The 71,586-nt window shown below is 39.2% G+C and overlaps 5 protein-coding genes and 5 long non-coding RNA genes across 17 annotated transcripts in view; 4 read left to right on the forward strand and 6 right to left on the reverse strand.

Annotated features, from left to right (window-relative positions):
- Positions 1–6,286, forward strand: part of LOC4345340 (protein PHR1-LIKE 3) — an 8,330-nt gene extending 2,044 nt beyond the window's left edge. The window contains exons 2-6 of the mRNA XM_015795475.3: positions 3,324–3,400; positions 3,471–3,525; positions 4,775–4,844; positions 5,005–5,074; positions 5,664–6,286. Coding sequence (XP_015650961.1) covers positions 3,324–3,400; positions 3,471–3,525; positions 4,775–4,844; positions 5,005–5,074; positions 5,664–5,957 — 566 coding nt within the window. The 3' untranslated portion in view covers positions 5,958–6,286. The remainder of the gene's footprint in view (positions 1–3,323; positions 3,401–3,470; positions 3,526–4,774; positions 4,845–5,004; positions 5,075–5,663) is intronic.
- Positions 6,287–13,155: 6,869 nt separating this feature from the next.
- On the forward strand, positions 13,156–18,754 carry LOC9267033 (myb family transcription factor PHL7). 2 transcript variants are annotated; one of them, XM_015793019.3, is made up of 8 exons: positions 13,156–13,310; positions 14,001–14,102; positions 14,771–15,008; positions 15,811–15,887; positions 15,981–16,023; positions 16,124–16,181; positions 17,193–17,262; positions 18,026–18,754. In XM_015793019.3, exons 3-8 carry the CDS (start codon positions 14,801–14,803, stop codon positions 18,491–18,493), a joined length of 924 nt encoding a protein of 307 aa, XP_015648505.1. In that variant the 5' UTR covers positions 13,156–13,310; positions 14,001–14,102; positions 14,771–14,800; the 3' UTR covers positions 18,494–18,754. The 2 variants fall into 2 exon arrangements, with proteins under 2 accessions (XP_015648505.1, XP_066159755.1); XM_066303658.1 differs by having other exon boundaries at positions 14,785–15,008.
- Positions 18,755–20,189: 1,435 nt separating this feature from the next.
- Positions 20,190–21,655, forward strand: LOC107275436 (uncharacterized). The gene has a single exon (XM_015793778.3). The coding sequence runs from the start codon at positions 20,451–20,453 to the stop codon at positions 21,390–21,392; it is 942 nt and encodes a 313-aa protein (XP_015649264.1). The 5' UTR covers positions 20,190–20,450; the 3' UTR covers positions 21,393–21,655.
- A 3,699-nt stretch (positions 21,656–25,354) lies between these two features.
- On the forward strand, positions 25,355–36,679 carry LOC112936169 (uncharacterized). The gene is made up of 4 exons (XR_010734598.1): positions 25,355–25,572; positions 34,670–34,739; positions 35,640–35,760; positions 36,432–36,679. It is a non-coding gene; the product is annotated as an uncharacterized lncRNA (long non-coding RNA).
- On the reverse strand, positions 31,844–33,146 carry LOC107281828 (uncharacterized). The gene is made up of 2 exons (XR_010734599.1): positions 32,675–33,146; positions 31,844–32,580 (listed from the first exon to the last, which is right to left on the reverse strand). It is a non-coding gene; the product is annotated as an uncharacterized lncRNA (long non-coding RNA).
- A 1,941-nt stretch (positions 36,680–38,620) lies between the features above and the next one.
- Positions 38,621–41,186, reverse strand: LOC9271110 (uncharacterized). Its single transcript, XR_001548153.3, has 4 exons — positions 41,050–41,186; positions 40,847–40,942; positions 39,009–39,119; positions 38,621–38,917 (listed from the first exon to the last, which is right to left on the reverse strand). It is a non-coding gene; the product is annotated as an uncharacterized lncRNA (long non-coding RNA).
- Positions 41,187–45,914: 4,728 nt separating this feature from the next.
- Positions 45,915–47,492, reverse strand: LOC107276180 (uncharacterized). The gene is made up of 4 exons (XR_001548148.3): positions 47,367–47,492; positions 47,182–47,247; positions 46,333–46,426; positions 45,915–46,225 (listed from the first exon to the last, which is right to left on the reverse strand). It is a non-coding gene; the product is annotated as an uncharacterized lncRNA (long non-coding RNA).
- A 4,319-nt stretch (positions 47,493–51,811) lies between these two features.
- On the reverse strand, positions 51,812–53,007 carry LOC112936186 (uncharacterized). Its single transcript, XM_026019970.2, has 4 exons — positions 52,943–53,007; positions 52,541–52,639; positions 52,310–52,444; positions 51,812–52,186 (listed from the first exon to the last, which is right to left on the reverse strand). The coding sequence occupies exons 1-4, from the start codon at positions 52,959–52,961 to the stop codon at positions 52,143–52,145; spliced, it is 297 nt and encodes a 98-aa protein (XP_025875755.2). The 5' UTR covers positions 52,962–53,007; the 3' UTR covers positions 51,812–52,142.
- A 5,064-nt stretch (positions 53,008–58,071) lies between these two features.
- On the reverse strand, positions 58,072–60,907 carry LOC112936159 (uncharacterized). 6 transcript variants are annotated; one of them, XR_003238271.2, is made up of 8 exons: positions 60,554–60,907; positions 60,281–60,485; positions 60,126–60,189; positions 59,970–60,058; positions 59,607–59,705; positions 59,011–59,218; positions 58,492–58,603; positions 58,072–58,411 (listed from the first exon to the last, which is right to left on the reverse strand). It is a non-coding gene; the product is annotated as an uncharacterized lncRNA (long non-coding RNA). The 6 variants fall into 6 exon arrangements; XR_003238274.2 differs by having other exon boundaries at positions 59,011–59,258; XR_010734628.1 differs by having other exon boundaries at positions 59,011–59,263.
- A 10,027-nt stretch (positions 60,908–70,934) lies between these two features.
- The window catches only part of LOC4345346 (psbP-like protein 1, chloroplastic), a 4,602-nt gene continuing 3,950 nt past the window's right edge, over positions 70,935–71,586 (reverse strand). For both annotated transcript variants that reach the window (XM_015793150.3, XM_015793152.3), the window contains exons 6-7: positions 71,473–71,569; positions 70,935–71,292 (exon numbers count right to left, since the gene is read on the reverse strand). In XM_015793150.3, the coding sequence (XP_015648636.1) occupies positions 71,186–71,292; positions 71,473–71,569 (204 nt within the window). In that variant the 3' untranslated portion in view covers positions 70,935–71,185. The remainder of the gene's footprint in view (positions 71,293–71,472; positions 71,570–71,586) is intronic.

Genomic DNA, 71,586 nt, shown 5'->3' on the forward strand with positions numbered 1-71,586 from the left:
TACCTCCCGCCGCCGCCGCCGCGGCATCGAGGAAGGACCAGTCCTTCTCCACTACGTCCGCGACGGCGATGCCGTCTGGGAGCGCGGCAACCGGGCCGGCGCGACGGGAGGGCGGTGAGCGCGCAAGGCCATGGATGGGGGAGAGGGTGGTGTTCGCCGGGAAGGTGGAGAGGTAGGGGGAGAGGGGTGGAAGAGGAAATCTTCGCTGGGACGGTTGCCTGGAGCAACCTACCCACGCAACGGGTTTCCTTGGACCGGTGCCTGGGCGAAAAGGAGCTGGGGGTCGCGTCCCCCAGCGAGGCATCGCGTGGTCTTGCAAGGGAACGGCTTTTTTGCTTTTTTGAACGGAAGCAAACGGCGTCAGGTGAGGGGACTAGCTGGAGACACCCATTGCTGATGACCTTATGGATTGCTCACTTGTCTGATTCTTTTTACAGTTTCACATGGAGTTTTTGTTTAAGGCTTGAGTTTGCTGTTCCCGATGCAGGATGCTCCTTGTAGTGGATCAGCAGGAGTTGGTGCATTTTCTTGTTGCCCTTTTGTTATGCAAGTCTGCCTTGTTTCGTTTGAAAGTGGATTCCGGTTTGTTTCTGGCAGTGAACTTATTATTGAAGCTTTTGATAAGACAAATGTATTGATTCTGATCTTCATGCGGTTGATCAAGAAGTTTGAAGTTGTAGTTCCTGTTACTGTGTTAGTCCAAGTTTTCATATGCTAATTAAGCGAAGAAACTTAATATGGCATGGTAGTAATTGAATTTTTGGTGTAATCTTTGGTAGGTTTCAGAGAAAAAAGAATATAGGTCAGTTTCTTTTTGCAGTTTTCATGAGTTCAGATACATTATAGGAAGCTCGGAAAAAGTCCATTTTACATCCTCAAACTCTTATGCTTGTCTAAAATACACCCCCGAACTCCAAAACCGGATATAATATACCCCTCAACTGTCAATACCGGACACTTTACCCCCTGGAGCTGTTTTGCCGGTGGTTTTTGCACACATGGACGACACTTTGGATGGCACATCAGCGCACAGGATGTTTTGACCAACTTTTTCACAAGCTGCAGCGGCAGCGGCGCGGGGAAGGAGCATGTCCGACAAGCTGCTGCGGTCATCGGCGGAGGAGGTTTGCGCGCCAGCGGAGATGGCTGAGCAGGGAAGCAGCTCCGCGTGGGGAGGAAGCCACAGCAAGCAGGTGGTATTTGCGGCTGAGTCGGCCGCGGAACAAGCTTTGGCGGCACCACGCACGCTCGACGCCTTCACGCGGCCGTTCAGGCGCGCCGCCGCGAGCGCGGGGTGGAGGTTCACCATCGTGGGGACTAGGAAATATGTGTTCCCGAGAGACCTAACCAGGACGTCGTCGCTGGTCATGATGTGCGTGATCCTAGTCGCCGGGAGGAACCGCGCGACATGCTCCAATTGCTCGTTCGGGACGGTGAGGATGACCTCCTCTCCGCGGTTCACCAGCGATCGCAGCAGCCGATGGTCCGTGCCGCTGCTGAACACGCGCACATGCTTGGTCTGCTTAGACTGAACAATCTTGGCGAACACTGACGATGAGTTCTCCGGCGAAGGGATCGTGCTGGTGCCAACAAAAGTCCATGCTCATCATTGGAGTAGAAAATTCAGTGTAGGATGGGCAAACACAACAGATGATTTCTGAATTCTGAATCTCTAATTACTGGCAAAGTGCAAAAAGATAAAAGTTCAGTTGGTTCTTTAGTATAATTAAGTATGTTAATCCATGCATATTAGTAATTTCGTCAGACACAACAGGGAGGCCTCCTTTCAGCCGGTCTCGGCCACCACCTGAGCCGGCGGTGAGAACCCCAGCTGCCACCGCCGCCCCACGCCTTCTTCATTGCTTCAAAGACGCAAGACGCGCCTGCTTCCTCGCTGTTTCAAAGAACAATGAACAGGGAGAGAGAAAGAACGAATGTATAAAAGAGAACGCATTATTTCATCCGACCCGGCGAAGGAATGATGTGGCATCCGAAGTGTCGTCCACGTGTGCAAAAACCACCGCAAAACAGCTCCAGGGGGTAAAGTGTCCGGTATTGACAGTTGAGGGGTATATTATATCCGGTTTTGGAGTTCGGGGGCGTATTTTAGACAAGCATAAGAGTTCAAGGGCGTAAAATGGACTTTTCCCTAGGAAGCTCAAACTTTCTTCAATATTCATGAGTTTGAGCTGGGAATGTCCTATACTGTGTCTATGATTGTTAGCCTTGATAACCGATTCTTGCCTGTTAGCCTTGACTGTTGATTTCAGTGAATCTTTCTACAGTATTGCAGTTGTTTGACTGATTTATTTTGTTGTAAGCATATGAATGCTTCTGTGGCCCTGCCTTTTAGTTAGCTTAAGCATTCCCTTTTTCCCTTATGAGTTACTCCCTCTGTCCTAAATTACAAGGCCTACATTTTTTTTTCACGGTCTTCAATAGCATACTTTGACCATTATTTTATTCCATTCTATGTTCTCGACAAATATGAAATTAGCATCACATGAAAGGACTTCAAAATATGAATATAGTGATATAACATGCATAATAGTTAGTATGATTATTAGTCAAAAGCTACCGAGTTTGATTTTTCTTAAAAAGGGGGCACCCTATAATTTGGGACGAAGGGAGTAGGTTGTAACATCTGAAATGTGCCTTCAAGCTGTTTGGTCTCCAAAATCAAATATTAATTATTTTTTACTTATTCATTATACATCTGTATTTTCACGTATCCTCTTTTCTGGACCTAAGCCCAATCCATGCAAGTCTAATTTGTTGGTTACTTAGTTTCTAACCTTCTATAATCATATTTTGATGTGCTACTTAATTTTTTCTATAGAGGCCAGTGGTTATTTCCTGTTTGCTGTTCAGTTATCTTTTATCCATCACAGGCTATTATCTTTCTCTTGATCGTCTCGGGTCTTCTTTTTGTTACGTTTTCAGTATCCTACTTTCCTTGTTCCCTTCTTTCTAACAACATTGGTAAGAGTTTTGAATGTATGTTCTAGTTTGGGGCCAATTGCAAATGAGGTTATGAGGATGCCTTGTGGTGTGCTGCAGGGGCAAATGTTCTTCTGTTCTTGGTAGAATACCTGTTGGTATCCTAGGTGCTTGAGGTCTTCTGTTTGTGGTCTGTTTGATGCTGTTCTTTCTGTTTGCAACCTCTCTTGCACACTAAACTGCTGGCATGCTGGCATGCGTGTAGTGAAATGCTCCTTTATGTGATGCTTACTGTTATAAATAGTGTAGCCTTGTAGCTTGACATTTGGCTAATGACATGTTACTTACTCATTGCTATACTGATTATAATATTAACCCTGCAGAAGCAACACCCAAAACTATCATGAGGACAATGGGTGTGAAGGGTCTCACCCTTTTTCACTTGAAAAGCCACCTTCAGGTACTTGTCATCCATTTGTCTCACATTATCAGAAATGCAGCATTGCTCTTAAGTTTGCTACTCATACCAGAAATACAGATTAGGAAAGCAATCTGGCAAAGAGATGGCAGAGCAATCAAAAGACGGTAAGTTACAGAAACATGTTGATATGAGAAGCTGAGGCAAGTGAGCACAACCTCACTGTTAATTTCATGCATGATCATCTGACCCAAAAAAAAAAAAAGCGGCTAGGGTAAGCTACCAATTTTACCAATATAACATTCCCATGGCATGTGTATATGGTCTGACTTAAAATATGAATTTTAAAGCAAGCAAATGAGGGATTAATATGGCTCACGTACCTAGAAGCTTCCGCAAATATTTGAGTCCAACTTTAACCATTTGTAGTTGTGGACTTGAACTTTCTACGAGCAGGCTTTTGGAGCTTTACTTCTGAGAGCCACCCATCTGTAAAGCTTTTAAGAAAATATAGTTAACTCCATCTTGGCCTACCTTCATTCAGGGCCGGTTCCGCTGATTTAAGGGCCCTAGGGCGTTTTATACTCGACGCTATGCTACTATTTTTTCTTTACTTGTAAACATACTTTATAAACCATTCATCCTCTAAAGTGACACAAATAAACATTACTAACATGGCAAATCAAGTACTAACTAGTAAGACCTCACTTGCAATATGTTTTTATTCTCGATAAATAATGTTGATATTACAATCAGAAAACTGAAATAAAGAACAACAAAGAAAAAAACGAACACGCAAACTAGTGGAAAAAATGGAACTATTCATTATCCATGAGTATTTATAAGTTGAAAAACAATCGTCCTAAAAAATTGTTGAAAACAAAAGTAATTTTTAACTAAGACGCAAAAATCAACACTCATGAGAAAAAGCTCGTAAAGATAATAAGAAATCTGATATATAGACCATATTGGACTGGCCCCCTCGTAGCCTGGGCCCTAGGCGCTCGCACCTTCCGCCTATTTGAAGGTTACAATTTAAATGAACCGATTCTTTCGAGAGATTCGACCAAAATTTTTTGGCCAGTTGCAAAATACACCATGACCCACTGGTAAGATATTAAACAATAAAAAATATCTGAGAAGTTGACACACCTCTGATGTACTTAGGCATTTTCGAAGTATTTTTCTTTGAAAACTGCTGACATTAGTGGATAGACCAAGTATTTTTATTAAATACCTGTCTTGCATTACTTGCCCTCAAGTCATAATTTTTCTTGGTCACATCCAAATATAGCTAATATTGCATTTTCGTATGGGCTCATCAGTTCTATACTTTTATATACAACTTCATTTTCAATTGCAGAGTACATCATAATATGATCTAGTTACATCTATTGCTTTTTCCCAAAATTTCAGCTTCTTATATTTTGGGAGCTCAAAGTGGAACAAATCTATCTCCTACAGTTCCAACTCCAGATTTGAAAGAGTAAGCTTTGTCAGCTACATATGTAGCATGACTGTCCAAAATTCTGTCTCATTGTGTCCACTTCTAGTCAGGATATTTATGTTGCATCATTGCATGTGACATGTGTGATTTGGACTGTACTGATATTACATAGTACAAATGTACAATAACTTCTTCGTAGGAGTCAAGAACTAAAAGAAGCACTCAGAGCACAGATGGAAGTGCAACGAAAATTGCATGAACAAGTGGAGGTAAGTAAAGTTTTCTCTAAAATGGCATCAGCATGTTGAAATAAGACAGTTCACCAAATGCTTCTTTTTGTTGCAAATAGTTCTGAGTTCTGACATTCCTAGGAGACTTGGTACTCATACGGAATGTAACATAGGCTACGACCTTGGGCACTCACTACTTCCCTCGTAAATATGAAATATTGGTCACTTAAAAATCGATTAATATGAAAACTATGATGCTTTACTTTTACAATAAATGGACCTGTGTTTCCCTGCTGGTCTAAACAAATAGAATGATCCATCTTAGTGACTCTTCTGTGTGCAGTTTTCTATATGTTGGACATTACTCTAATAGTTCAGACTATGTATGTGTGGTAATTTCAAATTCAATCCAAGACTAGCAGTTTACATTTTTTTTTAGTTAATGCCAATATGAAATTGAATAGTAATTCCTGTTCTTGGTAGGAGTTCAGACTCAGGCCCTTCGGGCTTTTGTAGTTGACAAAATGCAGACAAGAAGTACTTTATCCAAAGTCTGCCCTGCTTTATGTTCATTTCAAACTGCGGAGAATAGGTTTCAGTAGTTGACCATCGTGTTTTTGTTTGTCAGGTCCAGAGGCATGTACAGATCCGAATGGAAGCGTACCAGAACTACATCGACACGCTACTGGAGAAGGCATGCAACATAGTATCTGAGCAACTGAATGGCTTCAGCATATCTGACCATGATCTAACCTCTGCTGGTGTCATGTTGAGCTCTTCAGACACCTTGAGCCCCTCCATCTTCCACCAGCTCTCTGTCAGCTCGATCAGCCTGCACAGTCCCGGAGGCAAATCCTCCCCTTTTGCAGCTGATGCTGACCTGTTCTTTCAGAAGGCGCCTGAAAAACGCAAGTCATATTGAGATACAGATAGGTGAAGATCCATGACCTGCTTCCTTCTGGAAAAGCCAGGGGGAATTCTGATGATATCTTGCAGGACGCCCAGCAATTGTCCTGTTTCTAGTAGCTAGACTAGCACTGAACAAGGCTCTCTTACCTTGATCTATTTCAGTTAATCTAGACTGACCTTTGTTAATATCCTGTGGCTAGTAGTCGTAGACTGATCAAGAACCTTTATCGATGCGTAAGTATCTTGTAATTCAGAGTCCTAGCTCCCAAATTAACACACTTCGGTTATTTGTATGCTTTTAACCCTATATAATTGGGAATACTGAAAGTGCAACTCATATTACATGGATGTCTCACATGATTATCTTATCTATGCACATATTATTGGCTTAGTGGCAGCAAATCGACGTGGTAAGGTACCATGTTCTCTTTTTACTGTAGCAAACTTGGGTTGATATATTGTGAATTTTATGCAAAATATTCGTATTAATGTTTCTTTCGTGAGAGTTGATTTTGGAGGTAAGAACTTGACTAGGACAATGCGTCTATTATTACAAGTTTACAACTAAGTATAAACTGTGTAAATTGGCACCTGGAAACTGGACCTCGGGAGAGGAAAATTTTTGGATTGGAATTTTTCTCAAGAACTAACGCTTTATACACTAGTGGAGAAACCATCTTTGGTCGGTCCACCCAAATCCACAATAGTTCTGGTTTCATTAAAAACCGAGACTAAAAAGCATTTTTAGTCTCGATTTATAACTGTAAGACTATATCATCTTTAATCCCGGTTTATGATATCAACCGGGACTAAAGATTTCATGTCGTGTCAGAGGCTGTCAGTCCCTAGAGATCTTTAGTCCCGGTTGATGTTACCAACCGGACTAAAATCCTAACTTTAGCCCCGGTTGTTGTTCCCAGCCGGGGCTAAAAATCAAATATACCGTATATAATCCATTGTTGCTATCCTCAAAAAATTTCTATCTCCTATTCCTCCTCTCTCTCTCACTTATCCTTATCCTCTTCTCAGACTTCTCTCTCAACGCTTAGCCAGCGAGGAGCTCGGCCCCGGAGCACGGCGGCGGGGACTCGAGCGCGGGAGGCGGCCCATGCCGGGAGGCGGTAGGGGCCGTCCGCGGCAGGCGGCGGCGGCGGCCGCCCGCGCAGGAGGAGGCAACGGTGGCGGCGGCCGGATTTTTCTTTTTTTTTCTTTTTTTTAATAACTTGTGATTCATTGGATCTGGATCTGTGTTATTTGATCTGTGATGTATTTGTGATCTGTGATGTATATGTGACTGTGATTGTGATGTAATTTTTTTTAAAATTTGTGATGTTTTTTTCTGACAATTTGTGATGTGAATATTATGATTTGTGATGTTGCTATGTGATCTGGGGATGTAGGGAGCATCTCAATTTCGATTTGGAATTTCTGATTGATTTTGTGATTTTGGAGAGATTGGTGTGAAATCAATATTCAAAAGAACAATGAAAAAAAAATGGGACTAACCCTTTAGTCCCGGTTCCCGGTTAAAATACCTGGGACTAAATATTCTTCTCTTTACTCCAAAGATCGATCTCTAGTCCCGGGTATTTTAACCGGGACTTAGAGATAGTGATCTTTAGTCCCGGATTGTTAGCATTTCTCTACCAGTGATATATGTGCTATTCCCTCCGTCCCGAAATATAACAACTTCTAGCCTCTAAAATTTGTTTAAAAATAACAACTTCTACATCAACATTCTCTTCTCAACCAATCACAACCCTCCACCATTCAATTTTCCCACCTACCTCCACTTCTCATCCAATCACAATCCTCTATTATTTAATTATATCTGTTTTTTTAATAACCGTGTCTAACTCTAATAATGCTTATATTTTGGGATAGAGAAAGTACTATTTATCAACAACTGGGGGAGGTGGACATATCGAAGAGTGGAGACGAGGGTGTAATATGCCTGTAACTATAAGTCAAATTTTGAATTTTATAAACTTAATTTTAAAGTTTATTTTACAGTATTTGCTTTTAGTCCTGGTTTAGTTCCTAACTTTTTCTTCAAACTTCGAACTTTACCATCACATCAAAACTATCCTACACACATAAACTTCCAACTTTTTTCTTCAAACTTTTAATTTTAGTCAAACTTCCAATTTTGATACCGAACTAAACACACCCTTAATAAATACTTTTAATGATTTAAGAACACGTACCTATAAATTATATTTTAATTTGTAATAGGCGGTTCGGATAAGCATATGTATAAATGAAAAGATTGGGCATCTAAGCAAAAGTGGAATTTTCTTTTCCTAAAACTGGAAAAGGCTGGAGATCTCCCATGAATAAAGCTCGCCCGTGAAACTGGCAGAGAGAGTTCTTCGAAAGTCGCATTTTCAAGTGTGAAGTATCGAACATCTCCGATCTTCCTCACCTATGTTGTCACCATATTTTATGCCCTAACAGGCTAACACCCAATAAACGCATTCCACTGCTACCATGTGGCTGTAGAAAAGGAGAAAATACTTTGGTCACTCGCCCTTAGAGAGGATCAATTGGGAATATTCCTAAAATGCTCTTGCCACAAAACCATTCAAATAAAAAAAATACAATATTTTTTATTAGGTTATATGTTGACAACAATGACCAGCTCATCATGCATGAACTACAAAAATCGTGCTTCTTGTGGGATGATAAGAAGTCAAATATTATATTTTGGATAAAATCAAAGTCCCTTGTAGCGAAGATTGACAAACCAACTGGCAAATTGATGGCAGAATATACATGAATTACTTCACTTAGGCTGTGTTCGGCACACCCTTTTCCTAATCCCTTTTCCTCGTTTTCCGCACGCACGTTTTTCAAACTATTAAACAGTGCGTTTTTTTTCAAAAAGTTTCTATACGAAAATTGCTTTAAAAAATCAAATTAATCCATTTTTTTAAAAAATAGCTAATACTTAATTAATCATGCGCTAATGGATCGCTCCGTTTTCCGTGTGAAGGGAATGAGTTCCCATCCTGTAGATGCGAACACAGCCTATGTGTTTTTCTCCGTCCTCTGTCCTTATTATGCATATTGGTTGTATCATGGTTTCATATATATGATGGATCCTTACAGATGTATATAGTCTTCATAATGTTTAATACTTTTGATACACATCATAATGTATAATGTCTACTACTATGGTAAATAAGGTGGACTCGCTATGAACAAAAATCATCCATACCAAGCATCAGTATTGTAAAAATAATATTTTTTACTTGCTTATTATCAGTTGTAAGCATACTACCTGGTAGTAGCTATTATCAGGTAACACAATATATACTACCAGGTAAAAACAATTGATACACTTACCGGTATATTATAGAAAAGTACAATGTCAAATTGTCTATGCTAAATCGAGTTGCCTTAATGTGCATGGGAGTCGTGGGCCACTCGTGTGTGCGAATACACCACTCCAAAACGTTCTAAGCTCACCAATTGGGAAGAAGCTTTAATATACCCAATGCTATAAATCTTTGGGACAATTCTTTATTTTCTTTTGAACTTTTGAAAATATCATATGGACGTATGGTTCCTTGTTGCCATTGATGTCTCACTGAGATGTGATTCCTAGACCCACATGTCACTAAAAGGACGAAGGGGTAAAATGGATAAATTTTCAGTGGCATATAATATATTTATCATAGAATCTTAAAGCAAAAGATTGCTATATTTGTCTTCCATCAACGCTTGTGCTTGCAAAAATTAAAATCAGGGATTATTAGGTCCATGTTTTGGTGCTGATATGATTACTCCTATCTAGGTTGGGGTCATCATATAAACTAGATGAATACCTCGCCGCGTTGCTGCGGAAAAATAAGTTACATAATATGTAAAAAAATAAAACAATTTGATACAATTTTGAGCCTAAAAGTAATTGAGATTGCATGTTTTTAAGAGAGGAGAAAGAAGAAACAATTTGGACCATAGATCTATCATCCAAAGGCTAAAAATAATTGGGGTAATGTAGCTTAATAAGAGAAGATAAAAATAACATTAACTACACTTAGTAGAGATGAACTATATAAGTATACATGATAAGCTAGCTAACTACAATCATATCAACTCCAAATTTACTCAATTACTTGAAACGAGACCAAAAAAAATAAGTGTGGTTCTATACGCATGTGGACGTATTTCATGGAAAGGGCTAGGATAATGCAATTTAATTTGGGAGCTAGTATTATAGTAATTGCTTTTAATTGAATTAAGTTAGGTGTTTGGATGTTTTTATTGCCAACCATATCTAGTTTTTTTTTTTAAAAGAGAAGATCTGAATTAGAGGGCTCTGTTTTTTTTTTAAAAAAAAAGCCCAAAAGGACAGCAGACTAATTCAAGAGCCCTAAGAGGTGCTTTAAACCACTTTTAAGATGTTCAGTACATGAAATTTCATTCCCAGACAGTGATTAAGATAATCCATGTTCATACTTGCCGAACCATATATAACAGAGTTATTATTGCCAAAAGCATATATCTAGCTAGAATAACAGTCAAACACTCAAAACAGTTAGAAGCGATATGCTTTTCTGTCTCGATCACGTCTTCCATCCTCACCTATTCAAAGGGAATTATCCCAACTAATTCAACCTTGCTTTTACCTTTTCAAGTGACCAGGACTGCGGGGATTGATCTTCAAAGAAATCCTTCTTTTTTGTTGAAAAGATAACTGCGAAGAAATCTGATACAAGATCGCCTTTTTCTCTGTCAATACAATCAGCTAGCCAAGTTCACACGCCCATGATATCCCCAATGTACATTTTCACTGAATGAAAACCAGGGCAAAATGACTATTAAAAAAACAACGGCGAAACGGCAAAGGTTCATAAAAAAAATAAAATGGCAAAGGTTCAACGGCAAATGTCTTAAGCATGTTTTTGGTTGGGGGATGTGGTGGGATGGGTTAGGTCCATTCCTATTTTTTTGAATGGGTTGGACCCAGTTTCTGTTTGATTGGAGGGATAGAACGAACCTTGTTTTTTTTTGTTTGGTTTGAGGGATATGGTGGGTCGTAATGGTTCTATCATTTGTTTGGATAGAGGGATAAATGTGGGTTGTTTAGGTGGAGATACCTCTTGGTGAGGTTACCTCACATATGAAATTACTTGGACAAAATCTCCATAAAATCTAGGATAACATGCACAGGTACATTCCTGATGTTGCTCTGCTTAGCAAAAGAGGGTGAAAACAGCACACACGCCTTCCTCCATTCAAACCAACACAAAAGGAAGTTCAAGCCTTGACCATTACGTGCAATCATTACAACAAACTAAGTTGAAAACAAGAAAATTGACCATTGGAGACATTCATCCATTCAAACCAACACAAAAGGAAGTTCAGGCCTTACCTATAATTAGCATACATGCATAGATAGGAAGTTCAAGCCACATATAATAAGGAGTTCAAGTCTCGTACATAATAGCAAATTTAAGTCTTATACATTGTAGCAAATTTTAGTCTTGCACATTGTCTTGACGGGAGAGACGGGAGTTCCGGGCGTGGGACTGGAAGGAGGAGGTGCAGCAGCTCAGCCACGAGTAGGCGCGACAGCGGATGGGAGAAAGGAGGATGGAGATGGGAAAAGGGGTCGGCGAGAGGAGGTATGGGAGGAAGCAGGCCCGTGGCACGACGCCGGCGCCGGCGCCCTCTTGCGCGCGAGTGGCCGCCGCTGCCCTCTCTCGATCTGGATATGTTTCGCTGTCACTGTGAAGGGGAAAAACACGATATAGTGAGAAAAGAGATAGGGTTACTCTCGCGTGCGTCTCATGTGAGCGCGAGGAGGTGAGATGGATCGGTCCACCACATTTCCCCTGAGCGAAACCAACCCGCATATAGTCATAATATTTCTTTTTGGACCCAACCCAGTCCACACAGTCCTTCAACCAAACACCTGTGTAAAAATGGGACGGCTCCAGCCCAACCCACAAAAATCTTGCAACCAAACACATGCTAAGTGAATGGTTATATTACGGTATGCAATCTTAAGATGGATACTAAGTGTTGCATTTTTAATTTTAGCACGAATGGATTATGGACTCATGAAAAACTCGTGGTTTTGATCCTACCTAGGTTGCACACGTAGTGGCGAAGGGAGGCTGTTGACAAATTTGATTTTCAATAGTCTCAAGCATATAGATCACAAAAAATGACAATGATTTATGGAGTTGTTTGGGATGTTTCAAAAAATGTCTTGACATGCGGACAAAAATGTCAAAAGTATTAAATAATGAAGCAATGGAGCAAGTTCTTTTCTCTTTTTTTTTTTGGGGGGGGGGGGGGATGCAAGGACATTAATGGTGCCTTTCCCAGTAACTAAAAACAAATGGTAAAATCGTAGTGTTTATTGTGCTATGATGAACAATTTGGCCAAGACAAATGGTACAAGATGTTGCCAAATTTTATTTCAGCCCTGAACCCAAATCTTGCAACCTTGTAGTAATTGTTTCCGGGAGCAATTACAGTAATTGTTTTTAATTGATGAAGTCCAGAACACATAAGGCATAGTTCGATTGAGCATTTCGGCTGAGCTGATCAGTCGAGATTAATTAAAATATATATTTTAATATGATTTTTAAGAAAGTTTTATATAAATAGTATTTGTAAAAAAATATAACAATAGCTTAGGAAGCATATGCCCATGGAAAATAACGGAGCAGTTAAGCCAATTAGCCAAATCGAACAGTATCTTACATGAAAAAAATGACATTGAAACTTATAAGTAAGATGTGAAGTATGGACAGTAAGACATGACGCCCTGAACCCATATTGTCACTTTGTGTTCGGACAAATGATTTGGGCTGAGCTTATTTACGAGTAGTTAGCGAGTGATTAATTAAGTGTTCGGTAGCTCTAATTTACGGGTAGCGCTTAATTTAATAATAACAGGATCAAAATCCATTACACTACATTATGGGTGAATATAGTAGTACTACTCTGCGTAGCACATTATTTCCATATTTTGTTCTTCTTGATATGCCATTTCCACATACACCTATAATTTGTGTGTCAAGATTTTGTACTTTCTCTCTCTAGGATGTTAGTACTGCTAAAAAGACCTCTGTTTTCTCTCTCTAGGCCACGGTCCCTCTAGTGGGCCCCACCTAACCTCCCCCCGTCGACCGTTCGGGCCCGGACCAATCGAGCGCAGCAGCAAAAGCGCAAGAAAAAAGAGAGAGGGAAGGATTACTCGAGAAGGAAAAAAAATAAATAAAAAAAAATCGCTTGGCTTCCCCCCGTCTCCTTGCGCCTCCGCCCCCTACTCCGGCGAGCCGAGCCGCCGTCCGCCGCCGCCGCATCGCGAGTCCTTCCCTCGTCGGGCAGTCGCCTGCCCCAGGTTAGCAGCCTCCGCCTCCTCCTCCTCCTGCTCCCCCCTCGCGTCGCCACTCCCGGTGGGGGCGATCCGCTCGTATCCGTGGGTTGATGTTTCCTGCGTTTCTTGGCACCCGATTTATTGGCTGCTTGGGTGCTACACCCCGTACCAATCCGAGCGCTATGAGCTCACGCGCACTGGGGGACTCCGGCCTCCGGCACCTGGTCGGTGCGTACTGGCAGCTGAGATTGTTGTTGCTATGTATGTGAGATGCTTGTGTACATGTGGGTACTACTTTGGTAGCCACCTACTTGTGCCCCAGTTTCAGTAAATGTGCTCAATTTTAGGGGTTTTAGTCATTTTGTTGCTTGTGTAGTATCGTCATCTTGTGGTCGGAGGATGAGTATCGGCGCTCTTTCTTTGCAAATTGGAGTAGATTTAGCCCTTGAATGATGTATGGTGGCATGAGTTATTTTTAATGGTTTTAGTTTCGCTAGACCTGCCTGAAATGTAGTCTTACTGTCCTTCGGGAGATATGAGCACATAACTTGGGTGTATGTACTATGTAGGACAGTTTTTTTGGTACCATGGCCTTTATCTACTTGTTGAAAGTATAGTTGGAAAATTTATCTGTTAAAATTTCATGTACTGTGTAGGTGAGATGGTCCTACTGCAGCAATCTGCCGTTAATATGATCTTTTTTTTTGTCCTCAGGATATCAATTCAGCCACACATTCCCTACATCGTTGCTAGTTACACATGTAGCACCTCTGGTTGAAAGCCAATACTACTACTGCTACCTAATCCAAAGCAAGGGTAATGTATACCATGTTGCGCTTGTATTCCCAAGGATATGGTTGTTTAATCTTTGCATATGTCTTCCACCATTATATCGTTGATTTTGTAATAATTCGTCTATCAACATCTCACTTGTGTTGCTGACACCTTCCACAACAATTTATCACTAGTTTTTGAACAAAAGGTCTTATGAATCCAAATTCCAAGTGATAGCCTCTCCTAGAACTCTTCCGTTGTTACAGTGATTTTTAATTTAGACTGATGCAATGAATTACTTATCTAGTTTTCATTGGATGGAAAAGCTAAAATCTCAATTGTGCAGTCATGATAATTAAGTTGGTATCTGTCCTACTGGTAACTCTAAACTGTCGGTTTCAGTTTCAACTAATGAACTATCCTGTAGGGTTCAAAGCAATACAGGAAATCTGTTTTTTTTTTTTTTTTTGCCTCTCAAGCATTAAGTTGGTTTTCAAGTGTTAGCAGGCAGATAATAATTTTAGTGCTATTTTGCATCCATAGACTTGTGTTAGAGTAAAGTGTTCTGAAAATGTCTGTATACCCTGTACACCTCCAGCTTCACAAAAGAGCAAGTTGTGAAATTCTAATGGTGTATTAAGTTTTTGTTTTCTTTAATTACGAGATGACATATCATCTTATTAAATGTTTTACTTCCTGGATAAATCCAGTGCTGTAAATTCAGGTGATGAGCAAATGCAATGTATCAGCCAAATCCTATTTCCAGCAGTGGTCAGACTCATGGCAATCCTACTGCTCATGAGCAAATGGAGTTAGGGAACAATGCTATTGTCCCTAGTAACGGAGGGAACAATAACCCTAATATGGCGGCAAGACAGCGGTTACGTTGGACAAATGAGTTGCATGACCGTTTCGTGGAGGCTGTTACTCAGCTTGGTGGGCCTGATAGTATGTCCTCCATGATTCAACTCGTTTTTCCCTTTTTGTTGCTCCTTTTATAGTTTTATATTTTATCTAGTACGTAGAGTTAGAGAAGTTGGTTCTAGTATTATACATTACATGTTTGCAACTGTGGTGACTGTTTTTGATTTATAATATGCATTTGCTGTACTAAATGAAAACTATAAGCTTGACAAATATGACAATAGCACGATGGTAATATTCAAGATCTGAACCAAAATGAATGGAATGTAATGGGTATTGATCTATCTTTCCTCAAGACCATAAAAGCACACAAAAAAAAAAACACTTGCATCTATTCCACCATTTGATTTATTCCTGATTACTTCATCTTCTTGATATTGATCATCTTCCTTTAGAATTAGCTCTGTGAAATATGAGTTTTCCAAGGAGACATTGAATGAGCATGTGATCTGGAAATGGTGATTTATTGGGCAATTGAAAGAATTCTTTGATTCATGGTTTGCATGTAGTTTGCATGCATCCATGGGAAACCCTGATTCTTAATATGATTTGTGTTAAAAATGCAAACAGAGTAGTACAACATATGAACATGCTATTAATACTAAAATAAAATATATATTTGATATTCTCAACCTCCCTCTGCATATAGTAGTTTTATTGATTTTATTCCTTGTACACCACTTAATATTCACAGAATTCCTTTATATGCAACTCATGCCTTTCAAAGAACTTGTCAGCTCACAATGTTATGGAACCACTGTTTTTGAACTGCATAGTTTATTAAGTAGGTATGTCTACTTATAATGTAATTCCTCAATTGTGACAGGAGCCACTCCTAAGGGAGTTCTGAGAATTATGGGTGTGCCAGGACTGACAATATACCATGTGAAAAGTCACCTACAGGTAAAATTATTGCGAAACAAATGACCCTTTATCAGTTTGACCATCTATGGCATTTCTTCCTAACTTTTTGCCTGTTTGCTTTTATTTGTCTAGAAATACCGGCTTGCAAAGTACATTCCAGACCCTTCAGCTGATGGTAGGGGGCATTTGTATTCTACTAATCCTTTTAGATATGTCCAAGGAAGAACATATTTATATTATTATTTCACTTTATCTAATCTATATCCCTTGTGTAGACAACAAGGATGAAGATAAAGATCCAGGGAATCTGCTTTCTGCACTTGAAGGTTCATCGTAAGTTCAAATAACTCTACTCCGTTGGTCTTTGTGTTTACTTTTGAGAAACATGGATCTCACTACTAGTAATCAAGGAAAGGAAAAGGCTCAAGTCCAATGGTTTTCTTATGTGTTGATTTGTTCTGTTTAGTAGGTTAAACATAATTTACAGTTAACATCATCATCAAAATGCCTGATGGCATGGGAGAAAAGAAATACATTGCTGCATTTTATATTATTAGTAATGAAAATAAAGGAAGTATCAAGCAACTTGTTTGTAATGATCCAAAGTTTATTGGGGGTAAATACCATTTATATAGAGGCCAGATGGCATGTGGGGAGATTTCTATATTCTTATTTTTGCTGAATTAAAATGAAAACTTCCATCTCTCTATATTCTTATTTTTGTTTAGAGATTATCTCTAACAAATTGGACTAGAGATAAGTGAAATCTAAACTAAGGTGGAGATACCATAGAAATTAAACTAAATACTCCCTCCGGTCATAAATATTTGATGTTCGGACAAGGTTAACTCAAACTTAAAACTTTGACCATCAATAATCTCTCAGATGCTTACTTTTAAAGGTAAAATAATGTATATGTAGAATTGCCTTGATAAGTACTAGGTACTATCATAATCTTGTGAACTTATAAGATTTTATAGATAGACTTGTTCTAATATAAAATCGAATATCAAAGATTAAAAGATTTGACCGAAACTGTCATAACCATCAAATATTTATGACTAGAGGGAGTAGTAACTAAGTTATCAGGCAACTGTACTTACTGGAGATAATGTTGTTACTGTGAGCCTCCATTGTGCTGCAGCTGTTTCTGGAATTGCAGTAGTTCTGCAGTTATACCTACTAGAGTAGCTATCAAGCTTACCAGCATGTTCTTATCCTTCTATTTTTTGAATTTGCAATATATACTGTTTACATTGGCCTGATCATTGGCCTGATCTCATTACTTCTATAACCATGTGCCATTTGGTATAAGAAACTCATATTTTTACACTTCCGTTGCAGTGGAATGCAGATATCTGAAGCCCTGAAGCTGCAGATGGAGGTCCAGAAGCGGCTACATGAACAATTAGAGGTAAGCTCCTGCTGCACTAATATGAAGCACACTTTATGATATGAAACTCACAATTATTGATGTTTCTAGTTGAGTGATGTGTAATGTACCATCAACTAGATTATGGTGTTAATGTTGAGACTTGAGAATAATCCAATAAATAAAATCAAATCGTGGTTAAATTGTAAAAGGGATGCTAAATTCAATGGTGTTTTCTGGTGTACAGAAGTCTCAGTATGATATGGCAGTGGATTATGATGATCTCATTTGGTGCAACTGCTTTTAGACAATTTGGCGTTTGGCAAACTATTTTTCTTTTATTCTATGCAGCAAACGAAAATACTATTGTGTTCCAAAAATGTGCCACAGTTGAAGGAGACATGAATGTTGGATAACAATTTGATCTGTAACGCAAACTTAACCATTATAAGTTTTCAATGAAAAAAAAGAATAGAACACCACAGCACAGCACAGCACAGCACAGCACAGCACAGCACAACAACTGCAAATGGAGCCTAATGTGCCAGAATAATCTTGTATTAGATAGAATTCACAACACCAGTTTGTTAGTTGAACTAAATATTGTAATAATTGTACAGAATTGTTTTCATTTTGGAGCTTTGCTTCAGCAATAACCTAGGAGAGATTATGAATCTTACAGTTGTACAGTAAACTTAGAGTAATACTACGTACACAGAGTCTTCCTAGTATACAGCAATTGTTCTACTGAAGAAACCATGTGCAACTTTCTTGTGTAATCTGAACTAACAAACATCTCTTGCAGGTGCAAAGGCAGCTACAGCTGCGAATTGAGGCGCAGGGGAAGTATCTCCAGAAGATCATCGAAGAGCAGCAGCGTGTCATTGGTGCAGGAGCTTCCAGAGCCACGTCAAGCGAACAATTGCCTGACTCTGAGAAAACTAACCCACCAACTCCAGTACCAATTTCTGAATCTCCAGTTCAGGGTGCACCCCATAGCAAGAACAGTCAAAGCCAAGTTGAGCCGACGAAGAGCCCTTCGCATGATGATGCTCTCCCGTGTGGTGAACCTTTAACACCTGACTCCAGCTGCCGGCCTGGTTCACCGACGCTCAGCCCAAAGCATGAGCGTGCAGCCAAGAGACAGAGGGGCAGTGATGCAGGCGATGTCACAGCATTCGCAGATGGAGAATTTGTACTTCCACCAGGCATCTTTGAGTCAAGCACAGGATCCGAGTTCCAAGAATGTTCGATGCCTTATTCAGGCCATTAGCCTATGGTGCTCTGATCATCAGTCCATCACCTTGACAAAGCTTACATGGTAAGATTTCATCTGTAGCCGTTGGTAGATTTTGGCCTTGTCAACACAAATACCTTTAGACAGAGAGTCTAGGTTTCAAAAGGAAATTGGGCACATGACATGCAGAGTAGCTGTAATTCTTGCACTGTTGTTAGATGTTCATGGGGACTAATGTAACTGATATTTAATTAAAAAATATTATTTTAGAATGACTTATGTTATGCTTCATGCCAATCTTCTTTGTTGTCTGTTCTTGCTGTAAATCTGGGGTGCACTGTCAATTTAGGAACCATCTGTTGTTAGAATGACTTGTGCTGTAATAGTAACGACCGACGAAATGGCCTACTTCAACTTTTAACCTTTTACTTAGTTTATAGTGTGAAATCCATGCTGTGTATCCTGTTGTTATTCCAAAAGCATATTATCTTCATGGGCAAAATTTGCTAAAGGACACTTAAAATTTATGTAATTTGCTGGTAGACATCGTAAAAACATGTTACGGCTAAAAGACACTCCAGAAAAATGGTAATTTGCTGGAGAACACTTTCAACTCAATCGGAGAAACAAATTTTTCAAAAAGACGATAATGATCCTAGGGTCAAAAGCTTTTTGAGCCAAGACTCTGTGAAAATGAAATATGATGTATGCTAGTGATGTACGTTGGGCTATGACAAATTTAGAGTTGCATAATTTCCAATTTTTTACTCTAACACCATATTTGAAGCATGTAGCCAGAGGGGCATTCTCGTCTTTTTTAGGAATCCATCTTTCCAATTAAGCCGAAAGTGTCCTCTAGCAAATCACCAGTTTTTTAAATGTCTTTCAGCCGTGACACGTTTTGTCGATGTCTATCAGCAAATTACACAAATTTTGGATGTCCTGTAGCAAAATTTGCCTATGTTCATGAATCTGAAAATTACATCTGATTAGACCACAGCTGAGGTAGCAGCTGACAGCCAGGCTGAGGGGTGAATTTTCTTCCTGTACCATCACTAACCATAAGATCTATTGAGCCAAACGTGGCTACGTTTAGTTTGTTGCTAAATATTGACAATATGTATAGAATTTTGGCAACATTATTAAAGTCAGTCCTACCAAAATTTTGGTATTGCTACCAATTTGCCAAAATTTTGACATTGCTAAATTTGGTAAGTTTTATTTTGACGCCAATCTGCACGAACCCTTAACCACGAATTTGAATAAAGGTATATTCAGATTTATAGTTAAAAGTTGCTATATTTTGAAATGGAATGAGTATTTCAAATGGGAGCATGAGATTTTTTTTCTTAAAATTCCTTTGAGAATTGAATTGCTTCCCCTGAAATCCCTGAATACAGAACATGTCCTTAATCTGGATTTATTTTAAAAGCAGTGAACGAAAGCTGCAAGCTTATGCACATCTTGATGCTCCTATTTTTGGCACGAAGAAATCCCTTCAACCGTGCCAGTACGTCAATCTTTGGACATGTACAGCTACAATTAGTTATTTTTGGATGGCTTTCCAGCTTAACAAAGGACTTAATCCACTGTCATGATTGACTAGCAAAAGCTTAATTAAGCCAATTACCCCCCAAGTGTCATTTCCCTGCACCTGTCTGTCTGTACAGTTGCCTAATTAACCAGATGATCCCTAGCTTTTGCCATCTGCTTAATTACTAATCCATCCACCATTGCATCTGCTTCTCCTTGCTGTCGTGACAATTAATCTCAGATCATTATGCGCCATTGTTGGAGACGGAAGCTGCCTCTTTAGCTTCTCGTTTGGTCGCCGGCGCCGGCGCCGCCGCCGCCGTCTCGACGTCGCTGCATGCATGCCGGTTTGATACTCTGATATGAAACCGAGCTGTTGCAGCAGCAGCGAGATCGAGTCGTCGTTGCCGCCGCCGCCGGATTGCGCCGCCGCCGCCGCCGACGGGAAGCGGAAGCTGCAATGCAGGCGAGCGTCGCGGTCTCGGAGGCGCTCGAGGCCGGGAAGCTGTCGGCGGCGCCGCGCGACGGGGCCGCCGACTTCGCCGTGGCGTGGCTCGCCGTCGTCGTGGTGTCGCTCGCCGTCGCGGCGACGTGCGTGGTCGTCTCCTTCGACGCGCACGCGCGGCAGCCGGGGCGGCTCCGGCGGATGCTCGACCTCGGCCCGTCGGTGCGCGGGGCGCGCCTGCTGCTCGCCATCTTCGCGGGCCTCCTGGCCGCCGCCGAGGTCATCCGCCTCCCGTTCTTCAGCCGGGCCGTCGTGTCCCCGCCGCGCCACGTCGTGCCCTGCCTCGCCTACCCGCTCGTCGCCCACGGCGTCGCCGAGCCGTGCTTCCTCGCCACCGTGCTCCTGCTGCTGCGCGCGTCCACCGGCGGCGCGCGCCTGCCGGCGGCCGCGCTCGCCGTGCCGTTCGCGTGCCTGCCCTTCCTCAGCGCGCACGTCGCGGTGCTCGTCCTGCCGGCGGCCGTCGCGCCGTACCCGGGCCAGCTCGCGCACGCCGCGGACGTCGACGCGCGCTGCGCCTACCCGGCGTACGCCGCCGCGCTGCTCGTCGCGCTCGCCGCGCTCTACGCGCCGCTGCTCCTGTCCGCGTGCTGGACCGTCGCCGCCGTCGCCATCAACCGGCGGATGCGCGCGAGGGCGTACGCGCTCGCCGCGCTCGTCGTCGTGCCGCTCCCCGTGCAGGTGGTGGCGCTCGCGCTCTCCTCCGTGTGGGAGACGCCGCGGCGCACGTCGCCGGTGGCCGCCTTCCTCGGGTTCCTCGCCGTCGGGATAGCCGCGGCGGCCGCGCTGGCGATCCTCGTGCTGCTGCCGGTGTACGACGCGCTCTTCCTTGGCGACGACGAGCAGCTGCCGGTGGCGGTGGCGGCCGCCGGCGAGGAAGCGCGCGAGCTCGACAGATGACAAAAGGAGATTGTGCCTTGAAGTTAACATGTCTCAAGGCTAAGGGATTAGCTAGAAAAAAAACGACATGCTTTGCTTGTATTATTTTTGTTGTAGTTTTGTAATAGTGGATTCGGCGATACACAATTTGTAGTACACAATAGTAACATAGACCAATTTTACTTCTTTTTTTTTTAGCAAAATGCTATATGCAAAATAACGCAGAAATTTAAGTAACTTGATAACCTCCTAATCTTAGTTGAAATGTCGAAAGCATTACATTATACTCTTCTCGTCACAAATACATGTTGTTTGCTTCTCTTTTGTTTTTGATTTTTGGAGTGACTTTGATTATAATTTTGCATTAGAATAAGATTATAAAAATATAATTATAAGTTTTATGAGATTATGAAAAATACTTTTCAAGAAAATTTTACGTGCACTATATGTTCCCAAAACTATGTATTCTAAAATTTATTTACAATCAAAATATTAAAAGTAAAAAATGGCAAACAACATAAATACTGCTATTAATCAAGATTTAAATCTCCAGCTATAGTTGCCGCTATAGCCGGAGATTGCTCCTAGATAAGGCAGTAGCTAAAATATGCTACTTTTGCCGTTACACAATCTATGATGCTAATAGCTAGTCTGAGCGGGAGATAGCCACTAAATTGACCTTAATTTAGCGGCAGCTAAATCATGGTGGTGGGCTGAATTGGCTACGGGCTAAGGCCCATATACCTCTCATATTAATCTAAGTCCCTAACTCTCTCCATCTTTCCATCTCTCTCTCCCTCAGTCCCTATCCTCCTTGCTAGACGACGGTGGCCGTGACTTGCAGGCTGCAACATCGATGGTGATGGTTGCGGCTGCGCCCGTAGGCGGAAGCGGCGACGGCGATGGCTGCGATCGGAGGCAGCTAGCGGCTGAGCCCGGAAGCTGTGATGTTGGCGGATGCGGCTGGAGGCGGTGACAGCGGCTATGCCTGGAAGCTACGATAGTAGTAGCTCCATTCAAACTTTGGAGGCCCACTCCTCTTTTTCACCAAGCGTCACCGTTTCAGCCAGAGACAGGGAAGCTTTTTTTTTTCTTTGATTCTCTAATATTGATTATTGATGTTGTGCTTGAAATGAGAATATATTTTTCAAAACAATTAAATATCTGAGCTGTAGCTAGAGCCCACTATAGCTGATCATAGCTGATGAAAGCCCTAGCAGTTAAAGGGCTTTGCCAGAAATTTAAATCATTGATGAACCAAGTACTGTGCACATGTAGAGTAGGACAACACTGACAATAGTGTGGAACTTCACTAGCGGGAAAGCGAGTACTCTCCCTTGTAGATTCGGCTAGGGGATGGGTACCTAAGGATAGAGGGTTCACAATCCCGCAAGGAGTTGAGAACCGGCCATACAGGTTCAAGCCGCACGGGTGCGTAATATTATACTCCTCTGTGTGTGCACTAAGGATAAAGGATGAAACTCGATTACAATGCAGGAAACATAAAGTCTAAGGGAATATGCTAGCTTGCGGGATTGTGAACCTTCTATCCTTTGGCTGTGATCCTTCTTTTATAGTAAGAGGACTCCACAACACTAATATATTGATGTGCGAGTGGGCCTTACTCTATTAAATTCGGTATGGTTGGTCTTTTTGAATCCCTTTGAATTAGACGGGGATGAATATTTTCCTCTGTTGGCTGATGAAGGAGGCCCACCGAAGTCAAAAGGTGGCCTCGCCTCCACTGTTCATGGGTTTGCCTTGGTGACACACGGTACAAGCCTCTCTATGCTACCACGTTTTTGGCAGGATGTATATGCGACACGCGCCACATCATCATTAATGCAAGGGAGTGGCTCCCCTGGCCGTGTTAGCTTTTCCATGAATTGATTGTGCTTTTTTCATAGAGAGCCCGAGGTAGGGGCCATGCCCGGGCCCTCGTCCGGGGCTCGAAGAGAGAGCTTGTGCTCCTACCTGCGACCCGAAGATGGCTAGCCTTGGTTTCTAGATGGCTACCACACCCGAGGGCGTCCTCGGCTCCCGGGGCACCTGGCGTGTTCAGAGTATTCCTGGACACCTGGTTTTTCTCCTTGGCGTCTTGAAGATGCATGTCTTGTTTGCCTCGTTGTATTCTACCGTATCCCGGTGACCCGGGGGAGATAGGGACCTTGGTTCTCATATCTCTGACAACAGATATACTCATTATGTCCGAAAATATATGGATATTTAGATTGTTTAGTAAAAAGTAGTAAAGTTAGGTTAAAAGATTCTATTTTAGTTGTTTTAATTATTAATTTTTAAATTGTTTAGATTCTCTTTCAAAACATATAATTGGTTGTGGAATTGTGGACATAATGGGAATAATGAAAATCAGTACTACATTAACCCTTATACCATGTTACAAAATTTAAATATTAAAAATCCTGGCAAAATTTGCTACAGGACACTCAAAATTTGTGTAACTCGCTAATTGACATAGTAATAATGTGTCACTGTTGAAAGACACTCTAAAAAACTGGTAATTTGCTGGAGGATAGCTTTGGCTCTATTGGAATGAGAAATTCTTAAAAAAGATGAGAATGCTTGTATGATCAAAAGCTTATAAGTTGAGAATGGAGTGAAGATGTAATATGATGTATGCTAGTGATGTATTTGGGGGGATGGCAAATTTAGAGCTGCATAGTTTCTAATTTTTTTACTCTAACGCCATGTTCAAAGCATGTGATCCTAAGGGCATTCTAATATTTCGTAAGAATTTATCTCTCTAATTGAATCGAAAGTGTTGTCTAGCAAATAACCAGTTTTTTAGATGTCGTTCAACCGTGACACGCTTTTTCGATCTCTATTAGCAAATAACACAATTTTTGGATGTCCAAATTTGCCTATATTGTACCACCTCAATCCTTAACTATAGCAATATAGTAATATTGGCTTTCGTACTACTCCCTCCATCCCAATTTGATCATTATCTAAGATATTTTAAATCTTTTTAAAATGATCATCCTCTAACAAGTGTCTCTTTTTTATTTGTGCAAAGAGTTAATGTGTATTATTGAACGTGTTGCATGCAACCAACTAAAATTAATTTTTATTTGTGCAACTCCATGCAATATATATAGGCAAATTTTGCTACAGGACACCCAAAATTTGTGTAATTTGCTGATAGACATCGACAAAACGTGTCACGGCTGAAAGACATTTAAAAAACCGGTGATTTGCTAGAGGACACTTTCGGCTTAATTGGAGAGATGGATTCCTAAAAAAGACGAGAATGCCCCTCTGGCCACATGCTTAACATGATGTTAGAGTAAAAATCTGGAAATTATGCAACTCTAAATTTGACATAGCCCAAAGTACACCACTAGCATACATCATATTTCATTTTCACACTAGTCTTGGCTCAAAAATTTGTCTTAGCATACACTAGTTTTGACCCTAGGATCATTATTGTCTTTTTGAAAAATTTGTCTCTCCAATTGAGTTAAAAGTGTCCTCCAGCAAATTACCATTTTTCTAAAGTGTCTTTCAGCCGTAACACGTTTTTACGATGTCTACCAGCAAATTACACAAATTTTAGTTGTCCTTTAGCAAATTTTGTCATATATAAAAGATGATGCAATCCACATCTCCATATGACACGAAGCGACGTAGCACACCTTGACCGACGAAGATTAATTTCAGAGTGATTAAGGTTTTAATGCCTTGTTCTCTCTGCGTACATTCTCTTATTAGGATAAACTTAAGATAGTGGGATTAGTTGCTATGATCCAATCAATCAAAGTTGCCGACTACATGCAAATGAAAGTTTCATCTCTCTCGGTTCCATAAATTATCCAATAATAATTAAACTCTGTCTCTCGTCCAACCTCTTGTCCCCATGTAGTGGTGGTGTGTGTGAGTGACCCCGACGCAGCAACGACTAGCCGCGGAGGGAGGAGTCAAAGTCCACGGCTGGGCCCCGGCGTCCGCGCCTGTCCCTAGAAAAATACACAACACTACACATCCATCCCAGATTCCAGTCCGATCCAGTCAAAGCGAGCGAGCTAGCTACTCCAGCTGCTGGCCGGCCGTCGAAAGAGACCGGATCACTTTGCCGGATGAGCAGCGGTGGGATCGATCGTGGATTGTGCGCGCCTCCGTCCGTCCTGCCGACCGGCGCGGCGGCCGCGAGCTTAGATTTTGGCTGTGCTCCTGCTGGTAGGTACGTTTCCTGTACACTCGGATATGTATATGGATATATATATAGAGCTCTTAATTGGTTTTGATTGCTTCCGTTTCTTCTGTTATTTCTGGATCTCAAGTTTCTTCCCGGCCGATCGATCTCATATTGTCAACCCACATCATCTACGGTTGGTTCTGACTTCAATATTTCGAGCCATGTTTGATTTTTTTTTTTGTTCTTCCTCTTCACTGCTCGATCGACCGGCCAGTTAATTTAGTCGAACATACAAATTATTAGTCAGAAGTTACAAAGCTAGTCCTTTCCATAATAAGCTCGCATGGATGAATTGTTGGGCAGATCTGCTTTACCAAGTTCTATTGTACCGAACCCGAACCCCTTAATTAGGAGGAGACAGTTCCACGTATACGTGATGAACTAGCATAAATACCCGTGCGTAGCAACATATTCTAAATAAAATTTTATGGATATAAATTAAAACCCTAAACCATATATATCACAATTGGACTAATGGAAATATAATCATAAAAGTACGTATTACCCCCTGAACTATCATGGTCGACCGAATTACACCCCTGAACCACAAACCAGACATTCTTCACACTTAACAATTGAAACCAGACAAATAACTCCCGGCTCAATTCGCTGTGGTTTTGGTCCTACGTGGCAGCCCAGTCAGCAATTGTTTTTAAAAAAATCGATGGACCCCACCTGTAAGTTTCTAACCCTCTCTACCTCTCTTTATTCCCCCTCTCTCTCTCTTCTCCCTGCCACACCTCCCTGACGTGGCCGCGCCGACGTAGTTGCCCGACGGGTAGCCACTGAAACAGGTGGCAAGCGCGCAGCCCATCGCCGTGGTGCGCCGCCACACCATCTGCGTATGGTGCCAGCCATCGCGGCGCTGCCACTGCGTCGTACGCGCACACTCCCGTGACACCCGAGCTCGCTCCGCCTCCGCCGCCGACCGCCCCAACCCGCACGAGCACCGTCGAGGGCGAGGCAGCAGAGGAGTAGATCGACGACGAGGGATGCCAACGGGCGGTGTCCTTTTCTTCCACTTCCTTCGCCTTCTCTCTCTTCTTTTTCTTTTTTTTTTCTTTGGATTTGTGCATCCTTCGATGTGGAACGAGCCGGCGAAGAAAAGGGGGGGGAGGGGGGGGGCGAGCCAGGGGAGCGCAGGAGTGGGAGGTGGGCAGCGGTGGCGATGGCAGCAGCCACGGCGGTGACCACCTCCATGCCCTCATGCGGAAGGCGTCGACGACGGCGGCGAGCGAGAGCGCGCGCGTGGTGTGGGAGGCCTTGTGGAGGAAGATGAGGGGCAGCGCGATGTGGGGGTTTAGCTCGGACTCTAGGTCCGCATGCACAATGAGGTTGCGCTCGACAACACCAGCCGCCTCGCCGCCATTACGTCCGCGACCTGGAGCCAGCCGACCAACATCGCGGATTTGTACTACTGTTGGTGACCGGTGAGGCGGTGATCTCTCGCGTTGGGTTTTTGCGGCCGACCACGCTCCACCGCCGCGCGTCCTCGCCGCCTCGCTCCATGTCTCACTGCCCTCGCCGCCGCCGCCATCGGAGCCGGCCGAGCGCTACCCCGGCGTGTAATACGTCGCTTCCTTGTTGGGCGACCCACCCACCGCCTGCAGCTGCCTCTGCCCCATCCAGCCGTTGTCCTCGGCTCCTCGCTCGCCGTTCGTAGCTGCCTCCACCCCCTCCTGCCGCCGTCCTTCGTGCCCGTCGCCCTGTCTCCACGCTCGCCGGCCGCCGTCCTCCGCCCCCGCCCGTCGGCGGCCTCGGTTCCTAGCCCGCCACCCGCAGCCGCCCCGCCCGCCTCAGCTTCTCGCCCGCCACCCGCGCTCGGCCGCCTCTGTTCACCGAGAGAGAGGCAGAGAAGGAGGAGAGAAAAATAGATGTGCTGACAGGTGGGCCCTACCATTTTTTAATTTGTTTTTGCTGACTGTATCACCACGTGTGTGCCACGTAGGCTAAAAACCGTTTCAAATCGAGTTAGGGTGGTAATTTATCTATTTTTAAGAGTTTAGGGTGTCAAATGTCCGGTATTTTAGTTTAGGGGGGAAATTGTACTACCGCAATAGTTTTTTTTTTTTGGTGGGGGGGGGGGCTGCGGGGGGCTAATTCGTACTTTTTCCTATACATAACAACATGAAACTACAAGTAACTTTAGCTGGAATAATAATTCAATATCAAAAAAATTATATAACTAAATCTGTTTTTTTAGCTATAAATAATTCAATATAGAGAAAAATTATAAGTTACAAAATTTTTAATGGATCAAATAATGCTAAAACTAATACTGCAAATGGAAAAACAAACTGAAAATCCGATCCATTAATCTGAATAGGTACCCTTTTCATTGACATAAATTAGACTTTTCCTGTTCTGTTCATATTCCTATGGGTTCAATATTATGTGAGTTGTCCAAGAGCATGATTGGGCTAGACTAGGAAGGAACAGTGCCTTCGTCTATAGATGGTGGAGGTTGGCAACGAAAAAAAATCAGAACAACATGAATGCGGCTGACAACGATGTGGTACCGATAGAGATATAAATGGCAACGTACCGATAGAGATACAACGACGAGCTCTGATGGTGAACACGACCAGATGAGTGCATCAAAACACGTTCCTGGATGAGGGGGTTCCATTTTCCTTGAGCGCGTAGAAAGAACGATAGATGGAGAAAAAAATGATTAACACTGTTTATCGTCTTCCCTAGCCGAAACAATAAACATAAGAGGAGGGAAGATGGGCACCTGTCCTCCGGCGACCGAACAACGGTGTGTAAGGTGGCCGGACGTATCCCATAACGTGCCTCGTCCATAGATGTTGGCGGTTGGCAATGAAGAAAACCAGAATATCATGAAAAACAATGATGTGGTCCTGATAGAGTGAGAAATGGCAACAGCGAGCTCTATTGGTGAACACAACCGATGAGTTCGTCAAAAGGTGTTCCCGGATGAGGGGATTCCGGTTTCCTTGAACGTGCAGGAAGAACAAAAGATGGAGAAAAATTACTAACGCTGTTCATCGCCTACCCTAGCTGAAACAAAACAACAGAAGAGGAGTGAAGTTGGGTGCCCATTCTCCCGCGACCAAATGGTAGTGAGTAAGGTGGCCGTATGTGTCTCACGATATGACACATCTATAGATGGTGGCCGTTGGTAACGAAGAAAACCAGATAGCGGGAACGCGACCGGCAACAACGTTGTCCTGCAAAACGGCAACAACGAGGTCTGGTAGTGAACACGGCCAAGTGAGAGCGTCAAAACATATTCCTAGACGTGGGGGTTCCATTTTTATTGAACGCGCATGAGGGAGGGAGGGTAGGGGAAAGGGGCGCTAGGAGGATGGGGTGATAGGGAGGAGGGGTGCCAGAGAGGAGAGGGGCTGCGGGGAAAGGGGGAGCGCGTGCAGCAGGGTAGGATTGGACGATGTTATGGGATCAGGAGAGAAAGATGGGGTTGCGACGGGAGGAAGGGAGGGAGGAAGGAGCGCGGCCGTGGGGGATGGGGAGGACAGACGAAATTGGGTCCAGAAGCTTTACGTATTTTTTTAGTTAGATATAGATATTAATTATTTTGATATGACACACCCTTCTCACAAAATTAATCTCAGGATTTTTTGGATTTCAAACATGTTTTTTTTGTGACACCAATCATTTTTATTATTAATATAGTAAATTCAATAAAACTACCTTTATATTTTAGTAAAGTTATGAAAGCAAATATATAAATTTAACTTGTTATATGACAAAACAATATTTTCAAGGCTAAACTTATCACAAAATTACATATTTAGAACATCATCATCAATAGAAAAATAACAAAAGACATAACATGCAATAATATGCCTCAATGTCTTATACATAGTGAAGCTAGGTCACAACACATTAAATGCTAAAGTTTGCTATAAGCTTGTGGCTCGGCTACAATGTTTTTAAAAGCGGTACACGGTTTCAATGTCTTATACATCGTGAAGCTAGCTAGATTACAACACACTAAATGCTAAAGTTTGCCATGAGCTTATGGCTCACTTGTTATTGAAAAGCGGTACACACTTTCGTGTGGTCACCTCACCAGCTTGTAGCGCTTAAGCAGCATAATAGAATGCTTATGCGACTTAACCGGTATAAGGTTGGGGCACCCGTTTCTTGTATACAACCTTGGTAGACTTTTTGTTGGGTTCGCGTCTTCTGCTATTAGGGAGTAAATAGTAGATGCAAACAGTAAAATGTCATGTGTGATACAGTGTTTTACTATAGCTACCGTAGAAATCACTGTAGAAACAGTGAAAAGTACCATCTAATCATTATATTAGAATGACCGTAGCAATTAATCTCGTGCATCCAAATTTAATCCAATGGCTATGAATAGTAATGGCATGGATCATTGTAGTTCTTGATCATTCCAGATGGAATGGCAGAGGATACGATCCCCTCAAGCATTGAGTGGCTATAGATGGTGGGGTCACAAGCACCACGTAGGCCTCTTATAAGACGAGTATCACACAACTAAAACTCTAATATGTATTGATTTAATTACAAAACTACAGATTAATTGAAAAAACTTGGTTTTATCACAAAATTATTGATTTTAAAGCCTCCGTTAAGACAAGAATATAATGTCAGTATGAATCATATTGTTTTACGATAAATTATACACTACATCTTAAGCTTTGCGATACTATGTTTTATACATTATAAATTTAACGTTAATAGCGTAGTTATGCCACACCACTTAAATATGTAGTACTATCACACTTTTGTCAAACTAGGAAGGTAGCCCGTGCATTCACGCGGACATGCATCTTAAGATGTGTTTGAGATACTTATAGTTATAAGGATGGAATATTTACCGTAGAAAACCATCACGCTTTGAAAACAATTTCTCTGTGCATTTTTTTGTCATCATTGCCTGTAATTTGATTAATCCCCATAAGAAGAAGGAAAACTTACTTTGTTTTAAAAAATATATCTAAAAAATTAAGTGTAAATTAAAAATAATGTACTTCTTGTTTTTAAATTGAATGTTAGCGGACATTTTTCTAAATTTTTTTAAAACTATTATCCCTAACAAATGTGTTCTATTTGTACCATCAAGCTAGACCTCCTTTTATTTGGTTTATATTGATGCAATTTGTTACATACTTACATATGAATCAATAAACATAGAGGAGATATACATATCCTAGGTCTTGCTTCCCTATGATATATGTATTCTATGGTGTTTTTTTTTAAAAAAAAAACTAATCAACATGAATCTTGAAATTGAAATCTAATAGTAAGAAATATAAATTTTAAACCAACTATATACTGCTACCTTAGTGTAACTTATATATGCAATAATTTTTGGAGAAATTCATAATGCCTTGGCGTAGGATAGAGAAAAATTCATTAATATCGGAGCACTTAAATATATTTTTGCATGCATTATTATTTTTTGAAGTGTGGTGTATTATTAATGCACGCTTGAATAGCTATCCATAATATACTAAAAAGTGCATTAAATACTATCTAAAGTTGATTAGATTGTAATATAATATAGTTTAGAGCACTTACACAAAAGATCATTTGTCTTGCTCAAATTATTTGAACATACTAATTTCGTGAAAATTATGAAGGCACCCGATTTTTATGCAGTGGTTTAGACTATCTATATATGAGTTAGTTTTTTTACTTAATTTAGCTATGCATGTTTGCAAAACAATGTATGCAAGTGCAACATGTGTTGTTGAATTATTTTGTATTTTTTAATTGTAATTCGGTTGACATGTAAAAGACCAATGGTGTGTGTTCCTTGTAATATCCCGGGTTTTAGCTATAGTCTTAGTTACGCTAATGACTTGATCACACTGGCTGAGAGCGGTGTTGATTGAGCCACGATGCTGGCTAGTACCTATAAATATATAAATATGTTGGTTGTTGTTCTATTATGGATCTTAAATGATTTTTCGATCGTTTCCTTGTCCTTCATTTTTCAAGCCATATCCATATGCATCATTGATTTATTGTTAGTTAGACTAAATCACCGGGATAATTTAGTTTTGGTTAAACTATGGCATAGATTAGTCGTCACGAAGTGAGGTACACATGTGCACAGTAGAAATCACACCATTCTTTATTTACAAATTACAGGTCTGCATATATACATGCATATAATTATGCAGTAGAAATCTTATACACTAGAAAAATCTTATACAGTATGCATCTCATATATTGTGCATATACATGGTGCTTATAGTATCATATCATAAACTGAACCATCCCAGTCAAAGATTCAATTAATTATTTATTCAGAAAAACTCTTGAGTTCTAGGGCAATTACAAATCAGTCCCTAATCTCAAAGCAACCTTCAATATTAGAGACTCTGAGGGACTCAAGTGCAAAAGTACCTAATTATATCAGACTATCTAATAAAAAAAATTAGTGAAACCCTACAATACTCCACCGATCAAGCACTGCATAGGTGTCAAAGCTAGGAGCAGCCATCTAGCCCAAGTAGGTGAGTCACTTAGCTTTCACTAAAAATTCCCACATATATTAACTCAGCTATCTGTGAACCAGCCTCGGTTTGGTCGTGCAGATCAGCATAGGCAGCAAGCAGTGGCAGTAGTAGTAGCAACAGCAAGAGCACAGCCATGTCGCAGCAGCCTCAGCCGCAACAGCAGTAGCAGCAAGCAGTTCGTATGCAAAACCATCTCAAAAGAGAGAGATAGCAGAGCAGTAGCTAGTAATCCGGCACCACAGTTACACCAAATCTCAATAGCAGCAGCCATAGAAAAACAACCAGGGTGAGAGAGTAGAAGGAAAAGAAAGGGGATGCATGTGTTTCAAGAAGAGCAAGGGGTTTCAATTTAAAGAGGAGAAACAAGTAGCAGATCCGGAAGGGCAGCAGTAAACAAGAGGAGGAGCAACACCCTGACCAATTTCAAAAGAAGCTGTAGAACCAGAGGAGAGTCACACGGTCATTAGTCTTCCACAGCCACAGTAGAACCATCAAATAAGGTAATCTGGAAAAAGAATTAGAATGAGAGGGAAATCACATCATGTCATGATTCTTGGTTGATGCATATATTAGTATGTTTAGGAGTTGTGTGCACGCACTTAGTTATATGCATTAAACCTGAAAAATGAACCTCAGGAGATGGCAGCTATGTTGATCTGTGCATATACTAGTATGTGTAGGCCTTGGGTGTTGCATTTGCATCCATTAGAAGCTGAACCAGAACATCTCTGATTCAGTAAAATATTCACATTAATAGTTTGATCTTCAGAACGGTTTGTGTAACTAAAATTTTACTATAGATAAACAGGTGCTCAGGTGATAAATCAAGAAACAGTAGAATGTATATAAAGATATCATCAGTCTTATGTCTTTATCAAATTTAGTAACTGCAGATCTTTATTCATAGTACAAATATTGATATTCTTGACATATAGATAAAATCAGATTTTAGATTTAGCCATGGACTTGGAAATTAGTATCTGAACCCTAGCACATATTCAATTTATCATGAAACATAAGGACCATAACAACTCTATCAATTAGGCTAGTTCAATTAGTAAACAGTAGTATATATTTTAGATTGTATAGAATCACCATATAATTGGATTTAGGGTGAAACATTCATTTATATATAATACCAAGTTCAGGAAGCACTGGTATTTCAGATTAAAATATAGAAGATCATGTAGCAGCAGGTTTTAGTAAAAAGAATAGAACTGAGCAATTAAGGATACCAAACAGAAAACCATAGGTTCTTACAGAAAATAATCTAGAGAAGAGGTTAGAGCATAGCATCTGAATCAAGTGGATATGTATATAATTAGTTGACCAATAGTTTAATCCATGTCCTCATCAACCACTGTAATTAAATAATGTATAAATTTGGTTATTAATCACACAAGCATATAGAGATGAAAATCTGGACACTAGTAATATCAAGGATAAACAATGCATGAGTTTACTAATTCTATGGGATTTATATGTGTAATATGTGCATATGTATATCTTCATTTTTTTCAGTTTAAGTGCAAAATTAGTAGTAGCTTATGAATTATCAGGAAGCAGTAATATCCATAGGGACTTGATCATGTTAGTGTGCTTTTAATTTCAGTCCTGCATTTTCATAAGATATATTCATATGAGCATTCATTCATCATGGGCATACAGGCATCATCCAATCTAGCAAATGAATTGATCTAGAACCCTAAAACTAGTAAATACAATCAATAGCATAGAGTCATCAAGTTGATCATTAGGATTAGTCTCCAAGTATCATCAGTGCATCACAACCATAAATCATAAGGGAAAGAACACCTTACCAGTATAACACACTAGAGATCAGGGAAAAGGAGATAGAAGGGAGGAATCGAAGTGGTAGCAGCGGTAGGGGCCTGGGAACTTCCTCTGAATCCTTACCTCGCCGGAGTTTTGCCGGCGGCTGCATTTAGGATTGAGGAGGTTGGAAGTTAGGTTTAGCTTAGGGGCAGAGAAGCGTGGAGCCAAGAAACCGATTCGCGGCTGCGGGACATCTGCTTGAGGGGTCGCCGGAGTGGGGCGCGGTAGCCGGCGCTAGGGAGAGTGGCGGCGTCGCCGGCGCTGCCTAGGAAGCGGCGGCACTGGAAAGAACGTGGGGGAGAGAAGGGGAGAACGAGGAGAAAAAAAAGAGAAGAGGAAGAAGGTGGTGTAGTGGGCTTTTCTGTTGGGCTTCTACATGTGGGCTGTATATATGAGTACTATTGAATTTAATTATTATTGATTATTGAATATAAATCTAAAGTAAAACTTCTTTCAATTAAAATAATTACTCTTTTAAAAATAAAAAGTGCAATGATGTTTGTTTTAACACTAAATATGTTAGTGCAAAACTAAATTATGTTATATAAATCATAGATCGTTACCAAATCAAAACATACAAATATATTTAACCATATTCAACTTAAAAATAAATATGGGTCATCTAGTTGAGTCTTGAGGTGAGAGTCGATAACCTATAGTGTTGTAGATCAGCTGTAATATTAGGGTTAGGTATATCATGTGCATCATACTAATATCTACATTCTTGGTTTTAGTTCTAATTTGCCATATTTTTACAGATGAATATTTATCTTGGATTTCATCGAATTCTTCATTGATTTATTCGTTCTTCGATTTCGGGTATCTCAGGCAAGTCCAACACCTTTGATCAACTCTTGTTATATTTTTATAATTGCAATCTATATGTATCACCTTGCATTAAATTATATTTTCTATAATTGAAATAAATATGCTGATGGATTGGATTGACTGGTGGAGCAGTCGGTCATATTATAGATGTATTCTGAACCTGCTATGGTGGTGGGGTTTCGGTTGCACATATTTATCATCATAAGGTTAAATAATAACTGTTATATGGCATTCAAGCGTCGTAGCGATCGTGTCGACCATATGACCTGGAATGGGACATGCTGGCTTAGTAGTTCTTTCTTAATGGTTTTATCCTGCGGCTTAAGGACTTCCGCGAATCCTGTGAGCGTGGGCTAGCGATGAGGGTTGCCGTTGTTGCGGAATCCGATTAGATGATGTGGATCGCCGTTGTTGCGGGATCCGATGATTCGCCGTTGTTGCGGGAATCACCCGCAGAGATTATTGCCAGATGGGATTGATGAAAAGCTTGTGACCTTAGCCTTGCCGGCATACACCATGAAGTGTGCTTCAAGCGCCGACGGGCGTGGGCATTAAAAGGTTTAAGGCGTCTGTGGGTACAGCGACACACCTCTGCAGAGTGTATGAATTGTGATATGTCACTCCCTGTTTCGGGTAGAAACTGCGAACACGGCAGGAAAGGAACCTATCGGAGGTTCTAATACCTGTGGTGCCTTATATACAGTAGATTTTATAATTACTTAATATGAGTTTTTACAACACTGTTTTATGAACATGCATAAAATTCCTTGTTGGATTATGGTGGCTTTGGACATATATGTATTATACAGGTGGATTATGGGCATGTATTTGTTGGATTGCTGTAGTTGGACTTGTTGAGTACCATTCGTACTCATCCCCTATATATATTATTCCTTGTAGTGTTGAGCTAACAATTAGGTGGAGAAATGTTCTACATGATTGATCAAGATCAAAGCAAAGAATCGTTCCATATTTCTACATCAACTGAGAGTTGAAGGTGACGAAGGTATAGAGTAGCAAGGTACTGTTAGTGCTTATTTTGACAAAAAGTTATTTTTTTATGGTTTTATTTAATGGGTTTCGCTACAATTGTTTCTGCTATGCTACTCTGGTGTGCCCATTTCTCGGTAAGTTAATTCTTACTAAGGAATGAGCCGTAGACCGGTATTCTACCTCGGAAGTGGAATACGAGGGTCGCTACATTCCTCTAAATTTTTTATTCAATGGCTTGGACTATTTACATGTGAGCTATTTTTTCTTAGTCATTGTATATCTAATTTGGTTTTGCGTGTTTGTAAAAATAATATATGATAGTGCAACCTGTGTTGTTGAATTGTTTCATCGTTTTTTATCATTTGGATGACATGCAAAAGTAGAAGGGTGTTTTCCATCAACAAAAATTAATGTTTCATACTTGGATTTATAATTTTTTTTGCATAAAATTCGTAGAGTTTAGCCATGTATGTTTGTATACTGGCGTATAATGACGTAATATATGTTGACAACTTATTATAATATTTTGGTGCTATTTGGATTACACGCCAAGTGCATGGGTCAACTATGCCCAAATTTTATATTTCTTATATGGTATAATATAGGCACATGAACCTTATATTACTGGTTTGACTCCAACAATTGAATTAGAAATCAGACGTATAACTTATAATTGTAATTATTGATTGTTTCTTACAGTTTGATAGCTAAAACAAATGAGGCCAGGAATGAAGAGCATAGGCTCCAGCCACAGAGGGAAAAGAAAGGTTGAGGAGTGCTTTGCGCAGATTGGGGGGACTCTCTTTTTCTAAATGATTTAGTTGATGACCAAATGTTTTTTTTCTCAGATTACTATATTTGTTTTTTAATTTTTAAGGCGTGACATATCACAGGTTATGATTTTTCAATAAGTAGATTTAATGGCTGAAAAAAAATTTAAGTGAAAACCGATGATAAGATGTTTTGTGCTTTCCTTTTAATTTCTAAGTTTTTTCTAATTTTCAAATGTGACATATGGTGACTTAATAGCGCTATGACACATAGTGACTCCATATTTTTCTAATTTATACTCCCTCCATTTAGTCACATTTCAGAAAATCGATTTTACAGTTTTGATCATCCCATTTGTGTCGGTCTTCTTGGTTCCCACACGCGCGTCGATTAAGTTTTCTCGCGGAGTTAATTCGCCCTCAAGAGATCAATCGCTCCTTCCTTTTCTACCGTGCGAGGCAACAGATTCGTTTTTCACCACGCGGCAACCGCCTCCTATTTGTTTATCGCGGTCGCATGCATCCAGCTTTAATTGTGGGCCGAGGCATGCAGGCCCGTTGGCTAGCTGATAAGAGCCTGGGCTTATAGAGTTATAAGCGTGTTTATTTTCCTTTGGTCTTAGCGTCAAGCCAAAATAAGATGATCAAAAGTAAACGGAGGGAGTATTATGTAAAATAATTTAGGATGACATAATAAATATTGTTAGTTTTTTTAGTGTTCTCATTGTTGTTTGATTGTTGGTCTATGTTCAAATTATGTATTTCCAATTTCATATAGCAAAATATGAGTAATGTAGATCCTGATTTTCTTATTTAGTTATAAATAAAACTAAACAAAAGAACATTTCAAACAAATTTAAAATGGGTGTTATTTGGTTGCCATGCAAAGAAGAAATATCTATTCAAATTATGTATTTAATTTTTTTATACAGGAAAATATGGGTAATATGGATATGAATTTATTTATAGATCTAATTATAAAAACAACAGTTCAAATACATTAAAAATTATATATAATTATGATCATTTAGCTATCTAAGTATTCATTATTGTTCTTTTAAATTATAAGTCAAAAATATATCATTTAATAATTTATAGAAGCATCAAATCATTAATCATCCTTTGTTTTTTAATATATCTAATGGCCCATCATTTTAAGTTATATATAATTATTAATTTATCCAATGTACTAAAATAATGGATCACCGAGAGCTTATAGAATGTGACAGATTAAAAACATTTATAGAATATTTAATGGACTTTTAGTATACAATAGATATAAAGGGACAAAGGAAGAGCTAGCTAGACCGAAATCAATCTGTGAGTTTTTTTTCCATAATTAAAAATAATTTTAGTTTTTGTTATTTTGGGGATAAACAAAGCAAAGGAACGGAGGACAGCATACTTACGTTGTAAGTTCTACGTGTGCATTCCACATAGAGGTGGAGACGGAGGGATGTTTTCTTTAACGGAGATCTAACCATATAAAATAATGAGTCCACTGATTTAAATGAAAATCGATAGTCATATTCTTTATTTTATTACGGTGCCATGTGGCGGTATGGAAGTGCTTATAGGGTCCTATGTGGCAATACGAGAGTGTTTGTAGGAAGTTTAATGGACTTTTCGTATATAATAGATTATCGGCGGTTTTGTTAAATAACCTCTTCTTATTATTACTATATGTACCTTTCAACAGTATATATGATATAGCCAACTACATGCATGACAAAAAAAAGTTTAAATCTAGAAATATAATACGATATACATGTGTATGATTATTTTTTATTTTCTTGAAAAAGTTTAAAAAATAGAAAAAAAAATCCTAAAACCAACTATAACATTGATACCACAGAAAACACAGCAGTTGAAATTGTCAATTTAATATTTTACGAGTATATTTTCACCTTTTGTTTTTGGCAAAATTTACTAAATTACATATCATGGAAGAAAGAAGCAACCAAGAACACAATATATATATATATATATATATATATATATATATATATATATATATATATATATATATATATATATATATATATATATAAACACATATACATATACATACATACATACAAAAATATGTACAAGAATGAATAAATTCATCAGCAGCTATTTACATAGGGTTGTCCAACTTTATTTATGTATGTGTATGACTCCTAAAAGAAATTAACATGTGCATAAGGGTCTGATACATCCTGATAAGGATGAGTACAAATTTTATTGAGTATACTATAATAAATGCATCTGTTGTCTAGAAATTTTTTTCATAACCTTTATTTGTAGCTCCTATATATTACACCTTTATTTATTCACACGAGCTTTGAGTAGTGAGCTTATATGCATATAGTCTTCAGCTAGCATCGGAGACAACTAGATGACCTCAATTTTATCGACGTGAATTCGTAGTGCCTGCAAAAATGAAAAATAATTTGCAAATAAGAAAGAAAAGTGTGCGCGTGCACACAAGAGCAAATGATGATTATGAGATGAAAAATGTTACCATTCGAAGTTCCATTATCGTGATTAGTTGAAGGGTTGAAAGGCAACTTGTTCTTTTTTGTGTTATCCCACGACTTCGGTGGTTCAACTGGCCTGACGAGAGCTCCATATGCTTCATTTTTTTAAGCAAAAACCGAATTAGTATTATTGCAAAGTAATACAAAACTAAAGCAAAATAACTCATACAAAGATGATTTGTAGAGACGTTCTTTCTAGTACTATATACTATAGATCCATTTTGAAAATACTTTGTAATCCGTAGAATGTCTCATAAGTGCAATCTAATGAATTTTCTCTAAAAACAACATTTTTTAATTTGCTCAATACCATAAAAAAAAACACAGAATTGGACACAGTACGATTGTATTTGTCATTGACATATGGGTCCAGGCCCTACATGTCATCTTCACATACGATTTTATTTTGCAACTAGTGTATATATCTCTGCAGTGGTGTTTCCCAAATTTTCTTCTTTTTTACGTCTATAAATGAAGAGGCATTTCCATAATGCCATTCTTAATTATTATGTGCCTGATGTTACTTGTATCTTGTTTCTTAGCATAAATTAAGCACAAAATAAGTTTCTCTATGGAGTTGACGCCTACAGAAAATGTCTCTATATATGAGGCAAATTATAAAATGCTAAAAAGACGCATCTTCAAAAGAATTTAGCAAAATGTGCTAACTATCTCTAAGGTGAATCTAGGATAAAAGTATTCTAGGTGATTTTTAATGTCTCTAAAAGTCTCTATACAACAGAACAGCTGACTTTACATGCAATTATTAAATCATAAATCGCCTCTAGAAAAGTATCGCTAAGTAAGGTTTCTGTTATAGTTGGGGTTCAAACCCTGGTGTGCACGGACATGATTAAATGACACTGAGGTTGTGTTTAGTTTCACGCTAAAATTGGATGTTTGAAGAAAAAAGTTCAAAAATTTATATGTGTAGGAAAGTTTTGATGTGATGAAAAAGTTGGAAGTTTAAATAAAAAGATGGGAACTAAACTCGGCCTGAGTTGATACTCTGGCTGGAAGTTATAGTCACATCATTCAAAACTTTTTATGCTAACCTTATCTATGGAAGTTATATGTATAATAATTTAGTTATGGGATGCTAGCCCTAGGGCCAAAAAGTTTCCAATAATCCCTCAGTTTAGACATTTGATATTATAATTATTTTGGTATGATAATTAAGTGTATTTAAAATACTTGAATATTAGGAGAAAAATGGAAACTAAGCCTTGTAATGTTGGGATCTGTTTCAACTGCTGTTATCCATCAGAAAGCTTATGTGTTTGGCCTTAAATGTGGCCATTGTCAACAGATTTTCAAAATGGAGAAATTATGCCTTATATTAGTGCAATTCTCGCTATGATCAGCTCGATAAAATTATCTCGTGATCTTTATTTATATATGTTGGCGGCCTTGTCTTTGTTGCTTGCACAGAATCATTTATATTTAATAATATTACTCGACTAACATGAAGAAACCCTCCATAAGCACTTGCGAAATATTTCCGGGCCACGAAAACAACACAAGCAAAAGAAACATGATTTATATACATTCAAACTTAACATTAATTGGTGTAAAAAAAACTTAACATTAATTTGAAAAAAATTAAACTGAAGGGTGAATTAATTGCCGATGTTTTTATATGACCAGATAATTAATTAGATTGATCACTAAATCAAAGAACCAGGGGCAAATCCACGTAGAGGCCATGTGATGCACAGGACACATGATAAAACTTTGAAATACTATTAACGTTAGCTCATGCTAGGTATGTAAATACTGTATTATATCCGTAATACATAGTTATAGATACCCGGTAACTAACCAGGATCAGTTGTCGTTTGCTGGCCATTCTTCTGAGGTTGATACTCTTTGCGTGGTCTGTTGCCACCCATCTTAAGCTTAATCTCAGGACTAAGTCCTGCATGCATGAACAATATACACACACATATATATATAGGCATGATTAGAGAGCAAATGCTTGCAAACACAACATATATATGCACATAAGTTTGGAAGATAATATACCCGATGCCATGTATTTTTTCTGATCGGCCATTTTGCAGTTAGGGATCTCAGTGGAGAAAACCTCAATCAATTAAATCGTTAATTGATAAGGTGTTCGTGTGAGTTTTCTGCTAGCTAGCTTTTTGGAGCTGTGTCATTTTGGGCTATGTATATGAGCGCCTTATATAGGCAAAGTATCCCAAAACCCTACGGTAATTCACGATCAATGTTCTTATGAAATACGCTGGAATAGTCATGGAAGATGGTGATGCTCTCTTGTGTCTGTCCCTTGTTTGAACCCATCTTACATAACTTACTATTAATATTTCAACCCCAGATGTATATATATTTAAGAAGACAGATAATCAAGTAGTGTTTGTGTCTGTCCCTTGTTTGAACCCATCTTACATAACTTGCTATTAATATTTCATCCCCAGATATATATTTAAGAAGACAGATAATCAAGTAGTGGTATTGCATACATATGTTTTTATATTGTAACCTATACATAAGTTGGTTTGTGTTAGCTTGTTAGCTCTTGAGGCATTCAGGGATTTGTTCAGGCATGGAAAGGCATTCAGGGATTTGTTCAGGCATGGAAAGGCATGCATCATGTATGCCTTTCCATACGCATATAGTGCAATGTATTTGAATATCAAGTAATTCTCAATAGGAATTATTTGTACAGCCATGGCTATGACAATGTAAATTACCGGCTAAACTATTTGATTGACTGGACTGGTTTCGCGTTCTTCATCTAACTACCCTTGAATTTTTTGTACAGGAGGTTAATTTACTGAGCGATCTCTCGACCATCCTGAAGAATATGAGGTATTTTCCTGCGTTATTCCTGTCTTTGATTCAGTTCAAGCCGTACGTAGGCAGAGCTCGTCGATCGATCAACCGCCCTGGCTACAAATTTAACTAAAACTTGGACTCATTAATTCATTCAGACATGCTAATATATAGTATATATATATACACATGAAGACGAATAGATCGGCAGCAGGCATGTGCATGATTTGTTCCTGAATGCGCGTAGTTGTTGCAGAGTGCAAACAATGCAGAACTTCTAATCAGAGATTGCAATTTCGGAACGAATTTTTGAAATTTCGCTCCTTACCGGCAAGCATATATATCTCGCCCGGAAATTTCTTTTTTCTTTTTAATTTTTTGTGAATTTGATCAAAATTTCTTAAATTGATTCAAGATATGTTAAACTTCCAAGTAATATCTGTCAAAAAGTACCGAAATTAAATTTTGCTAGAAAACGAAATAGTAAAACCCTGCTTCCAACTTGATTTCAGTTGCAACTGCAGGTAAATAATCTCTGATGGTTACGTTCTTGGCAAAAATCTTCATATGCTCGCTGCAGGTGCAGGCTATAAATCTAGATGGCCTCGTTGAAATTTCCAAGCTAGTGTAGTTAACTGTTGATGAGGTCGCCATTAATTTGCCTGGTCCAATATATGGCCGATTAATATAAGCTCAGTCGCCTACCGATCGAACCACTAATTTAACTCGATCGCTTGTCTTCAAGCATTGCCGTGAATTAAATTAAAGCGTGTGCCGATCTTCATATTGTTTCATCACTAATTTCTCGTCAATTTCTACGTCCTCGGACGTAACTCATGCACTGACCGGGTCAAAATTTCGAACTAGCTAGGTCGGTGCTTGTAATTTGACTTTTTAATTCCTTGCCAAGAAAGAAAAACTTGCCTCCTTCATTGTAAATTAGACGGGAGTGCATGCAAGCGTGTAAGGCTGTGTGGCCATTACAGGATATATAACAGTACTCTCTCTCTCTCTCTCTCTCTCTCTCTCTCTCTCTCTCTCTCTCTCTTACATTATAAGATGTTTAAAAAAATTCTTTAGTCATTTTTAAAAATTTGATCAAATTTATAAAAAAGCATAGCCATATTTTAAAAAAAAAACAAACGTACTATAAAATATTTATTCAATGTTAGACTTAATAAAACTAATTTAGTGTTGTAGATGTAAATTTTATTAAACTTAGAGAAATTTGACTTAGAGAAAAGCTAAAATATTTCATAATATGAAACAGAGAGAGAGAATTAAGTATGGTTCTAAATAATGATACGTAAGGACCGTGGTAACTTTTTGATCTGAACCAATTGGCAAAAAAATATTAACATAAAAATATAGTTAGTCAATTCTATTCAATAATGTCACAATTATGGCATCTTTAGAACGGAGGAAGTTTGCAGGAATTTAACTAATTAATTATTGTTAAAGTCTTAAAAAAATTGCTGCATTCCAATGAACCGTAAGACTGAACGCATGTTGTAGTGTGTAAAATACTACGTCATAGACACACACGATTAATTAGTCCAATTACAAAGTACATGATTATTTACTATTTCATTATTTGTCCACAAATATAAGATTCATAGTTTGAAATTTGTGATTCACAAATATAATTTGTTTTCCATTTTAGTCTTATTTAATGAAGGTGTCAGAGATGGGACTAGGGGCCCATCCCCTCGTCCTCCTCGGGATACCATGGGCCCCACTGAGACCAAAAAGATCTACATTTTCAAGGTACTAAGAAGATTTTACATGCAACCATCAACATCCTCACATTTATCATTAAATTCTCCATCATCGACATCTTCGAGAAGGTTGTCCAATTCAAGGTGTCGAAGATGTTATATTCATCATTACCTTCTCCATCATCGACATCTTTGATAAGGTTGTCCAATCCAACGAGGAACTCTACATTGGGCAACAGGGGTGGACACGTGTGCCCCGAGCACATGCTGGTCCCGAGCAAAGCTGCCACCTGAGAAGAAAACACAGATCGACCGACGATGGGCCCCCTACCCCGGGCTCTCCTCAGAGGACTCTATCCAACATAAATGCTTTGTTTAGCCCGTGCTTAGTATTAATCACATTGAAGAGTGAGTTAGGGTACAACTCACCCTGACCACGAGAGTCGTAGCGCCGCATGGCGCACTTTGCACGCCCATGTCGACCGAAGAAAAGGGGGGGGGGGGCTTAACGGCACACCCTCTGCAACTGGCTCGCAGGCCCACCTCGGCCCATCACAGAGGCTGACTGGTGGGTCTATCAGACCTGGGAGAAGACTTTCTTGCACCTTGCCTCACTTGTCAAACGGTGGGTGAAACCATCACATCTGGGCAGTTTGCTTGGAGGGACATTGACAAGAGTTAGCAACATACCCAAAGTAGTAAGAGTGGTCCCACCCCAACTCCATGCATGCAATTGTATTGTGGACTACCCTTCATGTATAATAGGAGGATCCATACCACCGTGAGAGGGGTTTGAGTTTTATAGTTCTCAACCACCTAGAAGTTAAGTGCGCACGGTTCATTGCCTTTGGACTTAGTTTTCTCTGTATTCCTCATTGTAAAACATCTCATCGATCCATAGTACACATCAAAGGAGTAGGGTATTACACATCAATGCGGCTCGAACCTGTATGCTCGACTGTGGTCATTGTTTTCTTCCACGATCAGTCCAGATCCCGAGCTCAAGCATAGCACCATGGCTGAACTTTTCTAGGGGGAGTGCCAAGCTTCCCCGCTCGAGGATTTCTATACTCCGACATAGGGGCATGTGATACTAAGCTATTTGCCTTTGATCCTTACTCTCTTCAAAAGAAAATCCATAGGTGGTTTATATTTGTGGACGGAGGAACACTATTACATAAATTATTTTTTTCGATGAGCACCCCAATAGGTTGTAGATTGGCCATAAGTGGCCGCATTTGCAAACATTGACCCCTATTTTCGTATACGGCTCCTTAAAAAGACCCATGAAAAAAAATTAATTTTTCCAAGCGGGCCTCTTAACTCACTCGCATTCAAAATCGCCCCTCTCATTTTTTATTCTCCCCTCCTTTCTCTCTCTCCACGCACTCTCCTCCCCATCTCTCTCTCTCTCTCTCTCCCACCGAAACTCCTCTCCCACTCCTTTCCTGGCCTCCTCTCCCCTCTCCTCCCTTCCGGTGGTGGCAACGGCGCCTTCCTCGTCTTCTCTCCCACACCTCGTCTCCCCTCTCCCCTCTCCCGATGATGGTGGAGGGCTCGGGTGGCGGGGGAGGGTGGAGGAAACACGCAAGGACGGAGGTGGCCGTCTCCCACACGAATCAGGCGCGGAAGCCTTCCCCACCCGGATCTTGGGGCGCCCCCCCCCCAATGGCCGATCTGACGGTAACTGCCCTCCCCCGCGACAACGATGACCTCGACGGCGACGACGATGGCCCAGGTGGCGGATCTAGGGTTTCTGGGGATTTATTTTGCGATTTTTTATTTTCGTAGATGGCCAGTTTAAGCACCACCTACATGGAAAAATAATAATTTTCACAGGCTTTTGGTGAGACGGGCCAGAGACCCGCATGCGAAAATCCATTTTGGTTGTTTGGAAAAATTGTTCCTATACTAGTGGGAATAGCTAGCAAATGCTTGAGTTTATTATACCTCCCCAAAGAATAAAATGCTAGGAAGTATAATTGGTCAAAACCATCCAGGTTGATTAAGGACAGCTCAAATCTTTTTGGACAATGGAGTAATTGACTAGATACCTTTTTTAATCAGAAAACATGATTAGACCAACTAATAATTGCACTTCGGACCATTTTCTGGTAACTAAATGCAAGAATTTATCTCATATGCAATTTTGTATGTGCTAAATGCATTATTTTAGATACTCATGAGTGATGGTCGCTCTTGGTTCTATGTACGTCTGCACAGACCCGTTACAGAAGAAATGGATATATTCTGAAAATTGAAGAGAGTACAAAATTATGTTTTCCTCCTCGGGCTGTCAAAAGAATTCAGCAATATGTGCTATATATGTACATTATTTTTCATTAACATGATGATTGTTATTGGAGATCTCAAAATAAGAATCCAACACTCCGAAGGTTCAATATATATCAACAATAATATGTGCTCTACATTATTTCCCATTAACTGGACTGATATGGAATGAACATATATTAACCAATGTATTATATACAGACCAAAATGCAATAAAAATAAAAAAATAAAATACTGTGGTGACCTTGACTACTAGTAAATTACATACTATATGCTCCGAAATGGATACACCAGTTACAGACAAATTAATGTAAATGCAGTAGACAATCCTGATATTCTACTTCATTGTGGCTTTGTGACCTTCTCTCTTGTATAAGCTCTTAATTAATTACCTGATGAAAAAAAAGCACATATGTTAATTGGTGCGTTTCTCACAAGCTGCAACGTAACGTAAATTTGTGTGAGCTGCAGGAGATGGACACCCGGTTAATTAGCTTACTTTTTTCCCTTGCCTCCACCCTGAACTTTATCGTTCTTCTTCGGAGCAGGTTTACTCGAAGCTTTCTTGGTCGGCGGCTGGTTAGATTTAGTTTCTGCATGGCGTACACAGCAAAAGAAATGTCTTACATCTCATATTGTGTATATGCATCCATGCAATAATACCATCACCATATATATTGATAATTAACTTACTGCTTTAGCTAGAATTTACTCTCACCTCACGGTTTATATATACACGCATGCATTCATAAGTTGTCTATGCATGGAGTTTTCAAAAAACATTTTGCAGAGCACACTGTACAAAAAGACTCGAACGAGTACATATATTTTCAGATTTCGTAGACAGAATAGAAGTGCTGCGACAATTAATTTGTTCAGTCTGAGAAAAAATCGATCGGGTCTGTCCATATAATATGAAAAAGAAGTAAATATTCTCAACGTTTTAATTTTTTTTGGCTTTCTCCTAAGTTAACCATTTCTAACGTTGACACTATTAGATTTAGATTTTAAGATTCATATGGTTTAAAAACATGCAAACTATATATTATGAAAATATTTCTCATCATAAATCTGAAAACATAAATCTTATGATGTTAAACCTGCAGATGAAATTTTAGAAACTAATTGTCAAAGTTAGATACAACAAGTAATTTGAAGTGGAGGATATAACACCGGAGATTTTTTTTTGGCCCAAAAGAAAAGCATAAAAGCAGAAAAAATAATTTGTATAAAATATATTATTTTGAAAGAAACCAGGCGATTAATTTTATTTTTTTTGAAAGAAACCAGGCGATAAGTTAATTGCCTGAATTTTTTCTCGAACGAGTTTTAAGCAGTAAGCACTAACCCGAATCTATCTTCAACACTTCACGTTCTTTGCCCCCACCTACAGAAGGCACGCGCTTACTACTTCCTGCATGAATAATACATACTATGGTTAATTAAACCAAATGCTGAAAGAAACTACTGAAGAACAAAATGAGTCTATGCGCATAAGCTTGGAAGCTCATGTGTATAGCTTCATATGTATACCCGTTGCCTGGGCGGGCATCTTGTTCCTCTTGCAGCTGGGATCTCCTTGAGAAAAAAAAAACTCAATCGATTGATTGAAAAATAAAGGAAAACTTTTTGCTAGAAGGATTGCCTTGGAGCTGTGACAGTTTTGTTTTCGTTTATGTATGTGCAATATATATAGGCGAGAGGTGAGTACGTATAACCTTAATCCTAAGTAATTACGATCAATGTGCATGGGAAAATACACTGGAATAGTCATGGAAGATGCAAATGCTTGTGTTCTTCTGTGTTTGCCATCTTTCTTAATTTTCATTAACATGTTTAGGAGAACTGGTATAAGTTGCATTTTCTTGTGATCGGGAGTAGCCGCGTTGTTATTAATTAATGCCATTGTAAACAGATCGACGTGTGGTTTATTTTGTGTTAGATAGCACTCGGGACAATCAGGAATTTCATAGCAGCTGGCTTGGAGAGAAATTTACTGACGCAGAAATTTGAGTGTGGAAGAATGATATATGGAGTATTTCTCTAGAAGAACTATGTCTACAACCTGCCATGGAAATGACAACAAAATTTCTAGACTGACAAATTAAATTAAATGCCACAGAAATGATCACTTTTGCAGGTTTCGCGCGCGTTGTTCACCTAGCTAGCTAGCCTTAAGTCGGTTTTGCTCAACGATCTCTCGACTGCATGCGGGAGATGATGATGAGGCATTTTCCTGCGTTATTCCTCCTGATTTAATTCAAGGGCGCAGCTACCATTTTGAGCCGCGTTATGTTCAGCTCTTCGATCAACCGCCATGGCTAAATAATTTTAATTATAAGTTGGACTGTCAATACAGATATGCAAGATTTGTTATCTGAATATTCATGCGAGCATGCATGCAGTTGCTTCAGATTTGGCACACAACTTCCTACGTGATTCCGAGCTCACTTTCTTAATTAATTCAATTCATGGACATTGTTTTTGCATGTGCTGCATGTAATCTAGAATGCTGACCTTGCAAATAGAACAACGTCTACATAATTAAACTCCCTGCAGGATTTTACTGCATTTGCTGTCGCTGAAATTCCCCATCAAATCGGCGAGGTCGTCGCAATTAATTGATCCCTCTGGCAGAGAACGATCGACAAATTCTACTATCTGACTTCAGTTATAGCAACGTGGCAAATTAAAAAGCGTGTCAAATTGATCTATAAATTAAAACAACTGAACCGACAGCAATATTTACCATGCTAGCTACTCCCTCCGTCTCATGATATAAGGGATTTTGAGTTTTTGCTTGCAACGTTTGACCACTCCTCTTATTTAAATTTTTTTGAAATTATTATTTATTTTATTTGTGACTTACTTTATTATCTACAGTACTTTGAGCACAACTTTTCGTGTTTTATATTTGAAAAAAAAATTGAATAAGACGAGTGGTCAAACGTTGTAAGCAAAAACTTAAAATCCCTTATATTGTGGGATGGAGGGAGTAGTTTCCACCGATCAGGACACATCCAAGCTAAAATTGAAGAGATTAAAAGTCACCTAATTTTAGTCATATCGATATTACTGATTTATTAGAAGAGTGCGAAATATTCAAAATTAACTGAAGAGATAAAAAGATTAATTACTTTTGACATATATCAAGGTTTCTTGGAGTGATAGGCAGGATTATTCAAACTTAAAGCGCGACTTTGACTATTCCCCTTTAGTCAGTTATATGACGGTGACACGGGTCAACATATATATGCCCGTGTTTGATGCGATATTTGGAAAGTCAAATATGTGATTTGATGCTAATGCATTCGTTGTTTGACGCGTCTAATGGGAGCCAAGTGCTTCCCCAAGAAGCTTTCTCTCCGTAAACCTAACCCCTTTTAAAATAATCCTTAATTCTGCTAGGCCTTCAATTTCAAACAGAAATCAACTAATTTTAAAGCACATAAATATGTGTGGGAAACAATGGCTATGACGATGCCCATGGTCAATGGATCAATACCTCTCTGAAATTCCCAGCCAATTGAAATGGATTAGCTCGCGTGTGTTGCTTGTACTTGCACATGCATGTGCCGGCAGGTATACCAATAGCTACGACGGTCGTTTCCAAGAAAATCATGTGAAAAGTGCATTGTTGTCTTCTACAATCTATGAGACATATTTTAGAGGCTGTCCAAATTCATAATTCTAATTCTAATTCTAAAGTAGCTTCAAAGACAGCACATCAGTGAACCAACTACAATTGCATATATTGCTGAAGATGTGAAATTGCTTAATGGTTTATGAATTATGGATTATTAATTACCGGCATGCTTCTTAATATCTACAACTGTATAGATTTTACAAAACAAAACTAATTTATCAGTATTTCTCAGAAAACTTTTCCAAATCAACTTATCATATTTCTAATATTTAAAGTATTTATTTGTGTTCTTGAATAATTGTTTTTGTCTATCATCCACCATCTAAAAAAAATCTCAAAATCTTGAATAAAAACATTGAGTTGTACTTGGTTAGAGTCTCAATTTTTTTTTATGATTTCACCATACAAAACTCAAAATTAACAAGTTGTCCTAAAATTCTAACATCTCAATTATAATATTGATATGATTTAACGATTCTAACTTTTGAATTAGTAAATATCAAGATGATTTTGGTTGTTTAAAATATGTACTCCGGTGTCTCCCTGGGGATGCAAGGGTTAATGGTTAGTTTTCCTAATTAAATTTTTTGATTTTCGTACTCAGAAAGTGCCATCTTTCTGAGTGGCGTATATCAATTTTCGAAGGTAAGCAAAGCAATCTTCATTTTCCATGAATCTGCATGACATGACAAATGGATGCATGCCATTGGCTGGCTTAGTGTTTGAATATTCTGAAGATGAAGATAAAGATTAAGATTAAGTTTTTTACGCAAAACGATGTGGTATTAACGTATGATTGATTGAGTTTTAATTATTACAAACTTGAAAAATAGATTAATATAAAAGCAACTTTCATATAGAAAGTTTTCGCACGAAACGGACCGTTTAGCAGTTTGAAAAGCGTGCTACAAAAATCTTAATCTTCATTCAACTCTTGTTGGAGAAAAGAACGGGACATAATGTCACGTACAGCTTGGCATAAAATTTTCAGTTGCTGGCTTTGCATATGTGACATGGGTACGCGTTGCGTTGACATTTTCCCCAATTAAACTCGCTCGGTCATAAAATGTAAAATTTCTATTATTATCATCATCTCAAAATTTAGTAACTTCGATGCTATAGCATTCAAAATTTTTTACTCCTCTTGTTTATTAACGATCACAATATTTTTTTCAATTAATTTATCTATTTTTTTAATACATGTATCCAACTTTAAAAATGTTTATATTTTTATTTTGTACGGCGAGTACTCTTTTCGCGTGACACATCGAATAGCCTTCTGCGTGGGCTGCTCAGACGGTTGTAGCCAAAATTTGAATATTCAACCTTAAATTTGGAGCTGTTTTTGAGTTTTTTTCATCGAAGTTTATTTTATAGCCTTTGCTTTTAGATTTCTAAGATCACGGATATAAAAATTTTATTCACAAATTACTTTCCATTTGCAAATATGTCGTTTCGATGGCTTCGAAAAATAGCTCAATTGCAAATCAATACAGTAATTATGCGGTTTTTCCGACCATGTTCCAACCAAACAGAGGTGATGGTAATTTAAGTTTCAATTGTGGACGGCTTCTGTATTGGTCTGTGATTGTACATAATTTAATTGGCGTGTTGAAACCTTCTGGAGGTCCTGTGCTTCCAGCAAAATTCCTACAGATTTCTCATTCCATACATGCTCAGAAAACACTGTAAACGAGCCAGCAGGTACCTACTGACAGAACCTAACACTAATTCTATACTCCCTCCGCCCCAAAAAAAAAAAAGGCAAACCCTGGATTTCCGTGTCTAACTTTGATTGTCCGTCTTATATGAATTTTTTTTATAATTCGTATTTTTATTGTTGTTAGATGATAAAACATGATTAATATTTTATGCATGACTTGTCTTTTTAATTTTTTTCATAACTTTTTCAAATAAAACAGACGGTCAAACGTTGGGCACAGAAACCAGGGTTTGTCTTTTTTTTGGGACGAAGAGAGCTCTCCAGAAGGATATATTATGGTGAGTTTAATTTCAGAGTAAATATTTTGCTAAAACTATCATCGATGTATCACAAAATTTAGCATTAAGTTTTCCATGGAATTGTAGATTGAACGTGGAGTTTCACAGGACTTAGATTGAATAGCAAATTTATCACAACACTACAGATTTACTATCAATTTAATCACAAAACCATAACGTTTATAGATGCAACATAGTAGTAGCGCTAGGGATTTAATATGTAAATATGTAGTTTTGTGATAACTTTAATATTAAATCTATAGTTTTATGATAGTTTGGCTAAAATATCTTTAGTTTTGTGAAATTTACTCTTAATTTCAACTAATCCTTCTTCATGGGAAACTGCGCGAGATGAATTTAATTGATTGAACAACAATTTTTCACACATAGATACAATGACATGCCATCCATACATTCATTTTATTTGAGACCCTGTATACAATATGTATATTGACCGAACAATTAATGAATGAACATAATATGAACAAATCGAACACGCATCGACGCAAAAAAATGTACATATATACTAATGAACTACATGCTGATGAACCGCCTGAAGACTCATGAACACTGACATTATTTTCTTCACGCTTACTATGCTATTTGTATATGGTAAGAATTTGCATATTTTGTTCTTCCACAAGCACTGCCAAATCAATTCTTCAGCCGTTGAGTGACGGGAACTTCTTCGTCCTAATGCTCTTGCCTAGGAAGAAAAAACACATATTGACAAGCAGAGACAGGGGATTAGCCAAACTAATTAATAACTATTTCACATGCATCTATATATAAGTCTAAATTAGTGAGGCTTAATTTTTCTTTTGCTCACTTGTGTAGGTGCTGTTCTCCGCTCCACCACCTCCCTGTTGGCCGTGATTGCTGCTCATGCTGCTAATGTAGTACTGATGATCTGAGTTTTGCTGCTCCGGCATCCTGCCAGTCGAACTACCCTTGGATGCAGATCCTGCACAAAATTAACAGCGTAAAAAAACATATGATATGAAGAATTGCAGGGTGTAATAATACAATGTACTGTTTATATCAGCTAATTACTAACTACCATTGTAATACGATGAAGCAGCTGATTGGGCGTTGTTTTCTTTGTAGGAGTTGCCGTAGTTTGTTGTTCCCTGCTGATTCGGCTTGGAGTTCGAATACCCTGCATGCATGGATTCATTGAGTTAGAGAGCTAGTTTATTCATACAAAATAGCTATATATATAAAGAGATTTGCTCCGGTTCAACAAAAAGTATTTTGAGGTACCGGTACCTCACAGTATCAAATCGTTTCCGATCGTTGGATCTAACCGTGCCCATCCCGCTCAGCTAGATCCAACGATCGGAAACGATATAGCATCGTGTGGTACCGGTACCTCGAGATACTTTTTCTTGACTGGAGCAAATTTCATATATAAAATACAGTACAATATTGTTAATTTGATCAAGAAGTTAATACTAGTCACCTTTTGAGTAGTAGTCCATTCTGATCGAGATTCTTGTAAATGCTTGATCGAAGGGGATTATTGTTGAGAGCAAGTACATCTGTTGAGTTTATATAGGATCGATCTCAACCTAAGACAATCAAAATCCTGGGAACATTCACTGAATGCACCTTATTTACAGTCGTTTTGGCCTCCTTCTAGTTCTTGACAATATTATTGCTCTCCTGAAGCAACCTCCTGTTTCCAAGAATATGCATGCCATTAGCTGAGAGTACGTGTACGTACAAGTCACAAATTTTCAGTTTGCTGGGGAACGTTTACAATGGTCACATGGGTACGCCTAGCTAGTGTTTTGACATAGGAGTATATTTTTCATTTTTTTGTTCAATACCGTGTTGCGTTGTGGTGAACTCCTCGATCGATCTGTTAGCTGTTTAGACGGTTTCAGCCAGCAAATTAAAGAAACTTTCAACGCAAATCGCGATACAGCGCTGCAAGCTCTGAGCTAATTCTACAGTTTTTCCCGCCATGTTCCAGCCAAACGGGCGATGCTAAGTTAAGTTTAAATCATGCATGGACGGTTAGTTTCCGTGTTGATCGGTAGTTTCGATATAATTTATTTATAATGTTCAAGCCTTACTGAATACTCATGGACATTTCCCATGGAAGTCATCAGAATACTTCGTAACCATACCACATAGTAACCGAATTGGAAGCAAATTTAAGTAATCAATGAAGGGATACGAACTTGCATGTATTTTTTCCCTGTGGTTTCTACTGCCATTAGACCGGACAATGTCGGCAAGAAAAAAAAACAGAGAGGTTAGTGTAAAACGCAGGTAATTCTGCACGGTGACCAACTCTTTCTGTTTCATGTCAGCGATTTAATTTGACACAATTTCCTGGACATTAATTTCTCGTGGAATTTAGAAGTCAAAATACTTTGAATAAACACAACTACTAGCCCCATTCCAAACTCCAAGTTAACTAAGCATATTAGCGGCAGACAAAAAGCATGCTAATGAAAAAAATGATATTTTATAGTAGTTGTATTTTACTAACTCAACATCACATAAATGATCAGCTACATAAATATTACACGTAAACTTCCATCGGGTTTCCGTTGTGAAATTGCTTCGTAGTAATAATATTAACTTCCACGCCTAGACCAAGATTAATTAACTCCCTGGCACATGTGTTGCAACAGCGCATCTAACGATGGAATACTCCATGGTCAGGTAATATTCTACTAAAAGAAAAACTAATACTCTCTCCGTTTTTCTATCTTTGACACAGTTCATTTTTTAACCTCTGTTTTTAACATTCGTCATATTAAAAAAAATTACTGTGGTGTAATTTGTATCGCTACAAATAATTTAAGAATGACATATTTTATATATTTATAAAAATATTTTAATAAGACAAACGGTCCAAATGTATTTTTAAAATCAATGGCATAAAAAAATGGAGGGATGAAATCGGTTGTGGTTGGGAATAAATCCCTCCTTCACGCAAAACGAAGCAGTACGTGCTTTATTAAGTAATACCTATTCTTTTTTTAAAAAAATGAATCAATATGATTTTTTAAAGTCAACTTTCGTATAATTTTTTTTTTTGCAAAGAACACACTATTTAGCAATTTGAAAAGCGTAGGCATGTAAAATAAGAGAAGTGAGTCGGGAAAGTAAGTTTCTAACAAATGTACGTCTACCCAAAATGGATAGTGTCAGTCTTTTTTGCCTTAGTTCCGGAAACATAAATAAATCTAGCACAGAGCAAGTCTCATTAAAAGAGGTGTTGTCATCAATTATATTTTTTAATTACTAATTTCTAAATTAAATAAGTAAAATTATAAATTGAGATTCTAATATATATGGATACAGCTTCGTATTTATAATTCTAGTTTTTTAAAAGTTTAAAGAACTAAAGAGTCTAATTTACAATGGCATATTATCTTTAACATGAATTTGGTATATTCTTTTGGATAAATGAACTAATTATATGCCTTTGTTGTTTTTGCAAGCACATTGTAAGAGAAAGTTTAATAGTATAGCCCACTACTGGCTCCAATTCATCTATAGCCAATCTAATAGCCAATTCATACAATAATCATTTACTATACTATTAATATATGGTTCCACATGTCATACACACACTGCGTCTTAGAGTCCGTGCTGCAGCTGGCTACAGATCTGTAGACCGCTCCTCTTCCCTCTCATCTTTTATCTCATTAAAATATGTTTATAGCTGGCTAATAGTTTGCTATTGTACATGCTCTAATGGGTTTGTTTGATGTTCCAATAAATATTCGTGACCATATTTGTTTCGTTTCGTATTTGCTCTGTATTTTTATTTGATGATATTTGATTTCCTTTTGGTATCCCTAGTTTCTGTTTCTGGTTCCGATTCCAAAGATAAAAACTGAAAATATATATGGTAGCAGTAGTTTCTGTATGTTTTCGAGCCGTTTCTTTGATCCCTAGTCTCGGGGTATACACATATGAGCAAACAAATTTTATTGAACAAACAAATTTACATTCCTAAGTGTATATACATTGATCCACCTAATTTTGCTGACTTCCTGGAAATCTTGGTACGACGCGTAGCTCCTAGAAATTACACCATTATTTATTCACACGAGCTTATCAGACACGAACAAATTTAAATTCGTATATATACACGAGTTTTTTACAATAGGATTGAGTATGTGCAGCCTCTGCCATCGCATTCATGGATAACAACGAATTGTCAGTACTCCTTGTTGGTTTGCTGGCTACTCGCGCTCTCCTGCCAAAATGTAAAGTTAGTTCTGGATTGAAAAGCTCAACAAGGTCGCGAATAAATAATATAAAAGGATAGATATATATGATTATTTGCATATATATTAGGTTAATTACCTTTCACTTTTCCCTTGTGGCAGCCACCTGCCTGACCAATTGATGTTGTGTAAATGTAATGAGACATGCTCTGTGCTAGCCCTCCTGTGAAGCTCATTGCTGGGACTGGGTGAGAAGTGCCTGTAGCTACAACACCACGAAATTAAACCCAGCATCAGTCACCTACCTAGCTCATCTCTTTTGCTACTAGCTACCTTCATTAATTATTTTTTCCATTAGTAACGTTAATTTTGGATATATATATTTAATTACATATAGTTTTCAAGTATATATATGCATAGGTTTGATGAGCTATTAATTTTTACATTTTAAGATAGAAATAAAAATAACTCAAGCAGCAATTGAATTATTTCACACGGTATATATACTTATAGAAGAAGCAAATAATTAAAATCAACTGTTTGATCAACCAATTCAACGATGACAAGCTAGAGCTAACCTCTATCGTCCCCTCCCTGATTAGTGCCCGTGGTCGACGCTCCAGAGGAGGAGCCACCTCCACCCAGGGTAGCCACAGGCTTTGAAGTTCCTGCAAGAATAATTATTGCATGAGTGAACAGTTAATTAGCTACAAAAGTAATACTGCCGTCGTAAAATATAGCAATTTTGTATTAGTGAACATATCTGCACATATATGCACAGAGGTTTGGAAGATCGTACCCGTAGCGGTGGCCATTCCTCCTACTTATGTAAGAATCTTATTCTTGGGAAAAACTTCGAAATGAAATTGTTGATCTGTACGTCGTGTGTGATAAATTATTTTGGCTTGCGTTTGTGCCACTTATATAGATAATAAGTAGCCTTAGGATTACTGTCTGTAATTACGATCATTGTGATAGGAAAGTGCAGTGGAGTAGTCATGGAAGCTGCAAATTACTTTGACATTGAATTTTTGTTGCAGAAAAACAGACCTGAACGTAAGTTGTCCAATTTTACCGTTAGTTCTAAGGAACGACATGTAATCGTGTCTTAATATCCCTAGAGCCAAGAAGGAAATTCCTAGGCACGACGGGGGATATATTTCTCCCAGTCAATGTAGAATTGCAGAGTGTTGGATACTGCACATGCAAGTTAACTGATCAAGCTGGTTCATTTCACTGTACAATCTATATGTCCTAAAATATAACAAATATTCCTACCATTCAACATTTATCATAATAAGTAATTTCTCAACCTATATTATCTTCTCAACCAGTCACGCAACATTTTCCATTTAAGTTCTATACCTACTTAACCAATCGTAACGTTCTCTCGTTTAGTTACACCAGCTGATTCTTTAATCTTCATGCATGCCACCTCAAAAGTTTTTATATTTTGGATGAGACATGGTAGTAATTAATGCAAGCCAAGAGTAGTACTACTACCTTTGTCATAATAATTATATTTCTATCAATCAAATTTATTAAAAAACATTATATTTGTAAAACTAATCCAATCCTATCTTACCGTAAAGTTGATGCGCACTAAATACTAAAACTCGACATGCAAGTGTGCCACATCATTACTTAATAGCAATTATTATCCAGAATATTTTAAATCACACGCAAGTGTGCCACATTATCACCACTAGCAATTATTATTTCGAATATTTTAAATATAAACATGACATATCATTTATAATTTTATTGTATTTTTAGAACTCAATATGCAAGCTAGTAATGTCAAATTGTTATCTCCACATCATTTTCACATTATTTTAACATGTATATCTATTGTTTCTATAATGTATAACTTGCATTTATCCGTATATCCCGCCGCAAAGGTTGGGGTATCAACTAGTTAATTATAGAGATATCCTACCTTATACCCTCCCATCTATCCCCATCTGCCTTTATTCTACTAGGAAGGTCTCGCGCGCTACGCCGCGCAGGTGTAATAGACGTGTCTAAAAGAGCCTAAGACGCATGTTATTGGAGCTTACTGAAAGTGTTATATTTAGCTGGCAATTTAGCCTGTGTGGGACAACAGAACAAGTAACTCATTTCAAGCTGTAATGAGCTTGATTGGTTCTATGTTTAAATTTGGGCTCTTATAGACGTACTGCTATGATTTAAGGATATACACCTCCTGTTAGATTCAGGCACTCAGTAAGTAAGCATGTTCTCATGCTTAGATTACATACAGTCTGTTGGAGGTGCATTATATCCTGACAGAGTGATGTGCCATGCTGGGATATATGGCATGGAAGAATCAATGCATGTAGTAACTATATCGCAAAACATCTCCAATCACAACAGTTGCAGCTATAGCAAATAACACAAAGGGGCATTTTGTGCCATTTAGTGAAAGTAGCCTGGTTTCAGAAATGGCAAGCACCATTGACTGAATATGCACAATCCTTTGTAGGGATAATTTTTAGAAGCTCAATATTATGAATCGGCGATACGAATCATTTAGTGTTTGCCTATTAGACATGGTGAGCTAGCAATAGCTAGAACATCAGTTGGTTGATCCCCAGGCCAATACAGAAGAACATATCCTTGGTCTTATCTTCCCAGCACAAAACAAAGAGTGGCCGAAGCATGAGCATTGCTATACTTGAGACAGCTTCTTGCCATGGTAGGTGGGATAATATTACATGGGAGCCCCAAATCTAAAGTGAATGGGCAGTTAGTACTTGTTTAAACAAATTACCACACAAGTAGAACATAACTGTTTAAAATAATTACTTACATTTGAGCGACTCCAGTGGCAGTGTATCTCAGAATAGCTCGCACAATACTGAAGCTCTGGGATGACCACCTTCATCAGGAGATGAGCTACAGATGCATGTCATTTGGCCCATCTGAAAACATAATTATATTATATATCATATGCGGCTAACGAAGGTTTTGTATGTTACTGCATCCTAAGCACTCTGTAGTATGTCCAATTTTCAAAACCTAAAATATTGTGAATTGCATCTTTGAAGTAACATAAAAGTAATTATGTATAGCTTAGCACCTAAAAAGGTATAGGTTTGTCTTGCCATTCCAAAGATATGACTATAATATCTGAACATAAAATGTCTACTAATTCTCCATGATACAAAGGGCAAAAATAATTATCGTGTTTTTTTTTTTTTGCATTGATTCAATTCAAGAAGCGTCAAGATTGACCTGATAGTCCATATAACATTACTAATGCCACCATGCAAAAATTTAATAAGCACATCTCAGAAATAAATCAAATAAGAAAGTTCATAAGGATTACCTCTTGCTCAGAACTCCGGAGCAGAGATCAATGCAGTATGAATGTTCACTATTATCTTATCTTGTGTTTGTTTCTCAGTGGAACAATTGACAGCTTCATCCATTATGTTTTCCTGAGCTGAGGATAGTGCATTGGCCCTCTAGACAGGAATAGGTATTTTGCAAGAGGAAATTTGTTCCTTTAAACTGACCAACGATTTTTCACTTGTCTGAAGATCAAGAACAATTGAGAATAATCAGATACCATGGCTGTCCTGGACGAAACAACAATTTGGTAAAATCCTCTTCAGATATTTAAAACCGAACAATAGCTATTGCAATAGGATGTTTCATTTGTATAATTTTGAAATGGGTAATCTGGCACATAATACCAAACTGCAGTTCTCAATAGTTTAATGCCACCATATCACTTATATCGTTATGTATCATACACAGTGAAGAATATAGAGAATGCATGGCAATAATTTGTGTTGGTCCTGCATGAACTCGTGTATAATGAGGTGAAACTAATCTATACAGATAACACTTCAGCGAATAAAGTAGCACATCTAAAATTTCCCATAAGTTTTTTTTACAACAAAACTGAAAGCCACTTACCTACAAAATTGTTGTGTACCCTTTGATGAATATCTCTTGCTTTGTACTTGTATCTTGGGTGACCTACCGATTATAAGTGTCTGGCAACTATCTCACAGGCTGAGACACATCATATATTAGAGAAATCATAATGAACTGTACATATCGCTGAAATTAAATAGAACATGACTCTAGATTCGTTAATGCGACCAAGTGAGGTGCCATGTCAGTTTTCGAAAATCATTGTCATCCAGTAGCTGATATAAAAATATTGAATTGCAATATATACAGAGCAAGAAAAACAAGAAACCACAACTCTGTTAATAGAAAAGCTTGATACAATAAGTAAACTAATATGCAAACATTGGATTGAGGATCACATACCTTACAACATTTAGTTACAGAGTGGCAATATTTGACCATATAGACAGGATGAAAACCCTTGCAAGTTGACAGCTCGAGTTATGGTTGAACTGCAATACAACAGAGTTCAGATTGTGATAACTTCTATTCTACTTGGTAGATTTCCATGTTCTTTACCTTAATAGAGGGCTTAAGGAACCCTGTACAACTCCATAGTTATTTGCATTCCTTGATTTGGCCTCTAAAGACTGAAAAAGTTAGGTATATCCAAATTGAACAATTTTGTGAAAATAAAAACAAATAACTGAAATTAGGACAAAGCATGAACCTACCTCCTAAATATCAAGCCAATCATATCTGAATCTGAATGTACACCATACGATGAGGGATTGGAATAGGTAGCCTAAAAACGCATTAGCAGATTACTTAGGTATCCCAGTTTCCTCCTCCCTCACATTTCCCCCCTTGCTCCTTGATTCCTCCTGTTGCTGCTTGCTCAGCCTCCCAACTCAGCTCCATCTTGCAGGCTTGCAGCCACTGATGTAGTTGACCAGAGAAGGGTGAAGGAAGGGGATAAAAGAAGGCAAAGAATGCAGCAGACTCACCAGAGAAATCCAGAGAAGATGAACGGAGCAGCCGAGGAGGGAGCTTGAACAAAAGAAAACCCCACTCCCGTGTACGGAGATGAGGCAATGGTCAGTGGCCAATCCGATCGCCACCGTACGGGGAGACGAACGCCGATGGATGCGGCTACACGGATTGTGCCGACGGAGGAGATCATGCATCCAACGTCTGGGCACGGGATAGCAGATGGCAAGCCGTCGTGGGCGACGACCTACGATGGAAGATCTTGGAGGAGGCGAGGAGCATCGATGCCACCTCTAGACGGAGAAATCAGGGAGGATCGCTCGATGGGGACGACGGGATGCGACGTGGGGAGATGAGCGACGACCGATTCCACGGGTAGGTAAGGACGGAGCCATCTAGATAGGAGACGAACGGTCAGATTGTGTCCACGCGTGGGGTTGAACGGCTCTGATTCAGTGGACTCGGCTGGAAATACCGAAATAATGAGGGGATTTCTGCAAAAATCGATGAGTGCATCGGCAGGGCCCGCAGTTAATCTAACGCTTATTATTTTTTTTGTTTGTTATGACGTGTCGATGTCGCAGTGGGCGCTGGCTTCCCAAATCGCTAGGAGGGCAGCTAATCCAGCACCTTTAAGATATCTAATATGCATGTATGGTTATTTTGGTCGTTTACATGTACTGCAAATATATATATCTGATTTTTTTGGAAATACAATGACCAACCCCTATATAAGGGACATGGCCGATTCAATTGTAACTAACCAATCTACAATCAATCAATCGAATCGTTTTTCATATTGCTTTTAGTTTTCTCTTAGTTTGTCCATCTTTGTCGATTTGCGCAGTAAATCATCTGCCGCCGCTGCGAGAGTGCGACACCTCTTTGTAGGTTTGTCCTTAAAACCTTCCGTTTTGCCCACGAGACGGGTAGTTATCTAGAAATCGGCTTCGCTAGCCGGTTTGGTTATCGAAACCCATCTTGGTCTAGTTTTTGCTAGATTAAGGTGGTTGGCGACTCTAGGATCACCGCAAGGCGTAAGGTGTTGCGATCGTTGTTGTCAACTTGTCACAAAAAGTTACCAACACAATTTTTGGCGACTCCACTGGGGAGATCTACTCAACGTCAACTCAACTTCGACTTTGCCATGACGAAGTCGCCGCCATCCAAGACGGAGGTAGAGCCATCCAATGTGATACCTATCACATTGGATGATTTCGAAGGGGAAGACCGCAAGACCATGGAGGAGTACATCAAGGAGATCACACAGGAGGCACTATTGAGGGCGTGCACTAGGACTCGTCAAGGCGTGATCATCAAGCCCGGGCCACGTCCTAAGTTTACTCCCGATGTGGTAAGTAATGAAGAGGTAACACAATCTATACAACAACAAATTGCATCTACAATAGATTCATCCATGATTACTTTTAAAAATAAGTTAGATGCATCTATTGAGAATCAATTTGAAGGATTTTTGAGAACTAGATTCGGCCCTCTCATGGCTGATTTTATGTTCAAAGATAAAGCCTCTACCAGTGCTAGTCAAGCCTCTATAGATCAAACAAATAGCAAAACCGATGGGGCTGCGCACACAGCCGGTCCGACCGGGCCTCATGGCCGGTCAGGCCGCGACTTCTCCGTCGGTCAGACCAGCTAGACGGCCGGTCCGACCGGGTAATACCCTGGCGACTCCCGGTCTGACCGCACCTTTGGACGTCGGTCAAACCGGGCCCTGGACCGGTCAGACCGGCACAATTATCCCGATTCAGGGGGTAGATCCAATGACAAATAATGCTTATTTGTATCATCTTAGAACATTTGATCCCCCTGTATCTACAGCCACTACTAATCCCCAAATTCCCCTACATGTTCCTAATGCTTATAATGATGTTGCTAGGGGGTATCCTCCTGATACTAGGCAAGGCCAATATAATCATATTGCGCCACAAACACAACCTATTAGGCCACTAAATCCACCACCAAATCAACATAGGCCTGATAATATGGAGGAAATAATTAGTAGGATTATTAGAGATAAATTTGGGATTGAAGCTAGGAATCGAGCTAAGGTTTACCAAAAGCCGTATCCTTATTATTATGATAATGTGCCATATCCTCGTGGTTTTAGAGTTCCCGAATTTACCAAATTTAGTGGTGAGGATAGTAGGACCACATGGGAGCATGTAGGTCAATTTTCAGCGCAATATGGTGAGGCTAATAATGATACCTTTAAATTACGCTTGTTTTCTTTATCTTTGTACGGTACTGCTTTTACATGGTTCACTTCTTTACCGGCAAATTGTATTCATACTTGGGCTCAATTAGAACAAAGATTTCATGATTATTTTTATACTGGTGAAACTGAGCTTAGGTTATCTGATTTAACATCGGTTAAGCAAAAGTATAATGAATCTGTCATTGATTATGTTAAGAGATTTAGAGATGTTAGAAACCGATGTTATAGCTTGAATATAACTGATAGAGATTTGGCTGATCTTGCTTTTAATGGTTTAATTGCTCCTATTAAAGAAAGATTAGATGGCCAACAATTTCTTGATGTTAGTTAACTCATGCAAAAAGCTTTGGCTCAGGAAAGCCGGGTTAAGGATAATAAAAAAATTGCTAGACCATATGAGAAGAAGCCTAATGTTAATTTGATTTATTACCATGAAGCTAGTGATAGTGAGGGTGAGGGTGATCATGATATGTATGTTGCCGAGTGGTCATGGACTAACAAAAATAAACCTTTTGTTTGTTCTAATTTAATGTCGACTCCTCGTAAAGATCGGCAAAGTGAGGTTAAATATAGTTTTGATGTGGCCAAGTGTGATAAGATCTTTGATTATCTTTTGCAAGAAAAACAAATTAGATTACCTAAAGGCCATATCATACCATCTCAAGAAGAATTGAAACATCGAGCTTATTGTAAATGGCATGATTCTCACTCTCATTCTACTAATGATTGCAATGTGTTTCGACGATAGGTTCAATCGGCCATAGATGAAGGACGATTGAAGTTCACCGATGGTTCCAAGATGAAGCTTGATCATGATCCTTTTCTGGTGAATACAATTAATTTCAATGATAAGAAGGTGTTGATTCAGCCGGAGCAAGCCGAATCTACTAAGGGGAAAGGAGTGATCATTGGAAGAACCTAGGCCAAAGATGATAGTGCCAAAGAAGCCGGAGGTTGGTGTGTGGAAGGAGAATAGGAGTGAGGCTTCAACATCTAAAGCTCCTAGGAAGACCAAGGTGACTTTGGATATGCTTTTGGAGAAGTATGAGAAGCAAGGTGGTGAGAGGGCACACAACAAAGGAAAGAGACCAAGATCACCTCCTAGGGAGCGATTTGGTCACTCACCAAGACGGTCGCAATCACCTCCATATCATCATTCACAAGACATGCCATGGGGGCCTTACCCAATGCCGCCGCCGGGTTATCCTTATCCTTACTACATGCCATGGGGATACCGCCAATGTTCAATCATATGCCTCCAATGCAATTCAACCAAGGGTGGAGAGGACCAAGGAGGTCAATTCATGAGCGTTTGTCTTCACCAAACAATAGCCAGTTTTATGGAAAAAATCAGATTAATGAAGAAAAGAGGGAAAGAAAGCGTGTTAAGGTGGAGGCGAGGACTTCGGAGGTGATTACCATCAAAGTGGGGTCTCATGATGTGCCAATACCTTCTGGAGATGGAGTTGGGGAGTCCTCAAGCAACAAATCCGAAGCCGGGACCAGCTCATCGCAGTCGGCCGGTCTGACCAGGCCCTCTGGCCGGTCTGACCGCAGTTCTACAGATGGTCTGACCGGGCCAGCAGGCCGGTCTGACCGCTGGCCTCACGTCGGTCAGACCGGGCCATTAGGCCGGTCTGACCACCGACTCCACATCGGTCTGTTAACGACCAAATTTGGTAACCTTAGTATCGGAGATGGAGATTAGATCGAAGCGGAATCGAAGACAAAGATCGTTTCGGAAACAGAGCAAGAATCGGCTGGAGTCCAAATCGGCTACGATCAGATCGGCAGGGTTCGAGTCGGATAGGGTTAGCCGATACAGCCGATTCTGACAATATGACTCGGTTTACGTCATCAAGCTGAGTTAATGTGCTTCACGTGGATTGCCACACATGGATAGAGTCCTAAAAAGGCAATTGTATCTATTAATTAGGATATTTTATGTAATTTCTTTATAGATAAGTGTGGGCAAAAGTCTGCCGCAAAGACTTATGGTATCTTAGAGTTTGTTAGAGATAAGAGTCGTGTCCGATATGGACATGTTTTGTAATCTCGGGTATAAATAGACCCCGAACCCCATGTAATTAGATAACACACGTTCAAATACAATCTCGGCGCTTCGCCACCCTTTTACTTTCGTTTTGTTTCGACGAGTTCTTGCTTTCGGGTTGAGCTGTATCGGTTTCGATCTTTAACTAGAGGTATGACTTGTTATGGCGGCTTGCGTTCTCGGGATTAGTGCTTCCATCATTATGATACTCTAATCCTATCTATGTAAGTTGTCGAGTTATCGTATATCTTATATAATCTTTGACAATATTGCTATCTAACCTCCAATCAGCTAATATCTATTGCTAGAGAGCAGCCGATTAGGTCAAATATCGACGTTGGCTTGACTTATATAGGATATCTACCACTCTATGAAGCTTCCAATAGCTTGATTGTCTAGATATTATCTTTCTTTTCATACTTATGGCTGCATCAGTTAGGTTTGATCTCATAAGTCGTGCTTAGAATTATAATCTCTAGGCAGCTCTTTGGTTGCCGATTAGAGTAGCATCGGGGTTTCAGCCGATCTTACCTGATTTAGCCTTATATTTCATGTGCTTAATTGATATGCTAAATCTGCCCTTTATGTTAAAATCTTATTGCTTTTAGATGTGTTAAGCTTTTTGTTTGATACATCTTAATCGCTTTAATATCTTAATGTAGAGTGGTATCGGAGTATTAGCCGATACATGCTAGATCTATCTTATCGGTTATGCTATGAACATATATAACCTCATTGTTAATATATATTTCGATCTAAGTGATTTATACTGTCTCGGCATGGCGACCGATCTATCCCAATCACTTGATTTAAGTATATATCGACATAAAGATTGTATATTGTTACTAACTACAGCCGATCGAATAGATTTAGTCTTTCTTTATTTATTTATGACTGCCGATCGATGCAAAGATGACATCGGCTCGAAGATAAATGGTACGTCATCGGCGGCTGGCCGATCGGCTATCATTTACAGACTAACTACTATTTCTTTGTCTTTATTTCTTGTTGATTGCAGGATCAAATCAACTGACACGCTCACGAACCTCAAAGGCAAGATTTTGGACCTGCACTGGAGTTAAGCAGATCTCCGCCTCGTGTTTTTACATCAACACGCTTTTGGCACGCCCAGTGGGACCCGAGTTTTTAACGACTTCATCCCGATGGCCAAAAAACCACCACCATCACTGGGAACAGGAGTCAAACCTCCCGTAAATAAAACGGGGGGCAAAAATCCATCAGCTGAAGTGGACCCAACCAATATTGTTCCAATCACATTGGATAGGTTGATAGCTGAGCAAAGGGATGAACTTGAACAGATGATGAGCAACGTGAAGAACAAGTTCATGGATTCTTTTCAGGAGACCCGCAGAGGAACCATCGTACAAAAATACAAGCTGAAGGTGGTCGCAGCCGATGAGGTCGGCCCAAGTTCATCTCAGGGTGACAAAGGTACTGCAATTGGTTCAGGTGACAAGAGTGATATTCCTCAAGATGGTACAGTTGATGACCTTGGCGCAGACGACAATCAAGAACCGTTGTAGTTTAATAATTTTCAAGATAGGATCAACTATGCTGTGCAACATGCCTTGATCAATCAATCTGGAGTATTAGTTAATACTTTAACCAACATGGTGAAAACTGTTGTCGATGGTTCGATAGCCGAGCACCAAGCCTCAGGACCAGTTTATCTACCAGGTGTTTTTTCCAAATTACAGACCTTTGGTTACAGCAAACCAGCAGAATGCCTCCAGAGCACTACCGGCTCAGCCGACGACTTCAGTTTCAGCTATTGCACAAGCTACGTCATCAGCCCCAAGGCAAATGGTTAACCCTAGATTGTTGACCAGAGAACAGCCACAACATGCTAGGCAAAATGTCAATCGACTAACTCAGGAGCAAGTTGCTGCAATGTTCTTGCCAAATCCGACAATAGCCGACCCAGCACAACCGCTGACAACTCAGCAAGCACAACTGAGACAGCAGACGGTTAAGCCGATTCAGTAGCAGAATTTACAGCATGCGTCGGCAAGGTTGAGAACACCTGACAATCGGCCAATACAGCATCATGCGAACCAAGTTATTCCTGAACACTTGGTCCATCACGTACAGGCCGATCAGTTAGTTGTGCCTCAGGTTATCCCTGAGCATTTGGTACGAAATATTCAACCGAACTTCCAGAACTATCAAGGAGGAAATTTGAACTATCAATATCAGCCTCCATCACCTCATGTTCAGTATCAGCAGGAAGGATCGCCTCAACCTCAGTTTGCTCCTCAGTACAATCAGTTTGAGCCAATGCAGCAACAAATGCAAGGAGTACCTCAGCAAATGTCATGGGCTGATATGATCACTGATGTAATGAGGGAATAGTTTGGGCTCAAACCAAAAGACACTGGAAATTTATATCGAGATCCTTATCCTGAGTGGTTTGAGAGGGTTCCATTGCCTAGCCGATACAAAGTACCCGATTTCTCAAAGTTCTCGGGGCAAGATAATATTTCGACTTATGAACATGTCAGCCGATTTTTAGCTCAATGTGGTGAAGCATCGGCTATTGATGCTTTGAGGGTTAAGTTGTTTCCTTTATCTTTGTCAGGATCAGCATTCACATGGTTTTCTTCCTTGCCATACAATTCTGTCAATAGTTGGGTTGATTTGGAGAAGCAGTTTCATAGCTATTTTTATAGTGGAATTCATGAGATGAAACTGTCCGACTTAACAACAATTAAACAAAGGCATGATGAGTCTGTGCAAGATTATATTCAAAGATTCAGGGAGATGAGAAACAGATGTTACAGTTTATCTTTGACAGATTCTCAGTTAGCCGATTTGGCTTTTCAGGGGTTGATAGCGCCAATCAAAGAAAAGTTTTCGGCTCAAGATTTTGAGAGTTTATCACATCTTGCACAAAAGGTGATTCTACATGAGCAAAGGTTTGCTGAGGCAAGGAAGAATTTCAAGAAAATCAATCATGTATATCCTTACATGTATGATTCTGATGACGAGGATGATGATTTTGAAGTGGCAGCAGCCGAATGGGTCAAGAGCAAGAAAGTCATACCATGCCAATGGGTGAAGAACTCTGGAAAAGAGGAAAGGTTTGATTTTGACATCACCAAGGCTGACAAGATTTTTAACCTATTGCTTCGAGAAAAGCAGATACAACTTTCCGCTGGTCATATAATTCCATCAGCTGAGGAATTAGGGAAAAGGAGATACTGCAAGTGGCATAATTCTGGTTCTCATTCTACTATAATGATTGCAAAGTCTTTAGGCAGCAAGTCCAGGCAGCCATTGAGGGAGGAAAGATCAAATTTGATGATTCAAAGAAGCCGATGAAAGTTGATGGCAACCCTTTCCCAGTTAATATGGTGCATACGTCTGGAAGGACAGCCGATGGGAGGAATAATAGAAAATTTCAGGTAAATTCGGCTGGGATTATCAACAAATACCAGAGGAAGTATGACAAGCAACAGGATAAATATCATGGAGAAGATGGTGGTTTTGATCCTCATTGGGATTGTGAGTTTTTTAGATTTTGTTGGAATGAATGTATGAGGTTGCCATCTATCGAAGATTGCCCTGGATGCAGTAATGCAAGGAATTCGAGCCGATCCTATTCTGGAGGTAATCGGCACGTGACCGAGACCAGCACACATCATCTTTTTGCAAAACCGTCAGGTTGTAGATATGTAACGTGATAGGGAAGTATGTATTCCATTGATTAGATTTCATGATATTGTACCTAGCAGTTGAGGATATCTGACCTGTGCAAGATCTTGCTCATCTCTATCCCATTTTTGGATTGCTTGCTGTAGATATTTGATAGCGGCAGGGTAAAATTTTCTCCGTAGCATGACTGCTCCCAGCTCAAAATACTCAGTAGCACTTGCATCACCACTTCTCACTTGTTCCTAGTAAAGTTTTATGGTAAATTCCAGTCCAACCCACAGAGCACAGATGAAGATCAACATTTTTAAATGAGGCCACCATACAGGACATGGCAGTAACGTTCATTATGAAGCAAGCAGCATCAGGTATAAATTCATTTATACAAAGAAAAACTGATTTTCAGCAACTCTTATGAACAAGTAGCACCAGTTATAGGAGGATTTTCCCTCTTAATACCCATGTTAACTCTAAAACTCCTTATATTTTGGGACGGAGGTAGTAGCTTTCTTCCATTGTTCATTGTCTATAACAAACTGAACTTCTAAACTCAAAACTTTACGGTGATTCTGAAAGGTTTTGAATATGAAATTGACCTGTGGCAGTACAGTTCGAAATAGTGTTGGCAGCATATTTACCTGCAAATCTTTGGCAGAAAGATCAAGCTCTCTGCGGACAAGAACCTGACGGATGACGAAAAATGTACCAGCTCCAAGCAGACCAAGTAGTATGAGAAGATAAGACAACTGAATTCCAAGCTCGAATAGTTCCCCAACCTCATAAACCATGTTTAAATTTGTTCCTTCACTAGCCTGTGCTGTTTGTGCAAAACTTAACCATGCCATAGTGCAACATGGAAGTGCAGCAAGTTGCAGCAGCAATTTGCTGCATCTCTTCGTGCCAAACGCTTCTGGTGAAAAGGCACATTGTACAGACATATATGAGCAGAACAACTTTGTTCCCAACTGGATGGTGAAGTTTGTCTTTCAAAAAACAAGAGGGAGAAGAAGACCCAAGTTTCATTTATCATATCTGATAAACATGCTTACAGAGTAATTTTATTGAAGTGGACAGTAGCCTAGCCAATTTTGTTTTATATATGGAAGCTAGTAATTTTCATACACACCTCATAACATTTTATTTACCTAATAATTTTCATAACAACTCATAACATTTTATTTTAAGCAGATAATTTAACACCAAGAAGACTATACATAAGAGAGATTCATATATATTTTTAGTTGACTAAACAAACATCATTCTCCAACTTCTACCTTTTCTCTTTCTCGCACATAATTTAGCAAGTACACATTACCCATGAATATTTTTATATTAAAGTATCATCTAATGGTGTAGAGTTTGACGGGGGCTAATGGGCTCTCCTCATTAATGGACCCTTGTCTTGGTTCTGGTTCCACCTCTGTGGTGGGTTGTTGTGTGGTGGCGCAAGTTCATGTACTACTTGCTACTCTTTGACGTGTTTGACATCTTTTTCTTCTTATATTAATGCAATGATAAGCTTCGTACGTATTCGGCAAAAAACTTTTTGATATAGTTTTTTTTATAAAAAAACTTTTTGATATAGTTTTTTTTTATGTTTTTAAAAAATATATAGCATGAAAAACTCATTCAGTTGTTGTATTTTTAATATTTTGTAAATACTATCTCTCTACTACTAAAGCACGTCCGCTCCTCTCCCCAACCACCATCTCCCCCGACCTCTCTCGAAAAAGCTATAGAAAACTAAATGGTGGTTAACCAAAGAACTAGTTAAGTCCAATTTCGAGCTATAGAAAACCAAATGGTGTTTAACGAAAGAACTAGTTAAGTCAATTTTGAGCTATAGAAAACTAAATGGTGGTCAATGAAAGAACTAGTTAAGTCCAATACTTTTATGCTCGATTCACACTACTAGCCGGTTAATTCCAATGCTTTTATGTCAAGTTTTAGATTTAATAAATTGTATATGTAATTGTTATGTGGGTTTATATGGGATGTTTGCATGTCAGGATTTAAGATATATTAATAATTGCTATGCTTGCATATGAATTTTAGGTGTTTAGTGGGCTGTAAGTATATGGAAGTTTGATAAATATAACTAACTTGAGTGCTCTAACCAATAGTTAATAACCTCTTTCAAAAAAAAAAATTAATAGCCTCCCCAAAATGAACTCAAGTGTTGTAATAAACTTGACTTCAAAGAGACTTCATTCCAAGATAAAAGTATTTTTTGGGAAGTTTGATTTATCATTCAATTAGTATAAACTTATTTTGGTATCCATTCCTACCTAAAAGAGAGGATTGGTTTATTAGCTCGAGAAGACATAAATCATCATATTACTGTATACTAGTAATGAAATATTTGAGTCAACAAAAGCCAGATATCTGGCTCATGGTAAAAGAAAAGTATACCCAGTATAGATCTTACTCACACAGATGGCTTTATAATCAACATTGCTTATTCGAAGGATCATTTACGTATTTTCTTAACCTCACCAGTACATACAAATAGAAAGATCAGGATCGACATTGGCAAGATATACATACGTACAAATAGAATTTGTGCCACACATTTCAAAATAAAACAGATCAGTAAGATCCATGTTCTCGACATTTACCATTGAACCTCACCTCCTGAAACGAAGAAAACCAACAAGAAAAATCAGCACAATATATGTTGCACCTCCGTCATACTCTTGCCTCGATTTTGAAGGAATCAACGACTGTATGTAGCCTATCCTTGATTTTCTCCCATCTCCTTTCGTTTGCTCCAGTTGTCAGCGTGTAAAATTTGCCTGCAAAATCCAAATCCACAATGAAAATACAATAGATAACAGTGACTACCACAGCATTAAGCAATCCTTGTGGATGCAAGAGTAGAAACAATATAAGCCGATGGAAATATGTCAACAGCACACAATACTTTTAGCAGAACATCTTGCTGAGAGAAAAAGATGTCTGGTAGGAGTCAATACCATTTGCAATGGCAATTGCACCAAGCGCATGTCTCGTGAAATTTGGAGCTTGAGCTGTGAACTCAAAAGTGTAGTAAGTTCGTCCATCAACATCATTCTGCGTAATGACACAGA

Source organism: Oryza sativa, chromosome 8 (genome assembly GCF_034140825.1).
Source record: "Oryza sativa Japonica Group chromosome 8, ASM3414082v1".
In the NCBI taxonomy this organism is placed as follows: domain Eukaryota; kingdom Viridiplantae; phylum Streptophyta; class Magnoliopsida; order Poales; family Poaceae; genus Oryza; species Oryza sativa.

Excerpts from the sequence above, each read along its gene's own strand:
- LOC107275436 (XM_015793778.3), top strand. The coding sequence starts at position 20,451 with ATGCAGGCGAGCGTCGCGGTCTCGGAGGCGCTCGAGGCCGGGAAGCTG.
- LOC112936186 (XM_026019970.2), bottom strand. Across the intron at positions 52,445-52,540 it reads TGCTTCATCGTATTACAATG|GATCTGCATCCAAGGGTAGT; the intron begins GTAGTTAGTAAT and ends AATTTTGTGCAG. Across the intron at positions 52,187-52,309 it reads GGAGAACAGCACCTACACAA|GCAAGAGCATTAGGACGAAG; the intron begins GTGAGCAAAAGA and ends TTTTCTTCCTAG.
- LOC9267033 (XM_015793019.3), top strand. The coding sequence starts at position 14,801 with ATGTATCAGCCAAATCCTATTTCCAGCAGTGGTCAGACTCATGGCAAT. Across the intron at positions 15,009-15,810 it reads TCAGCTTGGTGGGCCTGATA|GAGCCACTCCTAAGGGAGTT; the intron begins GTATGTCCTCCA and ends CAATTGTGACAG. Across the intron at positions 15,888-15,980 it reads ATGTGAAAAGTCACCTACAG|AAATACCGGCTTGCAAAGTA; the intron begins GTAAAATTATTG and ends TTATTTGTCTAG.